This window comes from Polyodon spathula, chromosome 15 (assembly GCF_017654505.1).
Source record: "Polyodon spathula isolate WHYD16114869_AA chromosome 15, ASM1765450v1, whole genome shotgun sequence".
Classification (NCBI taxonomy): Eukaryota; Metazoa; Chordata; class Actinopteri; order Acipenseriformes; family Polyodontidae; genus Polyodon; species Polyodon spathula.
The window spans coordinates 6152637-6208010 of NC_054548.1; the positions used below are offsets into that span (position 1 = coordinate 6152637).

General features: G+C 40.7%; 4 protein-coding genes and 1 long non-coding RNA gene across 5 annotated transcripts in view; 2 read left to right on the forward strand and 3 right to left on the reverse strand.

Annotated features, from left to right (window-relative positions):
- The first annotated feature begins 3569 nt into the window (after window positions 1-3569).
- On the forward strand, window positions 3570-12886 carry LOC121327555. Its single transcript, XM_041271641.1, has 2 exons — window positions 3570-3704; window positions 6345-12886. The coding sequence occupies exon 2, from the start codon at window positions 6429-6431 to the stop codon at window positions 9570-9572; it is 3144 nt and encodes a 1047-aa protein (XP_041127575.1). The 5' UTR covers window positions 3570-3704; window positions 6345-6428; the 3' UTR covers window positions 9573-12886.
- Window positions 12887-15093: 2207 nt separating this feature from the next.
- LOC121327807 lies at window positions 15094-17278 on the reverse strand. Its single transcript, XR_005951613.1, has 2 exons — window positions 16961-17278; window positions 15094-16651 (listed from the first exon to the last, which is right to left on the reverse strand). It is a non-coding gene; the product is annotated as an uncharacterized LOC121327807 (long non-coding RNA).
- A 27-nt stretch (window positions 17279-17305) lies between these two features.
- Window positions 17306-29381, reverse strand: ankrd50l (ankyrin repeat domain 50-like). Its single transcript, XM_041272016.1, has 4 exons — window positions 29054-29381; window positions 25689-26906; window positions 21682-21914; window positions 17306-21431 (listed from the first exon to the last, which is right to left on the reverse strand). The coding sequence occupies exons 2-4, from the start codon at window positions 26087-26089 to the stop codon at window positions 17815-17817; spliced, it is 4251 nt and encodes a 1416-aa protein (XP_041127950.1). The 5' UTR covers window positions 26090-26906; window positions 29054-29381; the 3' UTR covers window positions 17306-17814.
- A 5005-nt stretch (window positions 29382-34386) lies between these two features.
- LOC121327641 (histone deacetylase complex subunit SAP18) lies at window positions 34387-37447 on the reverse strand. The gene is made up of 4 exons (XM_041271775.1): window positions 37329-37447; window positions 35376-35485; window positions 35078-35200; window positions 34387-34580 (listed from the first exon to the last, which is right to left on the reverse strand). The coding sequence occupies exons 1-4, from the start codon at window positions 37398-37400 to the stop codon at window positions 34424-34426; spliced, it is 462 nt and encodes a 153-aa protein (XP_041127709.1). The 5' UTR covers window positions 37401-37447; the 3' UTR covers window positions 34387-34423.
- Window positions 37448-41353: 3906 nt separating this feature from the next.
- LOC121327811 (serine/threonine-protein kinase LATS2-like) overlaps window positions 41354-55374 on the forward strand; it is a 23195-nt gene continuing 9174 nt past the window's right edge. The window contains exons 1-6 of the mRNA XM_041272019.1: window positions 41354-41535; window positions 47296-47855; window positions 51702-51834; window positions 52395-53941; window positions 54072-54654; window positions 54952-55134. Coding sequence (XP_041127953.1) covers window positions 47529-47855; window positions 51702-51834; window positions 52395-53941; window positions 54072-54654; window positions 54952-55134 — 2773 coding nt within the window. The 5' untranslated portion in view covers window positions 41354-41535; window positions 47296-47528. The remainder of the gene's footprint in view (window positions 41536-47295; window positions 47856-51701; window positions 51835-52394; window positions 53942-54071; window positions 54655-54951; window positions 55135-55374) is intronic.

A 55374-nucleotide genomic window follows, 5' to 3' on the forward strand; every position in this document is an offset into this window, starting at 1 on the left:
GTTACACTCAAAACAGACCAAATTGGCCCTGTCCCTGATCTTGAATGGGCACAGGAACAAAGACAAAAATAGGTCTGTTGAGATTCAAAAGTTTTTAAACTGAATTTTACCACTGTCATTACTAGACGCTAAGCCATGAACTTTCAGACAGCCTTTGAAGTGATTAGTTGTAGGTGATGTTTTCAAGCATCTCCCTGCTTGAAAGGTTCAGGCAACACATTCTTAAATAGCTTGAACATATCAGCTTGATATTGTCTGAAAGTTGGCTCCTGTTGAATTATCTCACAAGCCACTGTTGAGGTTATACAGATTTCCAACAAAAGATCTGTGTGAGCAAGTAGCTGACCCTGTCCTGGTTCATGTGAGGCTGCAGCTGGGGTTTCCGTGTTATCTTGATCGATGTGTTATAAGAGTAAGTGAAGCAGCTTGTTCTGCCTTGAGCTTTTTTTAACATTAGCACTGTGGTGAGGGCTGACTTTCTGTTCAGCAAGCAAGGCTCCTGTTCTGGATTTCCATTTGGCTTGTACTGCTAAAAACAACTGCCTCAAGCAAAAACACCTATAACACAAAGTGGCCAATGGTGGACCCCACAGCGATGTTTGTTTTAGACATAATGTTTTAACCCTCAGGAAAAAACTGCTTCTCAAATAACAATTGTAAGACTCCTAGGAACCCCCTTGGTTAGAGATCAAATACAGCAAATGCAGGACATTCTGCCCCAGTATCACCCATAATGACTCCCTACCCTGCCTGAGGGTTGTTTGCTTCGTCATCTTCACGCTGGCAGAATTCCAGCAAAGCAGTAGTTTACTGTCTGGGATCAGCATGTCCCTGCAGGAGATAGCGGAGGGTTCTGTTGTGTCCCTGCCTTGGTCTGTACAGTGAGTTACAACACTTGCAATCCCAACAAATTCTACCCTGTTCCCTGAGGAGACAGAAAGATGGTTCACACTTTAGTTGTTCTGTTCAGTCATGTTGACAGTGTGGAAAAATATACAACCAGTATGTTCCAGTAAAAACAGTTTTTCTTTCCTCCTGATAGAACGTTATAATTTCTGTAAATGAATAAACCTCCTTGTCTTTGTGTATGGGGCGGTAATTTGTAAAGATTCTCAAGAGCGAGAATCCCTGATCCCTTCATCCTCTGTCTCCCTATCCTTTATTACTGGACAGCATTGACTGAGAACATGTTTGGAGCAGCTAACCCCTAACAGTGAGCGAGCCATGGAGGAACAACCTGCTGATAATCCTCTTATGTTCTATTTTCCTGTATTAATGATGCAGACAGTCCTTCGGGTACTGCCTCTATGTTTAGCTGTTTTCTGTGACTCATTTAAGTTTCATAACCATTGTTTTCCAGCAACTGTCCAATTTTTCAACCTCTGAATGGTGCATATCTTTTTAACACATTCATTTAACTTCATGTTTAGAAACTGTTCCATGAGAGCTGACATTCTACAGAGAAACAAATACATATATATACAAAACCAGTAATAAATCATAACAAAATAGATAATATAGAAATAAAGGGGTGGGCACCCCGTCACGCACTCTTACATGCTTACAAGGTTTCAGACATAGAGCACTTTCTGTTTCCAACCGCGAGTACGCTCTCTTCTCCCTGTACACCACACTTTTTTTCGAATACTGTTGAAAATAAATATTTATATATATATATATATATATCTTATATATATGTATATGTGTGTGTATATATATATATAAATATATATTAATATATATAATGTGTGTATATATATATATATATATATATATAAATTAATTATTACCCTCTGTTTGGTCCTATGCCTACCAGGGTATATAGTGATTATGACCACGTTCTTCGGATTATGAAACTGATGTCCCCTGACAAAGCTCCATCTTGGTGTCCCTGTTGTTTCAACCCATTGCTACTATCACAAAACTATTTTGTTAGTTTTCTTTCCAACCATATCTCTTTATTTCTCGACATTAACATTCCAGGGATTTCGCCTGCCACACTATGGGAGACCCTGAAGGCGTACCTCCGTGGCCAAATTGTGTCTTACAGTGCCAAAATTTAAAAGCAGCATACCAGTCATGTCACTAAATTAACTGACCTTATTCTGCAGGTTGATCAGCGATATACTGTTTCCACAATTCCTGATGTTTACAAAAAGAGATTGTCTCTGCAGACTGAAGTCATCCTTTCTGCCTAAATCACGTCACAATGCTTATGAACATGGTGAGAAAGCTGCTAAACTTTTTGTCTATTAGTTCCAAGTCCGCAGCTTCCCGTACTATCAGTAAAATTTGTACTGAATCAGGCACACTTACTGTTGATCAACAGGAGATCAGCAATCAGTTTATAAAATTTTACTCATCTCTTATACTTTGGATTCTCCCAAGAATGATACTCTAATGCTTTTAAAAAAAATTTAAAAAATGAAAAAACTATTGTCACGAGTGACCCCTACTAATAGGCACATTGTCTGTGTGCACAAAGACAGGGGGATTCCCCTTTAGCAAAACTGTAGTGTGTCTGCCTTAAATGCCAAGGGTCAGCAGTTCAAATCCAGACCACAAAGATTTTAAAAAGTGTTACACTGTCCCCAATGTTGATCCACAGTCCAAGGTTAGTTTGGAAGAACCACACCATTGATGAATAGGGGTATGCAAAGTGGTAAATCACCTGGACCAGACAGCTTTCCGATAAAACTCTATAAAAAAAATCAGTTTTCAACTCTCTCCCTTCTTAAACTGTATGTGTGTTGAATCTTTCTCTAACTCAGTTTTACCTCCTACACTGTGTAGCACTTCAATATCGCTACTTCTAAAGAAAAATAAGAACCACCATGACTGTGGCTCTTAGCACCTCATTTCCCTTCTTAATGCCGATGTTAAAGCACTTGCCAAGTCTTTAGCTCGACGCGTCAAACTGGTTCTCCACTCCATAATCTCTGTAGACCAAACAGGCTTTGTTCAGGGTAGGTCACAATCAGTAAACTTTAATTTGCAGTGTTCAGTTTGCTCTTATTATAATAGATCGGTGGCTAGTTCATGCAAAACAAAAAAGCAATGAAATGTGTGTGTCTGAGCATGTTGGGGGAGGGGAGGGGAGGGGAGGGGGGCATCAAGTTCAAAGTTTACATTTAAACCACAGTGATCAATACATTAATAGAATAAGTAATCACACAGATAAAATTTAATGAAACACTGACGCATTCACATATCTCAAAGTAGGCTAATGCAAAATTCAACACAATAAAGGCATATGCAGCTCCAGGATCGGATCAACATTATGGTTCAGCGTAGTACAACACCTTCTCATCATCCGGCTCCAGTGATCCCGTATCAAATCCCTTTTTTTTATCTCATTAGTATAACCGTCCCTCCTGCAATGCCAAAGGGACATTTCCCCGTCATTGAAAAAGCTAGAGGTGCATGTCCCCCATGCCCCCTGTGTAAATGACACCTATTTGTCTTTCACTCAATATAACATTTATTCTAGTTTCAGATAATCTGCAACCTGTAACAGGAGCTGTAAAGGTGCATACATCTGAGTAAGTTTGAGAAGCACAGTTGGCTGTGTTGCCCATAGCAACAAGATTTCAAACAGTGCAAAGAAAATTTCAACAGAAACTAAAGCTCCAGTGACAAGCAGCTTCACTAGCAAGACAGACGGCACTTTTACGCACGGGATAGGGGCTGTATTCTTGGGGCAGGTAAGAGACATTTTAATGCTCTAAGTATACATTTTTCTTTCAATGTAGTTGAAAATATTATAGAACATTTGGGTTTCAGCGTTTTGAACAATAGTGACGTTATAATTCCTTTGTGCCTTCTCTAAATTAAGCAGCAGTTAGTACTATATTAAAACAACCAATATCAAGTTTGAGGTTGATTTTACTTACTGCTATTTCTATTTGCATTTCTTCTGGTATTTTTCAGCAGATTCAGCAGATTCTGACATCCATTAGTTCTGAAAGCTGTCTGCAACCAGCACACCCTGCATTTTGAATAATGATATGCAGAAAGCTTGTGTAAATGCCACACAGATATTGTTTTAAAGTCTCACATTTATTTTTTGGTCCTGAGGCTAAATTGCAGAGGTATTGCACTGCTGTATAGAGGAAGCACTTTAAAGAAAATCAATTACAGCAGCTATATCAAAATAGTACCGCAGTCAAACTACAGAACTATTTACCGCTGACAGCTAATAATAGACACAGTTTGATTGGCTTAATGTTGCCTTTTATCAAGAGTGGTGAAAATGGTGCAGAGGATCTGTGTGTTTGTGCACTTCATTCTCTGTCTCGTCCCTATCCTCATCAGCAGGTAACTAGATGCAGGCTGCAAGGGCTTCAGTGACAAAGCAACACAACCCTTCATTTAAAATAAAGGAATGCAACCTGAGAGCACACAGGGTGTCCATGTTAGAGAGGGGGAGAGTTTGAGGCCAAGTGTACAGTATGTGAGTGTCTTTGTGTGTTCTGGTGAAGTCCATTTATCCTATATTCTAGATTCACTTGCTGTGCAGCAAGTATTAAGACCCCGTCTGAAACTTAAACTCGCCTGCTATGCCGTACATCGGACTATGTGACTTTAGACTAGACACAAGAAGTTAATCTTAGGGTGGCGGCATGAAGTCTTTGTCAATTCCTTTCATTATCCATAACTCTTAACCACTCAATAACGACGACTTTAGAAATACAAAAAAAATAAAAAATTCAATGACAAACATTGAAAAATACTTTTTACTTTAATATACCTAAATATACCTTATATTTAAAATACCTTTTTACTCCTTAATTTCTTTCATTGAAACTTTTATCTCATTTGAATACTAGCTTTATATTTACTACTACTGTATATCCTATGATGAAGTGTTTAAAGTTATGGGATATGAAAATAAGTCTTGAAAATAAACAGAACAGAAAAATGATACGGGACCTGCGTTATACTAATGAGTTGCTAAACAGTTTTTACAGGTTTGGTTATTACCCTTGTTTGTGATAGCAATAAAATGCCTTGTAGGCTTCAAAATAAATTTTAAATTAAATGTATAATTATATATACAGTAAAGCTTTCCACTTATAATAAACTGTTAAGGATCTCAAGTTGTTTCAGCCACAATATTAACAGTTCTCTGTTTCGGTTTCCGGGTAATTATTCCAGTAGTTCTCGTGTTTCTTTATTATTAAATAGATCTGGGCCCGTTTTTATTTTGGGGGGGGGGGGGGGGGGGGGGGTGGCAAACCAGGATTGGAGTCAGCAACCAATAATAAAATATAAGGTAAAGTAAAATAGGAAGCTTCACAGTGGCCAAACAGACCCCAAAGACAAAAAGGACTTTGTTTGTCTCTTTGTTTTGGCGAATGTGCCGTGTCCTGTGTTTTTGTTTGTTACAACCTTTTTATTTACTGTTCTGTTAATTCATTAAATGCTGAGCACAAGCAAGCCCTCAGCTCCACCCAACTCTACCTCTCTCTTTGTTTATTTCCTGGTTCCTGTTTCTGGTTTGATGTCCCCCACTCCGGCAGTCTTTGTGACACGGGGTTACATATTTGGCTACATATTTATTAGTATATAAAGTAATTATAGTATCTCAAAAGAAAATATTATCTAACTTCTACCAGTTAATGTAATTAAATTCAATTAAAATACCAAAATTAACTTAATACTTTAATATATCCTGTTTATGTTAGTGTATATAGCTAATTTAACATTTTAAACAATACTCCCCATTTACACTTTATTAATATATGTAGCAAATGTACGAAGTCATAGTACAGTTATTTAACACAAGACCGTAACCAGGTCTCTGAAACACTAGCACTGTAGTTTAATTGCAGTGAAGTGTCCATTGAGCAACCAGAGAGAGGCAGTAACAATAAAACTAAACAAACAAGTCGTTAAAACTTGTCTATGCAATGTTTCCGGTGCTTTTTGTTCAGTCTCTCTTTATAATATGGTAGGGTTATGTACTCTGAACTAAACTTTTTGGTGAAAATGTACCTTGGTTGTTGCTGACAATGAAACTCTACCTTCTTACGATTCATTTCTCCTTTGTGACCTGGTAAGTGTCCCAGACTGTGTATAATTAAACAGTTTATAGTTAATTAAACATCCTCTTCTTGCATAGACACAGTGGATGGCTCCTTCAATAAGGTTAGGAATGTTTTTGTTCCAAAGCAACAGCAGTGCACGGTAAGAGGGACTTTATAAACATCCTGAATGATGCTGTTGACGGTAGATAGTATTCTATTCATGGGTTTAAAAAAATATATTTTATATCCTGACATCACTTACTGGATTGTGAAGCCCAGGTCTGTAATACTGATTTGTCTCTCTCTATTTCTTAGGGCAGCAAAGATAAACAAAGGTTGGAGTGGAGCCCAGTATTGACACCTCTCAAAGTGCTAAGGGTACACCCAGATATTTCAGAGATGAAAAGTGAAGAAGAAGGGACATCCTGTCCCAAAGGGGTGCTTCAGTTGCTGTCTGAACTGGAGCAGGGTCAGCGGGAGTTGGAGAGCTTGCGGGAACAGCAGAGCTCGGAGCTGGAGCACATCTCCGCGTCTTTTGAGCATTCTATGCTGGCAGCCCTGCAACAGGAACGGAGTGTGATCGATAAAGTTGAGCAGGATTACCGAGAGACAAGAAGGCGACTGGAGCAGCTTCAGAGGGAGAATGAGGCAGCGGTGAAGGTCAGCCTGGCCAGGATTGATGAGAGGCTACAGGGCCTTGTCCGGATACATGCCCAGATCCAACGGGGAGAAGAGGGACAGGGCTCCTGGCCTGAACACAATCTTAGCAAAACAATAACGGAGCTGCTACCCCAGGTCCTATCTTTGACTGTAAAACAGGTTAGCTTCCACCCGAACCCTAAACTCCCTCCTCCACTTGGAGAGATCCGGATCCAGACACAGATACTCCACTTCCCCATAGCCTTTTATGAGGGGCAGCAGAATAGACACAGGGGTGCCTGGTACTCCAGGCAAGGGAATGGAGAACAGAACCCGACAAAGATAAATGTTGATCCCCAGCACAGAACCAGGGAGGAGAGAGCAAGAAAGAGGAGCCCCGATCTGGGAGGCAGCCAGGCCTCAGGGCAGGGTCCAGAGACAACAGGGGAAGACTCTGGGAGTGTTCGGGTAGTGAAGAAGATCTATATCTCTCCAAGGGATGACTCTGAGGAAACAAATCCACAAATATGTCATACAGATATAACAACAATCTCACTGGAGATGAGAAAAGAGTCAGGGGTGATTGGTCCCCAGGGGAACACCTCTCTTTTTAGTAGTGTACCAACTTCTGGAGAGGGTGGCAGGGAGGTGGCATCAAATCAAGGTTTGAACACAGTCAAAAAGGGCCAGAATGGGGAGTCTAGTGGGTCCCAGACACCACCCCCTGGGGTTGCAGCCTTAGATCTATCCTCTCTGTCTCACTCTCATGCCATTGATTCGTCTGCAGGCAAACCTGGAACAGGGAAATTTGCAAGGGAGGGAGGAGGAAGAGAGGAAAGTGACGAGTGGAGGTTACCCAGCTCAGATTTGGACTTGTTTCAGGCAACTCCCACATTCTTTAGTAATGAAGAGTCAGATCAGGAATGTGTGGGAGAAACTCGGGTGGAGCAGAGGAGTGCGGGGAGGAATGAGGGTGGAGGCAGCTCCCCCTCATGCAGAGCACAGGTTATCCTGTCGAGCCGCCTGCCTTCTGCCGGTCACGAGGGGGCAGTAGAGTGGGCAGCATACCGGGGGTCTGCAGATTCTGTGGACAGTGGGGGGAATCCAAAGCAGGGCTACTCAACAAGGAGACACAACAGCGTTCCAAACTCCCAGTATAGCCAGCATAGTGAGCAATCACCGCCCAGGGAGTACAAATCCAACAAAGCTAATACTAGACCTAAGCAGATGGAAAGTATATTCAGCCAGAAAGAAAGTAGATCCGGTCAGGCATACATTAGATCTCATTCTGAGAATTCTAGATGCATCGTGAGAGGCTACAGGCACAACTCTGGAGGGACACAGACAACCCAAGCTGGGATTTGGGACAATCCGATTAGTCAGAGTTGTCTGGATCTGTCCCCGAATTGTAGGCCCCCTCAGATATGTCCTGAGGACCCTTTAGATAGACTCGGAGAGACAGGAAGGACCCCATCCCCAGCAGACAGCATTGATTCCTCATATACCTTTATAGTCAACTCCCCCAGGGATCACAATATCTCTCCCCGGAGCGTGGGACGAGGACTGCACCTCTCCAAATCTACAGTCGACCTGTCTAGGGGGGGCCCTCCTCTAATTGAGGCATCAGGGGAAGGAAGGGGGAGAAAGAGAGAAGTCAGAGGAGAAAGTAGAGAGGACTCAAGACTAGGAAAAGTTTTAAGGCGGCATGTACCTAGCACCCCTCCACCTTCCAGTCGGGGAGCGAATGGGGCACAGCCTGGGTGGGCCTCCAAACATTCCACTGTTCCTGCACTACAGAGTAAGAACCTGCCCCCTACTTATAATGTACATTGTACTCCCCGTCTTGTTTCAAGATCAATCTCCATGTCTTCTATTGAAATTCCAGCAGCCCAGTCAAAGCAGGAGAGCATAAGGTTGAGAACATCCCAGTTAGTCAGCGAGCAGCAGAGCAGATTGGGAGTGGGAGGTAAAGGGGGGAGAGTGGGACTGGCTAAACCTAGAATCAAAGAGGAAGAGTGTGATTTGGTGGAGCAGGGAGACAGGGAGGGGAAAGGGCATCTGATCAGACAGTTTGGAAAACTTGGCTCGGGCCGGGCAGAGTTCAGTCTACCAAGCGGTGTTCACACAACGCCACAGGGGCAACTCTACCTCGTGGATTGTGGGAATGCTCGGCTGCAAGTAACGGACAGGCGTGGTAATGTCCTGCAGCAGGTATACGCCCAGGGGAACGAAGGGGTCACAAGGCGCAACCGCCGCTGCCGGAATTACTTTGACGTGGCCGTGAATGGGAAGGGCCTGATTGCTTTAAGCTGTGCTGCAGAGCGTGCGCTGCTGATATTCAGCCGTCATGGGCGCCAGCTACAGGCATTTGGGGGTGGGGGGGACGAATTTGAGGCCCCAAGAGGCGTGACAGTAAATAACCGTGATGAGTTCTTGGTAGTTGATACTCGACGTGGAACACTCACCTCCCTCAGGCTGGAACCGACCTCTGGGCGCAGGCTCGAGCGCACTGTGGTCCCTGGCTTCAGCAAGCCTTATCTGGTGGGGACCTGTCTGTACACAGGGCTAGTGGCTGTCTCGGAGAGGGGGAGTGAGACTGGGGGAGAGGCATGTGTAAAAGTACTGGGCCCTGATTGGAACATAATTAGGGTCCTGGGGTTAAATCCAAGTCTGGGCCCTGTGCTTTCCTGCCCCTGGGGGGTGTGCATCAACAGGGAAGGGGATGTGCTGGTGGCAGATTGGGGTAAAGAGCATAGAGTGTTGCTTTATCCCACCCAGGGAAAAGGGTGGACGATAGTAAGAGAGGGGTTGAGCAGCCCCAGAGGTCTCACCCTCCTGCCAGAAGGACATCTAGTGGTGGTAGATAGCATGCACAACTGCATCAAGATTTTCCAATATAAATAAAATACCTGTAATAAATTGACAGCCTTTTTATGAAGTTTAAGATACCTAGTGTCCTCTATCAGAGCTGGAAAAAAGCCAGTTTTTGCTACCTCGCAATCCTTAAAGCGTTTAATCTTGGCCTACCGATGATGAAATTGAACACAATTGACAATTTGAAAAACATATTAATGATCCAATACATTTTCACAAGATTTTATATTTAAATCCACATTTCATGTGTATGGCTTAACGCACTTTAGACCGCATGTTTAAATATGACAATAACAGCTTCAGTGAGTCTTAATTGGTCAAGTGCAGCAAAGTTTGTACAGTACCTGCCAATCATGTCCAGGAAAAATAAATAGGGAACAAGCAATCCTCAGCTTTAGTAGAGACCTCAAAGCTAAACTGATAATTTCTTCTTTGTGCAAAAATTCTATTATTTAAAGAATTTGTATTCAATAAATGCGTTTGTGAATAATTATATTAATACACCTATAGTTAAAAAGTGTTTTCAGTAAGACAAACAGCTCTACTTATCATATAAACATGTAGCTCATTTTATAACCATGTTTCTTTTTAGTACAAGTGGATACAAATTCAGCAGACATACTTTTTGAAAAATAATCATTTAATTAAACTAACCTTTTATCATGTAACCTTTTTCCATTTTTTTAGTTACATATTTAGAATGTTTAACACAATGCTTTATTGTACACAGAAATAACATTTCTGTTTAAAATTCACATCAAGTGGTTCTATTTATTTGAGTGACAAAATTAGTACAGCTGTTAGTCCAAAGAATCACCGGACTACATGAATATCTTGTTTTACTATCCTACAGTTATAATTCTCACTGGTCTCGTGTGTGTTTAAAAAAAACAAAAAAAAAAACACACACACACACACGATCTCATTGCTTACTGCTTCTCCCTTGTGCTGCTGTATGTTTCATTGTTGTGTTTTAAAGGAACATTGTACGTAATATCCAAAATAATGTAACATTTAAAATAAATACAAAAGCAAAATAAACAACATCACTCAACTTCTTATAATTCATAGTTAAGCACTCTGTTCAGTGGACAAATTCTTGACTGTCAATCTTATTTGAACCCTTCTATTCCAAACCTGCTTGATTCCCCAGACAGCCAAATAAGAACACTCGTTCACATACTTCACAAAACAGAGGGGTGATACATTTGACTTACATTACAATTGGAATGAGTTTGGTAGTTTCACTTGTTTACCTCAGTAAATGTTTGTTTACAACACGTATAATTTCCCTTTGCATTTTCAGGAATTATGGTTCATTCCACTGTTAACAGGATGCACAGAAACAGAACAAAAATCGAGCCTTAATAAGAACCAACAATTTGAGTAACATCCATCCCTAGCCACAGCTGTAAATACAGTACTCTGTATCATGAGAAATGATTTACCTATCTGAAAAATCAGGTTATACCTAGGAAATCTTTTTCAGTGACAGAGAGGTTTGAATTCAGCAGTATTCTGTGGTTTGGACATGTCAATCAATTTGGACAAGCACCTTTTGCAGGACATCTAGAGTTATTTTTTGTACGTTCAGCTTTTATGTTTGATCTCATAAACTTACTTTATTTAAAAAAAAAAAAAAAGAAAGAAAAAGACAGCGACTTACCTGCACATCTAATTCACCACATGCAGTTTAAAGGTTGGTATACAAGTATGTTAGAAAAATAGCAAGTCTCAGGTATTGTAGTTTTACTGTATCCAGTAATGGTATCCTGAACTATTTAAAAGTAAATGTTTGAGTGGATTTACCTTATCTGAAAGTATTTACATCATTCATTAACAAAGAATAGGACTGGAGGGCATCAATGTAAAATTATAGAAATATATTCCAGAAATGCAGCAGCATGTTTGAAGGTACTTGGTTTTTAAAAGAATACCTTCATATAATTGTTACATGGTTAACCTGCTAAAGTTGTATTAACTCAAAAAACAATTAGATTCCCGCTTGGGGCTAATAGAGCTTGGGCTCTTGTATAGGTCACTCGTGTGAGGACTCTTAAACACTTTTTACTATACCTTTTGTGATTGAGAAACAAAGCATACCTCTGAACATGCTAACAGGCAATGGAAGCATACTGTAAGACTCTCTCCTAAAAGGACGTTTTCCACCCTTATATTAAGGCTCTGTTCTACAAATTCTGATTACCGCATTAGCACATAATGTGAATGACATGTACAATTTAGGCCAACTACATTGACTGCCAAGGGTGAAGTGGATAAAGGCTGTTGTCTCCTGGCACTACAATGAGACTGGAATGTAAACATGAATTTAAGTTTCTCACTTGCTCAACTGCAGTATGAGGCTCACAAGATGTACCGGAGTCCATTCTGTTTCACTCCACCAGGGGGCAGAAGAGTGGGTCCTTCATTCTGCAGTGTGTTTTGGCGTGACAGAAGAAATATCCACCCACCCTACAACACCTCCCCAATTACTGGCACCATCCTGCAGGGGTGCAGCATTCACACCTGGAGATCACCCCCCACTCAGCATTGCTGATTGAACACCTGTGCACCAATCTCACAAACTGCCTACAAAACAAAAACGATGAGTAGTCCAGAACACCAGCTAGTCCCCAGCCTCTACATGCCATTGTCTCCCTGCAGTACTGAAATGTGCAACAGACAGTGTTTAGTTAATGTTACTTTTGGATACTCACAGGCCTCTGTTCTTAGCAATGATTCAGTGATTAAATGCTGTGCAGGTGATTAGAACACGTGCAATTCGTAAACTTATATTTCTGCCATATTTCACAATACTGAATTTTATTTCTTTAAAGAATGAATGGTATTTATACACTAACAGGATGTTTTTTTCTTTTTTTTATTGCAGTAGGATTATAATTGTGTGGAGATCAGGGTAAAATGTAACCAAAACAGAACAGCTTTGTGTGTTGCTTTCTTTCTAAAAATAAATACAATTATATTAAAACTAATTTGCAAGTTAATTGCAAAATCTTAAACCTGTCAGAGGTATAATTCTGTAGTGCATATACACATCTGTGAAAAATAAAACAACTTGCTGAACAGTCTTGCTTATCTGGAAATTTATTTTAAAAGGTATACAGCCAAATGTTTTGCATCACCCTATAGAATTAACTAATTTTGCTTCATAAAGTCGAATGAAATCTGCTACATAATGTTACGTTAACATATTGAATTAAATACCGCTTGTAGTTTTTCAATACACTTGTTCATTTGTTAAAATGACAAATTTCAAAATCTAACATGAAATACTGTACTGTTATGGCTTCTGGTAGACTTCTGCAACATCATGTTGTAGTTTTTTTGACTACATGATGTTAAACAAAATATCTAAATTATGTTCATATTTATGCATGTATTCTTTGCAAAAAAAAATCTTTAAGGCATCAGTTAAGGTTGTTATTGAAACAACAAAAGTTGGGCAATTCAATGTTTTTAACCCTAATTCTGCATGTCCTCCAACCCCCTTACAAGCAGTGGAAAAAGCAAGGCAACACAAGCAACCACCATCAGCTGAGACAAACAACATACAGCTCTGCAGAGAGCACAAGAGACATCCTTCATTATGGTCCACTAAGTGTACCCTACTGCCATGCCAGTGTGTTGAGGGGTCGTGCATATCTGGGCACTGCTTATGCAGGTCTAGTAGGGGACAGATGCATAATAGTGGCACCAGCAGCACAATGTACACTAACATTGCATTTCCCTACTTCTCTTGTTTTCATATCAACCCTAACTGATGCATTAACAAAGTTTTTTGCAAAGAATTTCCTTCCCTTTTCAGAATATATTTATAGCTAGAAAGTCTGTATATTCAACCACAGAGCACAAAAATAAAACTGACTATATTTGTAAACTTGATTAAACACATCACAGGTGTATGTGTGTATAAACACATCACAGGTGTATGTGTGTATAAACACTGACAGGTTTATTTATGATACACATGATTAGTTTTTCTTCACCTAATCACACATAGATATTAGCGATCTTAGCCCCTCCCCCTCCCCGATTTATTGGGCCCTCGTGCAAGACTGAAGTAGACATTAGCAGCAAAAACTGAATCGATCAAAAACATATATGATGACTGTGAACAAGACAGTAACCAATCGAGTAACAGTATATCCACACTCTAAGAAATCAATTGTGTAACAAGATGAATCAATTTGATTAATAACTCAATTTAATTAACATTGAAACATATTAATAAGTTCAAATTAGTCACAAAGCATATTAAAAAGTATTAAATCATAGGCATCAATTGGATTTTTAAATTAATGTTATCAAGTACAACAGTTAGTATGAAATTGTTTCTATGAAAAAAACAACAACACATGTGCATGTCAAAACCTAGCCCACAGTACAAATGCATTTGTTACAACTCATAAGCAAAACCATAATTCTATGAACAAACTTAACAAATATCCCAAAAGCTTTTTTTTTTTTTTTTTTTTTTAATATTTAACATCCATTAGTAATATTCAAAGTTGATGAATTTTATGAGGCAGGAAGACACATTCAGTTAAACAGATTTTAGCTTTTGGCTGCCAGTGATTTGGGGATGCTGTTTGTGCATTGTGGAGATTTTGTTTATCCAAAAAGTTCCAAACAGCAGTTACATCATATATAATACACGATAACATTACTATTATGGATCAAATATATAAGCACATCTTGGTATACAGTACAGAGCATCATAAATCGAGGTTGCGCTTATTGTATTTTGCCAGTATTGTATGTACAGTTGTAATGTATATATTAGAATACAGTGAATTAGCAGTACAGCTATGACCAAAAGTTTTGCATCTCCCTATATTTCTGTAGTTTCATTGATTACATGGTGTTAAATAAAACATCTAAATTATGTTAATCTAGACTTTTTTTTTTTTTTTTGTATGCAATTTGTGTCTGTTTTACATTAATTGCATTTCCCCCTGTAATTCTTTATCTATTTTTTATGTCCTAGAGGCATGATTGTTGTATAAAATCAAAAGAACAAAGTTGCCTTTCACATTAAAGTTATCTGGAATAAAAATGCTTCAAGACTCTTACAGATGAGAAAATGTGGAAAAAAATTAACACACATTTAGAAAAAGTAACTCTTACTGGGTTATAAACTAAGAAAACACATAACAAAGGATCCTGCCAATTTGAAATGAAAGTTCAATACTTTGGGAAGTTACATACACAATTTCAGCCCAACAGAACAAAAAACAACCAAAAAAGTGTGTGTGTGTGGGTGTGAACATTGTTAGTGTTTTTCAGGTTTTTACCAAAAAAGTGCCTTTCAGAACATAAGTAACAAAATAACTATATACAAGAAAGAAATAACTATATACATGTGTTTTGTAAAGGCTAAAAACCATATCTGTTGTGCCATTTAGAGAAACAGTTTCTGTCAACAATTATACACAGAGGCAGATCACAGCTTTTACACTTCCAAGATGTTCTGATTTTCTTCCCTTTTGTTTTTCTGCAATAAGAACAGTTCTGTCTCCCTTGTGTTGCCTTGGATTGTGAAGCAGTCTCACCTAGCTCTGCAACTGGCTGTGGCAAGTGATGCCTGTCATATGTAAGTACCCATGATGCTATCTGCATGGGATGCAGTTCACCTGCTAGTTCAAAAACCAAATAAAATAAATCTGGAATGGCTGAGGCTCCTGATTGCATCCAGCTTGGTCCAGTGCTGCGTTCAACAGGCAGGGCGCTCTGCCATGGTATTAGGTAAGGTGAGTTAGCTCTTATTGAATGGTGTGTTAGAGAAAAAACTTTCAAGATGGTGGAAAAACACAGCACTAGCACTGTTTTTGGATGAATTTATGATAGATTGTACAGAAAAGCTGCTGTTTAATGCCTCTATTACACTTGCATTGACAGCCAACACCATGGCTTTAGCAGCAGTGAATTCAAACACATGCAACAGTCCTGTACAGATTGAAAACTGCATTAAGAGCACCGATCCTCAGTACTGTGACTGTTGTATTGCATGTTTTATTTAGAGGTGGCTACAGTGCAGTTTACGCTTGCAATGAAGATGTTTCTATTGTATGTAAGGGTTGTTCTACAGCAAAATAAAGAAAAAACTTTCCAAAAATAGAACAATTTATTTTTTCAACAATTATTCAACCCAGTAAAAGTCTTTCCAAAATAAATTATTTCTTCGATTCTTTAAATACATCTGTGAATGACTTGAGCAGTTAGTTTCTTTGTTTTGCAACCTTCTCTGCATGACCTCCTTCTCCATGAGCTCATACATCTGCCTTTTCTGTTCCTCTGCAAAGTCAATTTAAGTACTACTGTTTGTTCGTTTTTCTTTTTCTCTCCAGTGTGTCTTCTAGTACATACATTATTTTGGTTTTAATGTGCTCTTGGTTCGATAGTAATGTAACACTGCAAAAAGTACCTAATTTTAGTGAAGTTCTCTTAGTCTAACATCCCCTTTCTGCCACGAAAAAAAGGTTTCAGGTTTTCGGTTTAGTCTACATTGCTGTGCTTTTTCAGCAGAAATACACTGTGAAGCCTAACCTCGCTGAAATAGCAAAACTATATATATATAAAAAAATTAAAAAAAAGCCATTACATATAGTTCACCTTTAACGCAAGGCAACCCAAACAAACAATAACAAGCTTAGCGTTTCTAATGTTGCATGCAATGCTGTAGATTTACTTTGTTTAAAAGGAAAACTAGTCAAATAATAATGTTAATTTAATAAACTAGATTTTTTATTATTTATTTATTTATTTATTACGAAAAAGAACACACGTACTGATATGTTGGTAAAAAATGTCAACATGTTGGGAAATTAGACCAAAGCACCACGTAACCCTCTGGAGTGCTCTGCCTATTAAAAGCACCCCTGGAGTGCGCCAGGATGGGAACTTGGCTGAGTGGGAGCGGTTATTTATCTTTCCATCTGTTCATCTCTGTCTCCTGCTGGGAACCTGGAGCCATCAGTCTGTCACGCCCTCTGTAAAACCGGTCCAACAGGTATTTGCGCATTGCCCGGGGCTGTAGGTGTGGAAGGATACTCTTCTATGTTTCAGAGGGCAGTCTGCACTCTGAGTCTCTAATTATATGCGTAAAACAATCACATTTAGATAACTTATTACAAATAATTTGATGTTGTAACAGATTATATATATATATATATATATATATATATATATATATATATATATATATATATATATATATAATTTGACAAGTACTATCCTAGGATTTACAAACTGAAATCCTGACATTTTTGGCAACGCACAACCATTAAGTCATAATCATTGTTTACTTCGGCAAATAAGTGCTAAATAACAACAGAATTAAAAAAAAATATTACAAAAACAGCACACTAATAAATAAAATTTGAAAAAATGTTACTTACAACTCCAATGAGGCATCAATTCCCGGAGAAATCGCCTCTTCCTCTTCGTCAGATGACAGCAAATAATTGTCCGAATTGTCCCTTCCTGACAAGTGAAAAAGCAATTCTGACATGTCTTCCTCTGTAAATTGCTGTCTGAAGTGCCAGATTTTGTTTTCTGGGTTTGTTTTGAAGCCATGTGTTCTCCGTGCTGTTTACGCGCAGTGTCTCACTGAACCCTGTTGTACGGTGTCCATAATAGGACAAGGAGGAGGGAGTTACAGAGGAGGGAGCACTGAGAAATGTCACATTTTTCAATTTGTCAGTTTTTCATTAAGTATATGGAAAACTACAAAGTGGTATGTAATTCAATGTTAACAAAATATTCAGCATGTTTCATTCCACTTTATGAAGCCAAATTAGTTAATTCTGTAGGGTGATCCAAAAATTTTGGCCATAGTTCTACACAACTAAAGTGACAGTCACAAACTCCATACACAACACTTGCAAAATATCATAGCTGAGTTCATTGCAGTCATCAGCTGCATAGATTAACCATTCAGTAGAATAAGGCAACAAACAAGCGAGCACAGACATGAAGAAGAAGTTACTGTTTTAGTATCATTTTAGTGTCTTAGCAAGTTGTTGTATTTTAAACAGTTGAATATGTTAGCAACCAACTTGCTCCTGATGTGGCATCCAGCAATTAGATTTGGGGACCAAAGGGAAGGGTAAAGAGATACTTTGGAGCCCTGGCCCTGGTTGTCTTTTTGCCCTTCCCTTCTTTCATCTTCACAGATTCCCAATAAAGTGATTTCTACAGTATATGATTCTTTCCAATGCCCCAGCTCCTGCTTAACCCTGGTTTCTCACCCTCACATGGGGGTCTCTCTCTTGTAGCTCAGTGCACTGGTCGGTCCCTCAAACTGCAGCTTAATGGCCTGCTTGAGGTTCAGCTGGGGGTCCAGTGTTGTTATGGCAATCAGCGGCTCGGGTACCAAGGCACTGTGAGGGATTCCGGTTGTGGTTTTGCTAGGCGTGGAGACAAACGGCTTGCAAGGTGCTTCTCCATTTTTCTGCTGGGACTCCACTACAGCAGGGTAACCCAGAGGAGGGCTGTCCCAGCCTCTAAAAGGTCTTATGGGGCTGTCGTGTCCTGGGGTCACCCCCAGAGAAGCCATGAAGGAGTTCCACTTCCCACCTCCAGTAGGTTGGGGGCTGTCCGTCTTCTCTGGGACACTGCTGAGAACCCCCACGTTCATGTTAGTTGGGGTCTTGGCCTTTGGGCTGTTCATGATGCTTTTTCCCAGGGTAGGGCTGGAGAGAGGAGTCCGATGCCTATAGGGAGTTGTGGGGGCAGTGGAGGGCTCTGACTGTAGTGGGATGGTTTTGGGTTTGCCATCACTGATGTACAGAGAGGAAGTTGGAGACACCAGGTTTGAGTGGCGATTTCTGCTGCGTGGCAAAGAATGTTGTTGGATCTGATGTGTGAAACTCAGACTGTCAACTGGGACTGTTTGGGCCGTGGCCAGGGAGTGGTAGGTTGAGGAAGACGTTTTGGAACTCTGGAGGGAGTTTTCTGACGTCACCAGGGAATTGCACCTCTCAGTCGTAGATTCTGGGGAGCCTGAGGGAGAGCTGGACATGTGATGGGGGTGCTGATGGCAAGGAGGCTGTCTAAGTTCCATAGATGCATCTTTCGAATTTCCTGAACTGGCAGACGTGATGCCTGGGGAATGGGTCTTCATGGTGGATGTTTTTTGCTGCTGAAGAGGGGAAGGGGGCAGGAAGCCACAGTAGGGGGGCGCCCCGTAGCTCTCCAGCAAGCGGACAATCTTGCCGTGGCCCCTTTTCCCGGCTACTTCGGCAGGCGTGCGTCTGTACAGATCTATATGGTTCGGATTGGCCCCTTTCTCAAGCAGGACACTCACCACCGCTGTGTGACCTTCTTGGGCAGCAATACACAGTGCTGTGGCTCCGTGCTGGCGGCAAGCCTGGTCCACATTGGCAGCCCCAGATTCAATCAAGAGCCGAGCTATCACTGCATGGCCTTGCCAGGCAGCAGAGTGCAAGGGAGAGCGTCCCTTCCCATCCAGTGCGTTGGCATCTGCACTGTGACAGAGCAATAAGCTCACACACTCAAGCTGTCCTTGCCAGGAGGCCACATGTAGGGCAGTCCTGCCCTCCGTGTCCCTGGACTCTAAAGGAACACCCCCTTTCTCCAGTAGGAGCCCAACCATGTTGTGAAGCCCCTCAAGCACCAGGAGGTATAACAGGGGCCTTCCTTCTGCATCCCTCACATCCAGCTCTGAGCCACACCTTAGCAGTAGCTCCACAACATCGACATGTCCCTCTAGTGCAGATGCACTCAAAGCAGAACGTCCATCATACCCTCGGTGGTCCAGGGGTGAATGTCTTTTCAGAAGGAGCCTCACACAATCGCAATGTCCCTCTTGTGCAGCCAGGACCAGTGGGGTCCTCCCATCATTATCCACTTCAGTCACTCTGGCTGCACTACCTTGCTTTGTCAGAGCTGCACATACCGCAAGGTGACCTTCGCAGGCTGCTGAATGTAACGGGGTCCATCCCAAATCGTCTCTGTGATTTTCATCCAGTCCGCGGTCCAGCAGTGTCCGTACCACCTCCACATTTCCTTGGGCAGCAGCCAGGCTAAGTGCTGTGCGTCCCTCACCATCAATGGCATCCACAGCAGCTCCCCAAAACAGTAGAGTGTTCACTACAAACACATGGCCCATTGAGGCAGCGGCCAGCAGTGGTGTAACAGCAGTAGAGATGTGGCTACCTCGCTGAGACCCAGCAGCTTCATCCACATCTGCCCCAGCCTCTAGAAGGAGTTCCACCACTTCTGCATGGCCCTCATATGCCGCCAGAAGCAGTGGTGTCATCCCATCACGGTCCTTATGTCCTGGATCCGCCCCTCGCTCTAACAAGAGACCCACCACCTCGCAATAGCCAAGTCCAGCTGCTGAAGGTACACATTGAGCTGCCACTGATAGGGCTGTACGCCCATCTGAGTCTTGCACGTCTACCTGGGCACCATGGTCAAGCAGCAATTCTACTGTCTTCTTATGGCCCATATAGGCTGCAGCAATTAGCGGCGTTCTACCCTCCCGGTCCGGTTGGTCCACTTGGGCCCCATAGTTCAAAAGAGTGCAAAGGATTTCCTCGTGTCCTCCCCAAGCTGCAGCCCTCAGGGCAGTCCGGCCTTCACAGTCACTGCCATCCACCTCTGCACCAGCCTCCAGTAGGATCCTGACAGCCTCAGCATGTCCTCCCCATGCTGCAGAACGCAGTGCAGTCCAACCCTCTCGGTCTGCATGGTTAACAAGATGCGGGACCGCTTCCTCCCGCTGGGCCCACTCCAGCAAACACTGAATCACTCTGGCATGACCCTGACGCGCTGCCAGCATCACAGGGGTTTGTCCCTGGTGGTCCTGGATCTGTGCATCAGCTCCTTTGGATAGGAGGAAAGCAACCACATCTGTAGAGCCTGCATGTGCTGCACTGGCCAGCAAGGTGCGCCCATCCCCTGGATCCATCTGATTGACACTCATCCCATTTTCCAGTAGAACTCGTACTGAATCTTCCTGCTCTAGAGCCTTCCGGATCATCCCGCCACTGACTGCGCAGCCAACACTAGAGCTCCAGTTGCGGACACGACCAGAGGAAGAAGCAGGGTAAGCTCCAGCCTTTACTAGCAGTTGCAGCACCTGTTGGGCAGAGGTCGGAGGGAAGGGTTCGTTGGTAAGGGAATTGTCTGCTAAAGAAGGGATTCCACACCATACCATCCATAGTGCCAGCAGGGTGGGGTTTTCAGGCTGCAGGTTCGAGTTCACGAGGTGAAAAGCGAGCTGGTGTATCTCATTCGGGGACAGCTGCGGCCCACGGAGGGTTAGTGACATGGCCAGCATGGCATGACCCTCAGCCAGACTGCACAAGTACTTTTGTGTGCAGTATTTAACATCCATCAGCCATTCTGCAAAGCTTGCATGGAACAGAAGCTTGGTGCTGCTAGGCCCATCCACCAGTAGCTTAGACAAGGCATCTAGATGGTGATGGAAGTCGATTGGAGTAAGGGTGGTGTCTCTTGTCCACACTGCAGTATAAAGTTCCTCCAGGTTGAGTGGCCGTGGAGAGGCCAACAGGACATTCAGTAAGGGCTGCACCCTGGAAAAAAGCTTCCTGGGAAAAAGCCGTTGGCACAGCCAGAGATACAGCCCATTAAGGGTGCCTGGGATATCACGGATCTCACGGATGGCTACAAAGTTCTCAGCTACTCCGTCCAGCACACGCTCCAGAAAGAGGAAGCAGCCGTTGCTCTTTATATGTAGCTGGTTCAGCATGTCAGCTGTCTCATGCGTTAGGTGCCTCCGCAGTGCCCTCTCCTGGTCCAACCTCCACAGAATGTACTGCTGTACATCACGCACTGTGTGAGCCTTGCGTAGATCATCCAGGCAAAGCTTTCGAAAACCTGAGTGATCAAAACAGATATTTGTTAAATCATTTATGTCCATCCATCTGAATAAATGTTTCACCTTTTTTAAAATCAACTACAGAAATGCTGTCATTACCTCTTTCACTGAAACTAAATATGCAGCTGAGCTGTACAGTATCAGACAAACAGTGGATTTATGCTCCAAAGCTGTTAGATTCATAGCTTTCACACTGAATTCACTCATTAAAAAGAGCAATTTTTCCTTGTAAGTACTGCTGACTCCCACCTAAGAACATCTTGTGGAGTGCTTTGTTCTGTCGGCGGACAGAGCAAACAAGCAGTAGCCATGGCGGGAGAAGCTGCTGGTGACTGGAGAGAAGCTCAGCGATGGTTCTGCTCTTCCCTGCTGCATGCCCCTCCTGGCCTGCTCCTGCTACAGGTCCCGAGTCCAGTGACTCCACAATCAGCAGCAAGTTCTGAGATGGAAGAGGCAAGTCCAGCAGGGGCAAAAGAACTGTCCTAAAAAGACAGAAACACAACTTGACATTTTGTGGAACAATAAAAGAACAACATATTGTTTTGTGTGGGTTGTCAGGCTTCTCTGATTTGGTAACATTTCAGGTGTTCTTAACCCTCCAATATACTCAGAAGCTTGTAGGTGTCTTCTTTTTGAGGCAAATTTGCATGTGTATTTGTCCCCCAGATTAAGAAGCATATTTGTAGACCGAGGGTGTTGCACAATAATTTCCTGTTCTTTTCACTCTGGCTACCTTACACCCCACAGTTCTCAAGTCTTGTTCTTGTTTAGGCAGGAGGGAGGTGTTCTCTTGGCTTAATGATTCACAGCAAAAAAAGCTATGAGATTTCCTGAGTAAGATTACTGACAAAGTCATCAGGAATCAGCCAGTTCACTGCTGGCCAACTCCACCACCTGACATTACCCACTGCCTTTTCAGTACACCCAGGCACTGCAGGAGACTACAGCTTACACCCAACCAGTAACAAGTATGAAACACTTATGTCCAGTTCTCTGTCTACTCTTTTGTATAAGTATTATCAGGAGGGCTTGGGTGGGCAAGAAGACTGGTGCTCACAATATGATACAGGATGAAATTCACAAGATGGGTATAATGGATTTCATTGTACATTAACACATATTATATCTACCTATATCTATATCTATCTATATAGATATATATATCTATATATATTATATATATATATATATATAATATTATATATATATTATAATATATATATATAATATATATATATAGTGTCACCAAACGAAAAGTATTCAGACCCCTGACCAATTCTCTCATATTACTGAATTACAAATGGTACGTTGAAATTTTGTTCTGTTTGATATTTTATTTTTAAACACTGAAACTCAGAATCAATTATTGTAAGGTGACATTGGTTTTATGTTGGGAAATATTTTTAAGAAAAATAAAAAACTGAAATATCTTGCTTGCATAAGTATTCAACCCCTGTGCTGTGGAAGCTCCCAGTTTGCACCAATGAAAGAAATTGCCCTAACAAGGACACAATTACCTTACCATTGGCCTCCACCTGTGAACCATTAAAGTTGCTGTCACATTTTCTGGATAAAAACCCCACTGTTGAAGGATCATTGGTAAGGCTGTGAATCTGAAGGAAAATGAAGACCAAAGAGCATTCTACAGAAGTTAGAGATAAAGTAATACAAATGCATAGATTAGGGAAAGGGTACAAAATAATATCCAAGTGTTTGGATATCCCAGTGAGCACAGTTGGATCAATAATCAGGAAGTGGAAGCTGCATCACACCACCCAGGCACTGCCAAGAAAAGGCCGTCCCTCAAAACTCAGCGCTCAAACAAGAAGGAGACTTGTGAGAGAAGCCACAGAGAGGCCAACAATCACTTTGAAGGAGCTACAGAGTTCAATGGCTGGGAGTGGAGTAATGGTGCACCAGTCAACCATATCAAGAGCTCTGCATAACACTGGCCTGTATGGGAGGGTGGCAAGAAAGAAGCCATTACTCAAAAAGTACCATCTGAAAGCACGTCTGGAGTTTGCCAGAAAGCATGAGAGTGACCCAGCTGTGATGTGGGAAAAGGTTTTATGGTCAGATGAGACCAAGATAGAGCTTTTTGGCCAAAACTCAAAGCGCTATGTGTGGCACAAACCTAACACTGCCCATGCCTCAAGACACACCATCCCTACAGTGAAGTATGGTGGTGGCAGCATCATGCTGTGGGGATGCTTCTCATCAGCAGGGACTGGGCATCTTGTTACAACTGAAGGAAGAATGGATGGAGCAAAATACAGGAAAATACTGCAAGAGAATCTGCTTCAGTCCGCTAAAAAACTGAAGCTTGGGAGGAAATTCACCTTTCAGCAGGACAATGATCCCAAGCACAAGGCCAAAGCAACATTGGAATTGCTCAAGAACAAAAAGGTGAATGTCCTACAGTGGCCCAGTCAAAGTCCTGATCTCAATCCTATTGAGAATCTGTGGCACTATTTGAAAATTGTGGTCCACAAGCGTCGTCCAACCAACCTGAACAACCTGGAGCAAATCTGCCAAGAAGAATGTGCCAAAATCACTCTGACACTGTGTGCAAAGCTGGTACATACTTACCCCAAAAGACTTAAAGCTGTTATTGCAGCGAAAGGTGGCTCTACCAAATGTTAATGTGTGGGGGTTGAATACTTATGCAAGCAAGATATTTCCGTTTTTTATTTTTCTTAAAAATATTTCCCAACATAAAACCAATGTCACCTTACAATAATTGATTCTGAGATTCAGTGTTTTAAAATAAAATATCAAACAGAACGAAATTTCAATGTACCATTTGTAATTCAGTAATATGAGAGAATTGGTCAGGGGTCTAAATACTTTTGCAAGCCTCTGTCTGTCTGTCTGTCTGTCTGTCTGTCTCCAATGACTTTACCCCAGTTTTCTCCCCAATCTGGAATCACACACCGGCGACTCAGGGAATGGTAGCTGACACACGCGTTCTCAGAAACATGTCCTTGCCTAGCCGTCTTTTTTCGCACCACGGATCCATAGTGAAGCCATCGGACCTATAGTGCCAGAGGCCAACACAGATCTGAATGGCTCCACAGCAGACCCGCAGGTGCCTTTTTAGCCACAGGAGTCGCTGGTGCGCTGTGAACCGCGGATTGCCCTGCCGACCTAAGCCCTCCCTACCCGGGTGGCATTCGGCCAATTGGATGCACCACTCAGGAGCCCAGTGTACATTAACTTTTATAGATCATGATTAGTCAAAAAAAGCTTCTGATTTAATTTACAAAATGATATAAAATTTCAATAAAATGTTCTTTTCTGCCCTCTTTTGAAAAACAATGAGACCAAGTCATAGAACTGGTCTGTTTTTTTTTTTTTGTCGTTTTTTTTTTTTTCTCCCATGCATGACAACTTGGATTATAAAATAATACTTACTGTGAAGATGGCCGAGTGATTTATGTCTAAACCTCTGGGTTAAAACATATTTCTTGGCAGTCTTATTATCATAGGAATTATTAAACAAGGTACAATACATTTTGCTCAGAGAGGTTTGATACTTTGACACAAGTAATAATCAAAGGCAAATGCATTTTCGATTGCAAATGAATGGGTTACAATAAGAAGTGAAAAATGTTGGTGTGTCTTCCTTACGATGAAATCATGAAGAGCAAACATTATTTTAATCATTAACCACACAACCTGTTTAAGAACATACTGGGAGTAGTCTAGGTGCCTTGAAGAAAAGCATGGTGTCAAACTAACAGGCTTTGTTCAATAGAGAAACCATTTGTGCAGGAGTACAAAACCAGAAACCAAGCCCTTTGACATAGATGTTTATACAGCAAGTGGGGAACAAGCATAGGGAATGTAGACATCCTTTACTGCACTGTTAAGTAATTTAGTATTGCAAACCCCCCTCCCTGATTTCTTTCTGCTGTGAAGGCAAACAGAGCGTAAGCCTCACATGCTCTTGCAACAATATTAAAACCTGTGAATTATATTTTTTAAAGCAAGAAATGGAACTGTGTCAGTAACACACATTAAAAATGATTGCTCGGGGCAGGTTTTTTTTTAAATGAAGTCAGACTTCACATTCAATCTTCGCCTGATTAGATACACTTTTTCTCCTACAATAACAACACACTATTCAACCTCTCCTTGTTTTTCCCCCACTGTTAAATATTTAACCACGCAATTACTAGATATGAGATGTAAATTAAGCGGCACCACAGGGGTACTTCAATTGGAATGGTTAAGAGAAATGAATTTATAAATACCTCTTGAATGCTTCATCAGGGTCCTTTTCACACTGGTTCGGCTCCAAGGCGGCCTTCACCGAGGGCTCCTCCAGTTTCTCAAAATACCCAGGGAGTAAGGGACTGCGCCGGAGCTGCTCCACTAAACCCAGTATGAACTCCGGCACGGACACTGTTCTCTCATCTTCTCGCTGGCAGAAGTGGTGGGCCAGGCAGCGGGAGGCCAGGTCAACACGGGTCCCGGCCTCTGATGTTGGCCAAAGCACTTCAGTGCAAAAGGCGGTTTTCCCACTGCCAGGACCTCCCGTCACCAGAACCCCTAAAATCCTGCCAGAGGCTCGGGTCTCCAGCCAGTGCTGGAGCTTGTACAGGGCCCAGTCTCGGCAGTAGAACCGCCTACCCTGAAGACGACTGACGCTCATCTCCAAATGGTACAGCAGGTCACCACATGCAAACTCATTGCAGTACCCGAGTTGGGGGAAGGAGCAAGAAATACAGAACCAAAAGAGTGACCCAAAGAGGAGGGTGGTAGGTCCTGGCTACCTGGCTGTAACCTTCAGCCTGAATCTATCAGGAGCCACCACGCTTCTCCAAGCTGATTTTCACTTCACTAGTAATGAGATTATGCACCAGTCAATTTTGGCACAGCTTTTTTTTTCCCCAAAATAGAATTGTTTTTACTCACGAGTCCAGCTGTTGGTTATTTTTCAGGCTGTGACGAGCCACCCTTAACTGGCACTTTGAGTTCTCTGGCTAATATACCCAGTAGGAATTTCAGTGTCCCTGTCCAACTGGTTCTGGGGATATTGCCAGAAAAGTAATCCGAAAACCAAGGACTACTTCACTGACATATTCACTGGAAAATTACCTCAACGACAATCCTCCAACAACATTGTTCTCTTTGAGAATGCTTCTGAATCCCCACAGGCAGGCTGCAACAAACGGAGAGCCCTCTCCTCATTAACTTAACACTCCCTAGGAATTCACTCTTACTCTTCCTGTGTGGATGTCTTCCTCTGTTGCAGTATCTCTGAGAGACGCTTTTTCAAATATTGTTCTCTCTCTCTCTCTCTGAACTATTCCAATCCCAGGGGGTAGTTTACTTCCTTCTGCTTCTCTCTTGGGAGATCCTTCTGCTTCTGCCCTCTGTTCTTCTCTGTCTGAGAGAATTCCTCAGGCTGCACTCCTGCACTCTCTTGCTGTAGCAGCTCAACATGTCGGGGCATGCTGTTTACAGGTCTGCAGAAACAGAATGGAGGAAGTGTATGTATGAGAAACAGAAAGTTAAAGTTCGAAGAACCAAGCAAGATAAATCACAACTCCCTAGTTCGTATTTCAAAGTCTGGAATACAGCCAAAACTGAAATCCTGGTTGTAAAACAAGTTAAGGTAGAATACGATGTTCAGTCACATTCCTGACAATAGTTCACCCAGTACATGTTATTTCTGTCACATAAAAACAAACTAAAAATCTACCAAACTGGTCTGATAGTAAGAATTTGAGGTCCTCATATTGCCCCTCCCTCCCTCTAAAAAAGAAATATTTTACTCGCTGTAAGAGGGGTGCTCTGTTAACGTGTGGGTATCCGCTGACAGATGAGACAGACGCAGCGGTTTGACGCTGAAACCTCCGCTCAGGCATCCATGTTTTATTGACAAAACAGGTGGCTGCAGTGTTAGACGGCCACCATTAGGGTACTAGCACTAGGAACCCCAGTGCGGGATGACATACACAAGCAAAATGTACATGAATGCAAAAGACAAAAACACTTTTCAAAAACAAAGATAATAAAAACAAACAAACAAACAAACAAAAAAGCTGGCCTACAGGCGGCCGTGCCAGGAACCTTCTCCCTTAACTCAAACTTAAATACGCTTTTGTGGAATTAAAATTCCCATAAATTAATCCCTACTGTTAACACAGGAACCCTGGTATACACAGGCTCATTCCGCTTTCGTTTTTTTCTTTTAGCTGCTCACTCTGGCTATACACGCAGTCATGCGGTATCTCAACAGATTTCACAATCCTCTGGCTCGTGGAGAACAAATGATTGACTTTCCAGCCCCTTTTTAAAGTGGCCAGGGTTAATTAATAATAAATTAGTCATTTAACACCTGGCCAGATGCTACACACCAAGTTTCAATAAGGCTGGGAAGTCTAACCTTACAGCCCTGCCATATCTAACACATACTTTTTTCTCTAAAACTTTCAACATTCCGCATTTTATTTACAAATCAAACAAAAACAGGGGCAGGGGCTGAGTTGACGACAATATGCAAATTGTTCTGATATGATAAAGCGCTGTTCATCATACCACATTAAAACTTAATTGCATTCTGTTCTGTGAAATAGTGGGCATTATTAAAAAAAACACTATTGTCTACAACCCAATATGCTTATAATATAGAAAAAAAGTAGAAAAGAAATTCAAATATTACCGCATATACTTATGGAAACATTCTAGTAAATTACTCCCAGTTACAACACTGATGCAGATCAACTTGATATGTCAATTTATGCTACCTGTCACTTTCCTACTTTGGGTACTGCGCTTGCCCAGACTATTTTCCCCCTAGAGCCTCGCATGCCCAGATGTTTTTTTGACTTGCAGAGGAGGACGCCCATCAAAAACAAATACCTGCCTTTGGATATTATTTTTACATTTAATACATACAGCTGTTGTTAACAAACTTTAGTGTACTACAGAGGAAGTGCCATTTAAAATAAATAAATAAATCTGAATCTAAATAAAAATGCACCCTGATGTATTACATGGCAGCGTAGCGTTTTTTTGAATCTATAATACTAGTAACCTCAACTACACATTTGTAAAATTGTTTTGCAGAAGTCGCATACTTATCGTTGTTGTTACTATTCAGCTATTTTTTCTGGTGTGAGTGCATGTTGTTGATATTAGTTTGAAAATAAATTATGTCCACCATTATTATTATTATATTATTAGTTTCTTTCTTTCTTTCTTTCTTAGCAGACGCTATTTACCCAGGGCGACTTACATTTGTATAGAAAAAAATAATATATATATATATATATATATATATATATATATATATATATATATATATATATAGAATTACAGTACAATTAAGAGCAAGATACAAAATACAAGGACTTCAGAGCAAAATAGACACTATTTACAGTTATAAATGACGTTTTGGTAGGAAATTTTGACGAAGTAGCAAAAACTGATTTACACCTGTAGCAAATGTTGACGAGGTAGCAAAATGTACGTTACACCAGTACTCTGTACTGTGCTAAAGTTTTACTGCTGAAGTCTAGAAAGTGTAGTGTACACCCCACCAGAAACCCGGGACTACATGTTTAGGTTAACAGTTGATAAAATATAATTTACAAAATCTTTTTCTTACCTTTCCCAGTATGTTGACCGGCCGGATAGTGCCGACATTTAATGTTTCTGTTCCAGTCACTTCGTGGCTTGTCCCAGAGTGTCGGGCCTGCAGGGGTTAACCCGGGACAACGGGAGAAAATCTGAAGGAAGCAGGACTATTCCTAGAAGGACCGAGCGGTGATACAGTGGATCAGAGTTTGGCGGGCAGGTGTTTTACTTTATATTGCATTGTAAGTACTCTCTCGCAAATCCTAGTGTGAGGCCCCAGCTGCAAACTTCCGTTGCCGTTGGGGATAACAACAGGAAACAATGCCTAACCTAGAGCTACTGCAGCCGGGAAACATTCTTGGGAAGACTCAGCGCGGAGCTCCGCCAGGGGACAGACAGCCCTGTCACAGAGCTCTGTAGTGAAGAGACTGAGCGCAACTAAAGGAGCACAAGGCCTGGAATAAGCTCTTCTACAGGCACGTTTTAGGCAATTAAAAACACAAAAGTCAAAAGACAACAGTAAATAACCCAAATCCTGTACACATATACCATTTTTGTACCAATGTAATTTAGAATTCCAGGGTGGTTGTTCATGCAAATGTCGTTTTTATTAGTGATGAATAATACAATTGTAACCTAATTAACTACTTTATAAAGCGTAGCAGCCCATTCCGCAATCTGGTTTGATAAGAGTAGTACGTGTACAGGTGTAGTACGCCGAAAACACTCACAAAAAAAAAACCCTGGGGCGTGTTTTCAACGTACGTTTAAAACACAGAGGGTCAACTGCAACAAACTTGCAGAGTTAGGGACCCCTTTTCAAACTAGATGCTGCGTGTCTTGCTCTGCTTTTGTGACGCATAAGGCTCAGAGTGACCAATTATTCTTTTTATTTATTTCCCCCCTAACTTGGAATGTCCATTTATGTTTTTAACCCACAGCTCAGACGTTCTGACAGCTTGTGAGCGTCCTCTGATCTCACAAGCCTAAGGCCAGAATCGCTTTTATGCCAAGCAATCCAGACCGCAGCCACCGAGCTACCAATCCCGGAGAACAGCGATCAGCCCTGCCTCTTATCCTCTCTGAAGGTGATCTGTGCCTAGCCAGTAGGGTTCGCTGTTGCGCGATGAGGAAGCGTCAGAGCCACATGCCAAGTTTAAGATGTGGCCCAACTCAGCTATTCGAGGTTGATTTTGCAAATGTGGGTGCTTAGCAAATACAAAGATGGATAACGTTTAATGTGATGATTTAATCTACCATACCAATCCTAACATCTATTGGGTACTGCCCAGTGCTGCCAGCATCATCTACTGAATGGAGTACAGTTTTCACTGTAATGAGGATGTCTGTAATCTGCAAAATGTCTAGGATACTGGGCCAAGATTACAGTGCCTTGACCATTTGATTAGGCTATATACTGTAAGGCAAAAGAGATTCAGTGGAGGTGCCAGGAGAAATTTCTTGAGAATGGGTGGTTTTTCCACATAGCACAGACATTTCTGGCTGTAATTGTAAAGAAGTATGAAGGGTCATCCTCATAGAATCACAGGTGTATGACAACAACACAGCAAGCTACTTAAAGGAAAATCGTACAACTGCAGAGTGAGGGCCACAAGCTTGTAATGGAGGCTCTGTCCAGACTGAGGTGGCAGGCATTTTGAAACCGGATACAAGACAACGAGATTGATTGCGATGTAGACCTCATCAACAGCAAGCTCCAGGAATGTTAAAATGTGGTATCAAACAACGATGCAAGAAGCCGTCAGCAGCACTGTCCCAGTTCAGTGATGCCCTAAGAACGTACAGGATGCATGGCACAGATTCTGCAATTGGAAGAGCAACTTCCCAACCCTTTGCATTCTGGGATGATTACCATTCCCGAAATGGTTAACAACCTAATGTGGTTCATTACACCAGAAAGGTGAAAGCACCTGGGACCTGCATCTTGCAGCAGCTGTAAGGATGCTACAAGTATTGCTTTTGACTGTAACAACTATGGCCGCTGAGTAGCTGTGTTTGTCAAGATGAAGCTTCTCCAAGATTATGCCCCGGAAGTTCGTGAGCAGTTTGTGCAAGGAAATCATGCTGTGGCTCGGTCTAGAAATAAATTCAGCAAAGTGTGGATAGACACTTGAACAAACAGTAAACTGTTATAGTTAATTAAAAGGGGGGTATTGTGGGTTTAACTTTAAATCCAGGATCTTTGGCTAGATGGTTCATCACTGCTCATGAGCGGTCCACTATCACACCTTCAATAAAGGTAATGTGTGATATGGTAGACTCAGACATTTCACAAGGAAAACACAAGGAGGATGTGCCATGTTGCATGCAACGAGGTGAAGGAGCTGTAAATAAGATGGTTAACGCTATCACCAACACCATGACAAACCCATTTGATTTGAATGTCGACTTGATAGCACTAACCAACATTGCAACTGGCATTGTTGTACCCGCAGAGTCTGCCACCAAGCTTGTTACTGCGAATGCTATGGGAATCAAAGCAATGACACTGTTTATGGAAGACAGACTAAATTAAAATACCACTGGATTATTTAAACTGATGCAAATGCTCAACATCAAGACATTTTCATCTCTAAGCAAGATCAACTCAAACGTTAGTAGTGTTAAGACAATGACTGTCGATGCAGACAGAGAGTTGTTTAGCTGTCTTGTAGTAGCTTTATAAACAAGAGAGATTAATCTGAAAGTAGTTTTCACACATATTCTCAAACACACTTAGATGGTGCCCTAAACAAAACTGCAAAGAGTAAGCTATTGCCTAAATTAGAAAAATAATCTATCAACTGCAAAATATAGTCCTGCATTATAAGAACGTTGCCTATGAGCTTCTCTATAAAATTAGTTTACAAAACACAGTTAAAACAATTTTATTTGTTCCTAATGGCCTGCAAGTATACCAGATATTTTTATCGCTCACATTGGTTGGATCCTGTCCAGTTTGTGGATACTGATAGAAAGCTGGCGGATTCTACAGACATGTCATTATATATTTCTCCAGTGACTTCATGGGGCAGTTTGGATCATCAGTTAATGATCATATTTTCATGTTGTAAATTAAACAGGAGTCTTGCTCTCAGCGATGGATAACCTTATTGCCGAAGGCTGGTCCAGCGACCCAAGAGCTAAAAACATATAGATAGAAGCCCCAACTCCATGGAGAGACGCTTACTTGGCAGTTTGGGAACAGAGCTACCCATAAGGGATTGAAGGAACAGAGGACCCAACTCTTGGAGAGCCGCTGCAGCTGAGTGACTTGGGAACGGAGCTACCCACCAGGACCGAACAGACCTCCAAAGGAGAGCCTTGAAAGGAAAAATTTGAGGGACTCAGGATTGTGGCATGGAGCTTACAGAAGTCCTGGTGCTTGAAAGATAGAGAAGTAGAGAGATTAGAAATAGATCACAGGACTGCGAGACAGACTTCGCATCGACAGCTGAGAAGGAGAGAGTCTCCAGAAATTAGAACAGGGAAAGCGCAAAAGCTGCAACAGTATAGAGAGTGTGGCCGGGGGTCCCCTCTGGCCAGACGCAGAACCTCCAGCTCAAAGGGTGTTGCCCAGGGAGTCCGGGGTAAGTGAGCCTCGCTAACCCCCCAGATGGGACCAATGCAGGACGGCTGAATCAGAAAGCAGAAGGGGAGGACGTTGGGTACAAAAAACAAACAAATGCTAGAGCAGGCAGAAGTGGAAACAGGAGACATATAAAAGTGGGAGAGTGATTGACAGGGAGATTAGAGATAGGGGAAGGATAAACGCAACTCACCAGCGCCCCCTGATACTCAACCTAAAGGTTTACACTAAACACAGGGCTAGGATGTGAATTCTAGTCATTGTGGATGCATGTGTCATACAGATTGATACGAATAAGATGGACTGAAAAACCTGATATAGCAATTTACACAACAGCTAATAACAGATCAGGCTTAAAGAGCATTGAAAGCGAGAGAACAAGTGGGTCTTGAGAGTTGATTTGAAGCGAGCATTAAACAGGTCATTTACAATCCGGAGCACAGCAATTTCGGTACTGTAATGCGGCTAGAAGCCAGACTGCAGAGATTCAAGCAGATTGTTATCTGTGAGATGTTTCATCAGCTGGCAGGCTACAGCCCTTTCAAGAGTTTTGGAGAGAAAAGGAAGATTGGATATGGGACGGAAGTTAGATAAGACAGCCGGGTCAAAAAATTGTTTTTTTTAACACTGGCGTTACTGGGGCAGCAGGAACCAGGCCTGAAGCCAGGGACAGGTTGAGTGTGCATAATGGAAGGAGCAAGGTCAGAAGCACAGAGACGGACGAGATCTGTTCTAAATCTGAAGACTTTGGAACAGAGGCGGGTAAAATGTATGATCAATTTCTATCCAGAACTATCCAAAATACCAACTAGATAAAGCCGTCAAGTCAAATCTCAAATTGAAATACGAAAAAGGAAAATAGGGAATATTCTATTTGCTGCACGAATTACACTCCACATAGTATTGCGATAAAGAATATCAAGAAACATTGGCATGTTTTAATCGACAGATAACATTAGTGGTAAGATATTTGAAACTGCCCGTTTACCCATTTCAGGGGAAGAAATTTGAGAGGTATTCGCTTTAAAGATATAGCAATATAGACAGGTGGAAGGTGCCATCAGGAGTTTTCCCATGTTGGAAATGTGCCTCTTGTGACAATGCCATTAAAACCAAGACATTTCAAAGTCATGCAACAAATAAAGAATATCAAATTTTACAAACCATTACCTGTGCTTCCGATCACATTATCTATTTCATCTCTTGCTTTTGTAACTTACAATATGTTGCAAAACTAAAAAAACAATTACGACTATGCATTAATGAGCATAAACGCACTATTTGTAGAAAAGATGTTCATTCTAGCTAGACATTTTAAAGATGTGTTATTAGCTCTTTGACAAGGTGCTTAAAATAATGCTCGGTTTACAGATTATGGACGGGATATGCCCAGTTCATGTCTCTTAGGGAATTTTTTTGAAAGGTTATGTGCAGGAATGTAATCAAAATTAAAACAAATTTCACGTATTTATTAACGTAAACACAACATACAATCCAAAAGTACATTTCTAACAGGATTAGATTTTCCTTGCATCAAATAAACAGTTGACAAAACCTGTATTGTTGCAAATAAAAATAAAATTACAAAAAGCATTCTGCAATGGCAATTCCTTCTGAAAGGGGGGGGAACTAACCACGACTTTGTTTTAAAGGGTATTTACTACATCAATTGAAGTTTAGAACGGCTTTTAAAAATAAGTTGAAACTTTAATAATTACTGGGTTGAGACAATTACTGAAAATGTACAGAATGTATGTCAATCTACCCCCCTAATTGGTCCAGCCCAGAAGCCCTTTTATTTTGCTGATCTTGTTAGTAAGGTCGCATGCGTCCCAGTGGAGGCGGTGCTCTGTTCTGAGGTGTGATTGCTATGTCCAAATAGTCTCCTATCTGGAACCTTTGTGACTGCAACGTCATGGAATCATCTGTGCCTTTCCTTCCTGAAACTGTGCTGCCAATCTCCTTCACCCTGAAGAAATGGGAAATATGTTAATGAAGAATTTCATATATCGTTAGATGTACACCGACAACTGTGCTGGTTCCACATAAGATTAATATATTACTATTGCCAAAATAACAGAAAAACATATGTTTTATCCCCTTCCACGAAGGCAGATTGTCCTCTACACAATTGAAACATTTAAATTGAAAGTATAAATCTAAAAAACCTAAAATATATCGCTGGTGACTCTGTAAATTGGAAAAGCAATTTACATCAAAGTTAACAGTACATGTCTTGGGTTGGTTCCACTGAACAACTTAAAGAGCAATACTGAAAGAGCTGGTGTGGTGGGCCTGATTTTGCTAGAGGATACAATCACAAGTAAAAGCTCCAAATCCCCTTTATATTAGCAGGGTCGATATACATTAACTTCCCTTAACATTATTTGAATCATTGCATGAATGAGACAAGGGTACTATACTGAATGCAATTGGGGCACCTTTAAATGTTTGCAAACAAAGTACCTGTAGCCCTGGCGGTTAGGATCTGGGTAGACAATTGCAAAGCTGAAGTGCGTGCCCTTCTTTCGAGCTTCTGGGTAGACCTCTTTCACAAGGCTGGTTAGCTCCTTCAGGGTTGCATCCATCCTTGTTTAAAACAAACAAAAATGGTGGGTGCATACAAACAGGAAGCAGGCTACTCTAGTGCAACACTCCAAGTCATTTAAAATGATTCAGCAGTACAAATTATTCTGAATGGACTGAACTGTATTTAACTAGTCATGACGCCTATGTATTTAAGATAAGAGCTATAATCTCTTACCATGTATAGATCTGCAGCTCACTGGATGGGACGTTTGCCCGAGCAAATTCATCCATTCTGTGATGCCTGCCATTGTTAGTTGTAAACACCCTTAGTAACAGCGGACATGTCTGCAAAAAAAGAAAAGTGGTGCAATTACATCAATACGAAACATTTTAAAACAGTATTTTATTTAATTTTTTTTTTACTGCAAGAATAATAATTGTATAATTTGTTTATATACTTACAACACAGGTTCTAAAGTTTGTTTATAAACAAAAAAAGTGACTAGAAACCAAAAAATTACAATGACTAGACTAATGTATATTTGCTGTGAATAGTTTTTGCATAAAAGTATTTTATGCATGCTAACTTTCCCGTATAACGGGAAATTTTATTTTTAGCTTTACTGCAGGTTTTGGTTGGATCGCCAATAATTCTTCCACCAATACAGTGAGCGAATCCGGCCTCTGACAGACTGACATGCAGCACAGGAGGTTAAAGAAAGAAGTGTTGGGCAAGGGAAATAATGTGTCGGATGTGAAAGTGAATTTGAGAATGAGAATGGCAGTGTGGTGAAGCCCATTTGCTAGAAAAATCAAACCAGGCATTTCCATCAATGGATTTAGAAAATCTGAAATTTATGATGCGATAAGTAACTCCGAGGCAGTGTAAACTGTTACTGTGGTACCTGTACAACTGGTCTTTAAGTATTTTTTGTTGTTGTATTTTTTTTATTATTATTAGTTTTTCAAGTGGTTAATTAAGTACTGTAACAGTCAAAACGGTTTATTCGAGACTTCTTAGAAAGTCTGTAACAAAAGAAAATTTGCTTTGGATATTATTGTCGATTTGTTGTAGATAATATTAAGTCACCCATTGTGCAGGTATCACAACCCTCCTAAACAATGTTAAAATAAATGAGTTCTGCATAGTGTAACAGGAGTTGATTTTGTGCTTGCTAGTCTATTAACTAGTTTTAAATTTAAAGCATTTTTATTTCGGCTTTATAAAATTTCACACGTGGCAATACTGTACTACAATTACTAAATAATATTGTGCGCATTCCACTGTGTTATGATAGTGAACCAGAGCTAGGTTTTAAAACAGAGCTAGCAAGTGCCTATCGTTAAAGTGTACTGCAGCTACTAATCCTTTGCAATTACTGGTATCTTCAAATTAAGGTCTATATAACGATAATGCTGTAACTCACTTTTAGAAAGCCGCCTTTGTGCTTCTCCAAGTTGCTACAGTCACATTGTAGCTGCTATAACGATTCACTCGAAATGAGATACTGTTTTAGAAGACTGGTTTCATTAAGTAAACATGTATTTGAATGTTTTTTTGGCATTTTTTTTTTCTTTGTGAGCGTGATAAGCGAAAAACGCCAATTCAAAAACCATCAAAATCTACTCAGGTAGCACATCCGCCTGAGAGAAATACCAGCCAAAATTTCCCGTTACGGTATTGGTTTATAAAATTATACATTTACTCAAACACACACACAATATATATATATACACACACACACATATATTATATATATATATATATATATATATATATATATATATATATATATATATATATATAGAGGACACAGAAAAAAAACACAGTTAAAATATATGTTTTACATTACAAAAGTTTTCTGGGAAGTGGGGATTCACCCTAATTGGTTGGGCCTCTTCGTTGCTTGAACAATTGTTTTGTAATTCTAAGCAAGTACAATTAAAAAATATATATATAATTTATATACATGTTATAACAGCACTGGTACACACAGGCGCCGGTACACATTTAACCGATATACAAGCTTTGCTTTTGTGAACCAAAGCCTATGCCTCCTGTATTCAAACTAAACCGCCCTGTATGCGGACGAGTCCCAACTCGAGCAGAACACAAACATCGCCCGCCGGAGCAGAGTTGCGCTTTCCTCTCCGGCATGCGGCACGTCGTGGGGCGCTGCTGGCTTACCCTTTCTCTATCGACCGGTTTCTCTGGTTCTTTTTTTATCTCTTCTTGTGTGACTCGAGACTCCACGGCCATTTTTTGTTTGTTCAGTTACCTCGCTTCACTCTGCACCCACTAACTTCCTACAAAGAGCAAACTTCTGCTTCCGGGTCACAACACAACTTGTGAATGACCTCACCAGCTACAAGAAGTCGCTTAAACATCTACCCGCATCGCCTGCCCACGTTATTTATGTCCGAGGGCTGGACTCTACAGCAGGACAGCTGCCGATTTTGTTTTGGAATGCAAATTTGCTATCACTGCTCTGACAGAAGAAATGTAGTTTTTTAAACTTTTGCACGGGTTTGCTTCAATTATTTGTAAGCAACTACTGATGTTTTATAGAACTAGAAATAAACAAGAATATTACTGTAAGGGATCCTACATGCGTAATGCAATTTGTTTTCAGGTTCTGAAAGAGTACAGATTTTAAATTCATTTGGAGGAAAAAAAATTGAGCAAACTTTGCAGTGGAACATGCAGTAATATTTCGTGCTGTTTGTGATTCTGGAGCATGCATGGTGCTGGTAAAGTTACACTGTTGCAGGGACGTTGGAACCAAATACTGTACACTGTTTTGGGCCACAAATAAAATACATGTCACTTTTACCCCAGTGATTTTTGCCAATTTCTAACAATGAAGCAGGTCCACTTGTCCTTATTTAACCTTACTTGTTTAGTTTTGTGCAGTACAAAACACAATAAAGTTTTGTGTTACAGACACATTATATGGGGCTCCCAAACCTTTGCATTCACTTCTTGGTTGTTTAGAATCAGTTACGCTGGAACCCCGCTAAATTATTCACACATTACATCTGGTCTTCGTTTCCCTCCCGGATTGCGTTTTCGATTTCTCTTTGTGAGCAGTCTTCCGCTCGAGACTCGAGTAGTCTCTGTTGGCAGAGGTAGTTGGTTTCTTTGTGACCCTAGAACCACCTTGTACAATCCCGTGACTCTTCACAATATTGCTATAACTTTCTTGTCAAATTTTGAACCATATTTTGATTATTGTTGCTAACAACAAGTCATCAAAACAAACTGAGTGAATATATCTGGATTACTCTAAACCCACCAAAAAGCAGCATTTGGGTAAACTCTGGAGAACGTGTTACTGACATTAATAACATTGACTAATAGATATATTCTTGTGAAAAGTGTATTTAATCGAATGTAATTTATAAACAATGTTAATAGTGTAATTGAACTTGCACATCTTTGGTGTTGCTTTTTAGGAATGCCTTTAGAAGAACATTATTATTATGAAGCTCATAACACTTAATGTTTGTTTTGGGGTCATTGTTAATCAGGTTAATTTGGTCTCATGGAAAAAAAATTTAGGCACCAATTTCTTCCTGTTGATTTAAATCACTCTTGGTGTATTTTGCTGGAGGTAATGACCTGATAAAGGAGGTGGGGTGGGGAAAGGAAGTGTGAATGGCTGGCCATTAGAGTGCCTAGTGAGAGGATTGTACTGGTAGATTAAAATGCCTGTGAAACAAAGACATCACTAAATGTTTTCACATAGATACTGTAATTTAATTTGAGTCAAGGGTGTGTTGTACTGTTAAAGGGTTGTTCAAGAGTAGGGGGTTCCTAATATTACTACACCTGTATATTGTAATTTCAAAGACACTATCTAGATGCTTCTGGCTGTTTAACTTTGAACTGTATACAATGCTAAATCTGCTTTTAAAACAAAACTACAAAAAGATATACAGTGGCTGTCAAAAGTATTCACCCCCCTTGGACTTTTCCACATTTTATTGTGTTACATGGAATCAAAATTGATTTAATTAGGAGTTTTTGCCACTGATTAACACAAAGAAAGTCCATAATGTCAAAGTGAAAAATAAAATCTCCAAATTGTTCTAAATTAATTACACATATAAAACAGAAAATAATTGATTGTACAAGTATTTACCCCCTTGAGTCAATATTTGGTAGACACACCTTTGGCAGCAATTACAGTCATGAGTCTATTTGGATAAGTCTCTACCAGCTTTGCACATCTGGACACTACAATTTTTATCCATTCTTCTTTGCGAAATTGCTCGAGCTCTGTCAAGTTGGATGGGGACCTTTGGTGAACAGCAATTTTCAACTCTTTCCACATATTCTCGATTGGATTGAGGTCCGGGCTTTGACTGGGCCACTCCAGGACATTGACCTTTTTGTTTTTAAACCACTCCAGTGTGGCTTTGGTTGTATGTTTGGGGTCATTTTCCTGCTGGAAGGTGAATCGTCTCCCAAGTCCCAGGTCTCTTGCAAACTTCAACAGGTTTTCCTCCAGGATTTCTCTGTACTTTGCTGCATCCATTTGCCCTCTCTCACAAGCTTTCCAGGCCCTGACGAAGAGAAGCATCCCCATAGCATGATGCTGCCACCACCATGCTTCACGTTAGGGATGGTGTTCTCAGGATGATGTGCGGCATTAGGCGTTGAGGCCATAGAATCTTCTTCCACTTGGTCTCAGAGTCTCCCACATGCCTCCTGGCAAACTCTAGCTGAGATTTGATATGAATTTTTTTTCAACAATGGCTTTCTTTTTTCCACTCTCCCATAAAGGCCAGTTTTGTGAAGCATCTGGGCTATTGTTGTGTTTGCAGTGTCTCCCAGCTCAGCCGTTGAAGACTATCTCCTTTAGAGTTGCCATAGGCCTCTTGGTGGCCTCCCTGACTAGTGCCCTTCTCGCCCGGATACTCAGTTTTTGAGGACGGCCTGTTCTAGACAGATTCACAGTTGTGACATATTCTGTCCATTTCTTAATAATGGACTTTACTGTGCTCCGGGGGATATTCAATGCCTTGGAAATGTTCTTATAGCCTACACCTGATTGGTGCTTTTGAAGAACCTTGTTCCAGATTTGCTTAGCATGTTCCTTCATCTTCATGATGTAGTTTTTGTTAGGAAATGTACCAACCAACAGTGGGACCTCCCAGAGACAGGTGTATTTAACCTGAAATCATGTGAAACACCTTAATTGCACACAGGTGGACTCCATTCAACTAATTATATGACTTCTAAAGACAATTGGTTGCACCAGAGCTTATTTAGGTGTGTCATAGCAAAGGGGGTGAATACTTATGCAATCAATTATTTTCTGTTTTATATTTGCAGTTCATTTATAGCAATTTGTAGATTTTATTTTTCACTTTGACATTATGGACTTTTTTTTGTGTTGATCCGTAGCAAAAACTCCTAATTAAATCCATTTTGATTCCATTTTGTAACACAATAAAATGTGAAAAAGTCCAAGGGGGGGTGAATACTTTTGAGAGCCACTGTATGTAAGGGGAATGAAAAGATAAAACACTATAACTTGACTACAGCAATGTTACTTGTGATTGGGTGTTGTTAGGAGCCAGCTAGCTATATATGTTCATGTTGATACGTTAATATTCTGTAGTTTAAAACAAAAAAAAACAAAAAACATTAAAAACATACACATTCAGAATATCATTGGAGAGATAATGAAACTACATAAAGGAAACAACCAGCAGCCAGACAGACACTGAGGGGTTTAAAGATAAACTATCCTTCAAATTACTTGTCTATAATAATAATAATAATAATAATAATAATAATAATAATAATAATAATAATAATAATAAGCCGCCCAAGTGTTGTGTGGAACACTGACGTGCAAGGAGGCGTCACGTGACTACTTTGGAACGCTAACAATGCAGTAAGTGTCCAACTTTGTATTGTAGGGAGAAAATGTAGTCTCATCGGAATTATAACTTGCATGGAATGCTTTAACTTCTCCGTTATTAAAAAACACAATAATACATTCCCACCATAGGAAGGAAAAGGTAACTTTACGATTATTTGTTTTTAATAAATATTATTTATTTTAAATGGCAGTACATTCTACTGGGTTATAATTTGGATACTTGATAACTGATTAGCTACTGCTACGACTACTATAGTTATACGTCTAATGGTTGCTTTGATGGAAGTCTAAATTCTCTCTAGGTTGGAATGTTGGCGTTCCCACTGTAGAGCTGCGTTCCACTCACTCCAATTACTAGTTCTAGATCAAAACTATCTGCATTGACTTCAAAAAAATTAAGAAACTTGACATGGGCTTTGAAACGCCTTGGAAAATAACGTAACGAAGACGAAATGAAACAAACTACTTTTGGGATTAGGAAAAAACCGCAAAACAATGGTAATGTATGAGGAGTTCTTGTTTTCACGATGTGAGAGTACTCTGTGTAGCCGATTAAAAAACTCAGTGTCTGGCAAGGTCTCCACGTATCTCACTTAGTTTATGAAATGACCGTTCTTTTATATATCTAGCACGATTTGAGATTATTATTTTGTAGACAGCGTTGGATTCACAGGAGTAAAAAAAGCAACCTTGAATTGTGTGTTTTTGAGTAGCCTGCAGAATTCCATTGTCTTAAATTGGAGGAATTTTCGGGGACATACCTGTACAAAGCTTGAAAGGAAACATACCAAGCCCTTTCATAGTTTAAAATCAGGGATTGCGTGTCCCACTGGTATATGATATATTGAACCTATTATTAGTATTAACATGTTTATACATTCTAAAGAAGAAAAAAATCATAAGTTTTGTTTATATAATGTTTTCTTTCAGTGCTCACATATTATTATTATTATTATTATTATTATTATTATTATTATTATTATTATTATTAGTCGTCGTAGTAGTGGTGGTACAGTGGAGTAGTCAGAGTAATCTGTCGTAGTATTGCAGTGTTTGTCATACGCAGAACAGTTTTTCATTGCTGTCGATAAACGTCATTACCAGAAGTACAACCTGTTTAATACTTTTTGACAGTTATTCGTGCATATTTGACAGATGCCTTGTTGTTGTTTTTCTTTTCTTATATTTTACCCGCTAACCGTTATTCTGTTATTCTTCAGTTTTCAACGCAGGCTGGCCTTGCAGGAAACAAGGTGGTTCATGATATCCAGTAGCGGTAGCCATACATCCACAACATTATACATAACTTTTTAATGATTTTATAATCAATTTATAAATGTCGGGTGGTATACACTAATGCATATACATGTGTTATTGTTCGATGCGCGTGTCTATAAGGTGATGTACTGTGTGTGTTTATAGGGTGATTTACTGTATGTGTGTCTATAGGGTGATTTACTGTATGTGTGTGTGTTTATAGGGTGATTTACTGTATGTGTGTCTATAGGGTGATTTACTATATGTGTGTGTGTTTATAGGGTGATTTACTGTATGTGTGTCTATAGGGTGATTTACTGTATGTGTGTGTGTTTATAGGGTGATTTACTGTATGTGTGTCTGTAGGGTGATTTACTATATGTGTGTGTGTTTATAGGGTGATTTACTATATGTGTGTGTGTTTATAGGGTGATTTACTATGTGTATCTGTAGGGTGATTTGCTATGCGTGTGTCTGTAGGGTGATTTTTGTGTCTATAGGGTGATTTACTATGTGTGTGTCTATAGGGTGATTTTTGTGTCTATATGGTGATTTACTCTCAACTTTTATGGCTGGTTTCACAGACCCACTACTTTGGTAAAATAAGATTAGTTAGTCCAAGATAATCAGGGACTGTTTGCTGAAAAGTTTGTTTTTGTATTAATAAAACTGCAATGCCTTATATCAGGGGTTTTAAACCTTTTTTTTAAACTGTACTCCTTCTGTCGGGAGGTTTCTGCTAAAGTACCCTTTAAGTTTTCACTCACTGAATGGCACCACAGTTGCAATAAAAGGCAGAATAATCTGGTTAACACATTTCTTTTTTCTCATGTTTTATTTAATATATAATTTTACACAACAGTCTGGGACAAAAAAACAAACAGTAGGCTTCATTCTTAAAACTTGGATGCAAAGAATTAAAAGGTAGTATTTAGGAATCTCGCTTTCTATTGGGAAAAGTCATTATAAATAATACAAAATAGTCTGCACTGTAAATGTTTGTCACGTTACTATTTACTTCACACCTCTGCATAATTATGTGTGCCGTTTAAAATCTACGGTATCAAAAACTATAACCTCAAGATAAAACTATAATTAATTACTGACTAAAAATAATCCAAAGTGACTCTGTATAACTTTGTCGCTTTGCACTTTGTGACTTTTGTGTTCCCTTTCAATTCTAAGATGACCACTGACAGCATTAGGTATGGGATATGCCTGCCCATTGGGTAGGTAATTACTGACCTGTCTATACCAGAGCTGCCGATAGGCCCCTTCCTGGGATGAAGCACTCGGTCCCGCCCACTGAGGGATGATAACTGTCATCCTGAGGAAGTCATTAGTGGTTAACTGTGAGCTGCTAAACAAAGATTGAATAAGTATACATTGTGGTTTAGAGAGTATATAATAATGTTTCAAGTTCATTATTTTCTCTTCTTTCATTTTTATTTGTGCATTTCGTCTCGTTCAGCGTACCCTCTATGACCCTTAGAAAGACCCCCCAGGGGCACGCGTACCCCAGCTTGAAAACCCCTGCCCTGTACTACTATTTTAATTGGACCTGATGTTGTTAGTTAACAAACATTCTTTAGATTTAAGCTAATAAAAAGTAATGCACGTTTTTGTTTTGGTATAATAAATGATACAAATGCCTTAATTTTGGAAATGTAAATTTAACACAACCTCAGCAAGTATGCTCCAGTATCATGGGACATTCCTTTTGGAATGTGCAGGATTTAAAAGTTTACAATGGTACATTTCCAGGGTAGTTGTGCAGTTTATTATTCTTTTGCCAGGTTTAGATGCATTTAACATATTTTGTCACAGCTGAAAATATATGTGCTGTGCATGCACCATGGTATTGTGTTGTAAACTTTTAAAAGGGATTGACTGGCACGTCAAAGTAAAATATAACTGGCATGTTACCAACATGCTGAGTGATATCCTGCCTCCACCTGAGCTGTTTGTTCCTGATTTGTAAAATACTGGCATTTTTCCATTTTACAAAGTGTGTATTATTGCACTCAGTGGACGCTATTAATAAAATGTTCAGGACTATTTTAAGGAATGTTTTATTCTTTTTTTTTTATAAGCCGTTTTGATAAATTTAATCCAGTTTGCAGTTCATTTAACCTTTTTTCAGCCATTTGTAACATACTGGCAAATTATAGTGAAGCCTAGTGGAAGCATTGTAAATCATTGTAGAATATATATTTTAACTTGTGGTCAAACATGTAAAACAACTACCCTGGAAATTTGCTACTGTAAACTTTTAAATCCTGAACACAAAAGATAGGAATGTTCCATTATTTTGGAGAATATTTACTGAGGTTGTGTTAAATTTAGACACACACAGTTCATCTTCACTTTTGAAAACACAGTTTAATGACTCTTTAAACAGCTTTCTTACAACCTTCTTAGACAGCTTGTTTCACAGATCTCGAGTAGCAGTAATCTTGGACTACCTTACCTAAATAACATTGGGTAGACCAAGATTCGTGCTAACCAGGGTCCGTGAAACCAGCTGTGAATGTTTATGAATAAGACCTAATCAGCACTCCAGATGTGTTGGGTCATTGAGTAATTTACTCTCCAATTTAGACACTAAGGTTCTGATTTTCAGAAGGCACATTTTTAGAGAGAAAACAGCTTGCAATGCATTTGTTCTACTCACAAAGCATTTTGCGAATTCTGCTTATGACTGATTCAATTGAAGCTGCAATTGATTTTCATGTTCTTTGACAGTCCAGTTAGTCACATTCCAATAGTTCCATTTAGCTGGAAAACAGTGAGGAAGCGCACATGTCGTTGCAACAGTGGGATAAAAAGGAAAGTCTTAGTTGAGCTTTTGCTTGATGAGGTTTTAGCACATCAGACTGTTCTGGAGCCAAATAGAAAATAGGGAAAGAAATAACTGAAAAAATAGTGCAACCTCTTCCTTAAAAAGGTTAATTAGCGAGGTCAGAAAAGATTCTGAAAGAAGCCCATTTGTTAATTGCAAAATAGAACCAATTACAGATTTCAGTTACTTAATGAGCTATAATGCAAGTGTATTTTCAAAAACTGCAAACCCTAAAATGCCGTTGTGCAACTTAGTTATATAACTATAGAAAACACATTTTGCCATCTGTCTTGTGAGGCGAAGGTGTTTTGTGATCAGTTTTTCACTTTGACCCCTTTGAAAATCAGGCCCAAAGTGAGTAAAATGTATTGGAGGAGACATTACCTTGAAGTCATGAGTACTTTCAATAATACTGTACATATGGCTTTCCTTATTTTCCACTTGAAAAAAAAAAGCAACAGTGTCTTTTTCACAGTCATTTAGTTCTGCCTTAATAATATTACAGTGCCCTCCATTTATAAGACTTGCATCCATCCCAAAGGTTTTGATTCTTATAAGTGAAGTGCTGCAGAATCATTATGTTAGTTTGAGAATGAAAGCTTTTTTTCCTGCAGTGTAATGGATTGACCACTAGATGTCATGAGTTCCCGCAAATCCATAGTTGTTTCCTTGAGGAATTAAGGAGAATGGTCAATTGGTTAACTGCTTGTTAAAGTTAATGACACATCAGTATAAAGGGCTTAATCGATAGCTAAGAGCTAAAACCAAAGAGCGAGTAAGAGATCTATTTGTTTCAGTACTATACTGTGCAAAAAAGTAGTCACAATATATGTGCAGTTGTGAACTGTTTTGATTTGTATTTCTTTAGTTGGATAAACGGTTTATCCGTCCTGACACCACACAGAGTATTGTTTAGTTACTGCTCCAACTGAGAGCTGGGTTTATTTTGTTTGTCTTGATTGGTGTATTACCACCGCAGTGTAAGAGAAATAAAACCAAAACCGGTTTTAAACTGTAAATCAAGACACCAGCCTGATCATTTACACTGCCCTCGGCCAGATCACATTACAGTTAGCAAAGCGCCTCCATGCATCATCAGTTTAAATACAGTATACAAATGTAAATGCTGCTCAATCACTGAGGACAATACATCAAAACAAGTCCTCCTGGGTAAGCAACTTGTTATATGATTACGATTATGTTTACTCAAGGCTGCAGAATCCTATTTTACTACAGTATACTTGAGAAGCAATCGTCTCATGAGGGTGCCTAGTTTAACTGCCCTGCGGTGTTCCGTGTAATGGCCTTTGAATTGAAATGACATTACAGTACAGTATTTTGTCAGGACTACCACTGCATTTAAGCATCTATGTCTTGCTTATTTTCTGTTGCGATACAAATGTCAATTTTTCATTAAGCGGAGATGCAAAGCTCTCTCTCAAAACTCCCTCTGCATATCATATCATTATATGCATATTATACAATAACACTGCTGTACTCAGTATGTATTCAGTGACGGTGTATTCACTTTATTGAAACACATTTTCACTTACAGAGAACACAAAAAAACATACCTGCACAATACAGTGGTGTACTCACTGTAATATCCATTGAGTTAAGATCTATCAATCCTGGTGAAAGTGTAGCATTGATACAGTATTAGACTGGATTATTAATTAGTACAGTGTGTAGTAAAAGGTCAAAAACAAACACAGACACTGGTTTAAAAGTATAACATATAACATTATAACAGTATAACATTTGTAGCACAGACTAACAATACAAAATAGAGACTTCCTAAATACTTGTGGTCAGACTAACATAATGTGAGAAGAAAGGAGATTTAAGAGTCAGTATTGCATATCACACCTGAGTTCATAGCATACGTTGTATAACAGTCAGAAATGCTTTCATATAACCTTTGAATTCAGAAGATGTAATAATTTGGATTAATATACATTTCAACAAACATTATTAGATAAGGAATCGCATGCTTAATCTATGCGCCTTGAAGTAATATGAAAAGTAGAGTTTATGTTTAATAGTTACGCGACAAGATTCCCAGTGATGCAGTCAGCAGGGATCCGATCTCATTAGTTAGTTGCAGCGATCTGTATTTCTGAGTTTATTTTAATGTTTTGTGTTTTTTGTTGTTTTAGGGGAAGACCCAAGGCAGAATGGAGACCATTAAACATATTGTCCCATTTTATGTCATGGTTCTTTATGCGAGTCCTTAAGTGGAAACTCCAGAGTCTTAATAAGAACTACATGGTTCTAGTATGAAAGTTAATTACGTTGTTCTCCAAGAAGTGTGGTTGCACAGAATGGTGCAAGTGTGGTTTTCTACTGAACTTTAAAAGCAGAAAAAGGAATTACATAATCTGGATTTACAATGAGGCCAAAGACGTTCCCTGCCACTTCGTACCCTGGGAACAGCCGCCAGAGACTGCAGGAGATCCGAGAGGTGCTGAAGCCGCCTCCCATGCCTTCAGACCAGAGCTTGCCTAGCGAAAGCCAGCCTGACTCGAAAGCCTCAGCAGGGAAGGACCCAACTAGGCAGCAGCAAATTAGAGCAGGGCCCAAGTTTGGCCCATATCAAAAAGCCCTGCGAGAGATCAGAAACTCATTGCTGCCATTTGCAAATGAAACTGGACACTCTACAAGTATAGAAGTGAACAGACAAATGTTACAGGAGTTGGTGAATGCAGGATGTGACCAGGTAAGTGATGCAACATAATCTGTGGAGCACCATTTGTGGCAAAACAAGCCATCAATTAATTCAGAAATTCATGCAGAAATCCATCAATTAATTTATCAATTCATAAATGAAGTTGGCAAACCATAAATAATTAATCAATTTGTGCAGCTATTCATGAGTGAATTAATCAATTAATCCATACAAAAGGTCAGACGGTCTTCTGGGTGAATAGATTACTCCACGATTGACTTGCGAATTTACGAATTCTGCAAACTTAGAATACTGCTTTTTTAAATGAATTTATTGTAATTGTACCATATATTTTATTTATTGTATTTGTCACTTACTGCATAGTACAACTGTAAGTTACCTAGGAGAAAGGCATCTGCTATATGAATAAATAATGATAGTATGCAAATCTGTCAACATCTTTCCATAGATATTACCATATACATACGTGATATTCTCGTACACACACTGCTGTGCAAAAGTCTTAGACATGTTGTGTTGTTCTACTCTGATGCATTATGAGCATCAACAATTTAATCAAAGCCTCCACTAGTGTATACTACTATTATAACAACCTTGACTTGCATAAAGAAGGAAAATCATTGAGTGAAATAGCTCGCATCACTCGATTTTCAAGGTGTGGTATCTGAAGCATAATCAACAAGTACAGAGAAACGACATCTGTAATTGACAAACCCAGGACTGGAAGACCCAAAAAGGAGTCTAACAAGGATGAGCAATACTTGAAGATAATATCCTTAAAGAACAGAAAGAAGACAAGTGTTGAATTGAAAACAGCACTGGTGTGTGTCCATCAGATCCACAGTTCAAAGATCACTCTTGAAATCAGGACTTAAAGGATGTGTTGCAGTAAGAATACCTCTGTTAAGAAAGGGGAACAAGACTAAAAGGCTAAAATATGCACAAGAACACGGGAATTGGACTATGGAACAATGGTCAAGTGCTTTGGACTGTTGATGGATGGACAACGGCACCTGTGCCTTCTGCCAGTTCTGTTGTCAATTCAACGCTTGTCTTCTTTCTATTCCTTAAGGATATTATCTTCAAGTATTGCTCCACAAATGCACAATGACCAGGGTGAGCTTCATGTGCTTCCTAGTTGCCCTTTAATATTGTTCCAATAATTGTAGTATATTGACAAATTGCAGACTACTGTATTAACACTGTGAAAATGATTGTACAATTGATTGAACACGTGAATGGTAGATTTAACTGTCTTCTATACAAAAGGTTAACACAATTTAGCTTTTAAATATAGATTTTCTGAACAAGGTCAATAGGAAAAAAATGTGTGGGTAGCCATACAGTATGAAGCGTTCAACTTGTAGCTCCACAGTTTGAAATGATCTCTGTGGCCTGATCTCCTGTTCAGGATATTTGATGAGCCCTGAAATAAAAAATCCCATAGGTTTGCTGCACTGTTCCAGTAACCCTGCAGAAGAGGTGGATAGTTTTAAAGTTAATTTCTGTATGTTTTAGAAACTTTTCCAATGCATCATTATGTTATTTTTGTTTGTTTGTTTTTTTAAATAGTTAAAGATTTTTAGGCATTAAAATGCTTTTTTTTTTTTTTTTTTTTTGTAGGATTTGTAGCATGTTCTTGGCATGTTTTTTTTTTTTTTTTACTTTAATTGGAGAGATACATTAGATTCAGATACGCGCATTAGATTTTGAAATCCACACCACGCTTTGGATTAAAAACATTTCAACTACGTCTTTCTGATATCGTATTTCTTCCGACAATGCACGTCTTCATGGCCTTCTCTCTCTCCTGTGGTCCCATCCTTTTAACTCTGATTGATCTAGGAGTGAGGCTGACACAAGAAGGGATAAGGTCCTAGGAAGCAGTAAACTTGTTAAATCTGCAATTTTTAAATTGAAAAATGCTAAAAGCCATTTATCTTCTTTATATGTGGGTGTTTACAACACTGCATAGAAAACCCATGTGAGAGGTCATTAAAAACCTCTACTGTTGAAAGCAGAAGCTGGAGTGTGCCAGAGAGAACATCGCGATAAGCTGATTATTACTACAGCAAGCAACAGCGTTTTGGACACTGTTATAGAATGCATTTTATATGGGAAGACATGGGTAGAAGTGTGGTCCACTGGCTTCACTGGCTTCACTCTTGTCAAGTCAGGACAGAGAATGGGAGAAGTGCAGACCAAGTTCTACATCTTCTGTTCTCATAAAAGCATACCAAGGTAAAAGCATACCAAGGTAAAAGCATTAAAAGCACAGTAAGGACAATTGTGTATACTTATTGTAGAACACACTAATAACCATGGTGAAATGTAATAACTGGGTAATGGTAAAAGCATGGCAAACCTCAAAATTACCATTCAAATACACCATGGTAACCTTTTACAGAGAGAAAGGCAGTATGGCTGTCACCGTCGTCTGTATGCTGTCGCTTCAAATGAAACCATTTCAGATCCTCGATTTGAATTGCCGAGGCCATGCACTGGAGAACCATTGATTGTGAAAATACCACTAAAGCCGATGGAGGAAGCGTCAGTATGTATAGAATGATTGTGTGGGCAGATATTAAATCATCTTAGAGCGTAGAACGGCCTTGGGGCGCAAGGATGAAGAGGCGACAGTTTCGGGGTGCAGGGGTGAAGAGGAGGAGGCCTCGGGGCGCAGGGATGAAGAGGAGGAGGCATCGGGGCGCAGGGATGAAGAGGAGGAGGCATCGGGGCGCAGGGATGAAGAGGAGGAGGCCTCGGGGCGCAGGGATGAAGAGGAGGAGGCCTCGGGGCGCAGGGATGAAGAGGAGGAGACCTCGGGGCGCAGGGATGAAGAGGAGGAGGCCTCGGGGTGCAGGGATGAAGAGGAGGAGACCTCGGGGTGCAGGGATGAAGAGGCGACGGCCTCGGGGCGCAGGGATGAAGAGGAAGAGGCCTCGGGGCGCAGGGATGAAGAGAAGGAGGCCTCGGGGCGCAGGGATGAAGAGGAGGAGGCCTCGGGGCGCAGGGATGAAGAGGAGGAGGCCTCGGGGCGCAGGGATGAAGAGGAGGAGGCCTCGGGGCGCAGGGATGAAGAGGAGGAGGCCTCGGGGCGCAGGGATGAAGAGGAGGAGACCTCGGGGCGCAGGGATGAAGAGGAGGAGGCCTCGGGGCGCAGGGATGAAGAGGAGGAGGCCTCGGGGCGCAGGGATGAAGAGAAGGAGGCCTCGGGGCGCAGGGATGAAGAGGAGGAGGCCTCGGGGCGCAGGGATGAAGAGGAGGAGGCCTCGGGGCGCAGGAAATATTATAGACCTTTCATTATTTTGTATCGTAGAGAATCAGTGGATAAAAGTAATAATGGGGTAGAATGGTCAGCGATGTTTGTTGGCTGTGCGGCAACAGTCAAAAAACAAAAACAAAAAACAAAAATAAAATGTAAGACAGAGAGCAATCCCAAACTTGGGGATTAAATAGAGGATTAGTAGATTCTATTGGTAGGAGGGAAGTAGGGGGAGGAACCCTCATTCATGCCCCGAATAACACACAAGTTTACAAAAGGTCCAGCACTTGCCCCTCCCCCGAAACCAATCAAGGATTCTCGGTCAGCCCGTAACCTGCTGAGCCTCCCTGTGCAACCAAGTGGCTGGTGAGCATCAGAGTTACCCCCCCGCAGTACCGTGCGTGCGCCCTGAGAGGTCAGGAGTCAGTGACGGAACCTGCTCCTGCCAAGGTGACTCACATTATCACTTTTATGTAGTGGGATAAACTAGGACAGTTTTTTGTAAGTGGGGGCGGTGGCGGTGATGTGGCAAAATCAGTATATTGACCCTAATTGAATGCAAAAACTGCTTGGTGGTCTGTATATTTCATAATCTTGTTTATTATTTGCAGGAAATGGCCATTCGCGCTCTGAAGCAGACAGGCAGCAGAAACATTGATGCAGCCTTGGATTACATCAGTAAAATGGGATACCTGGATCCAAGGAATGAACAGATAGTGCGTGTAATCAAGCAGACTTCCCCAGGTTGGTGGTGATTTGTGCGTCGTTTTAACAAACACATTTTTATTATAAACTTTCTTCAAAATGGTGGGGGTCATATCAGACACTGTTTTCGACTGGATGATATGAATTCAAGGAAGAGACGCTTGACTTTTAGAATAGAATGATTCTGTCTGATTACTCAGATAGCATTTAGGCTTTAAATGGAGAGAGAATAGATCAAGCTAAAATCTTGAGTGTCTGTTACTTTTTTATCATAACTACATGCATAATGTCTTATTAATTGTTTGATATTTAGAAAATTTGCTACGCAACTGTGTCAAACGTTACACCTAGGAATGGATTTAATAAAAAAAATACGGCTCCACTTCCTGACAGACAACAGTTCTCTATTTTATTATGATATTATTGAGCACAATAGGAACTATGTATCTGTGCATTCAATTAAGAGTTGATTGAATGTTGACACATATGTTAGAGTAGGGGTGAAAGTTTGATTGAAAAATAGATTAACAGGCCAGTAATGGAGGTCATTATCAAATACATGATGTAAAATAAGATTAAATACATTTTATCATTTTCAGGAAAAGGAGGTGGGTCTAGTCCTGTGGATCACAGGCCAGTATTAGAGGGACCAAGTGATGCAATGTCTCACTATCATCAAATGGGGAATCCAGGTGGCTATGGAGCAGAAAGTGCAACCATGATGGGAGAGATACCAAGGCCGTACATGAATGTTCCAGTTGTGAACTACGTCATGCCCTCATCACAGGTCCCAGCCATAGGCAGCCCCATGCAGAGGCCCTCGAGTGTCGGTCCATACACAGCGATGTCTGCTCACAATCCACCAGGGAATTCCATGTACCTTCCATGTGATCTCAAACACCAGCAGAAGCCATACCCTGCAAACATGGAGCAGGCCATGATGATATATTCCATTCCAAGCCACAGTGGACAGCCCTTGCAACTGCAAGGAGCTGCAGGCCCAAGCAGCCCACATTATGTCAGGCAGCACATGATGGCGCCTGCTGAGACCTCAGGGTATGGTGTGAAGAGGAGCCCTTCCTTTCAAAACAAGATACAGCAGGAGAGCAATTATGGAAGCCTGCAGAGCAAAGGATCGCTGGGTCAGAACAGCACAGGGTATTCCTTCCAGCAGTCACCGTCCAACCTATACCTTCCACCGCACACTCATCATAGGCAGTCAAGCCCTACCTCTCACCAGGTGCACATGATCTCCAGAGCTTCAGCAATGGGGACTGATTTCCAAGATGTTCCCCAGAACCTATTGACTCCATCCAGAGCCAGCTTAAATATGGACCTCTATGACCATCAGGTCCAGCACTGGGTAACACCTTCCCCAACCAGACATGAATCCCTACCTAACCCGGGACCGGACGCTCAGGTCAGGCAGCAGCAGGGGCCCTTCAGAGGAGAGGTCCATGGGCCCAGCAGAAGCGGCTCCTTCAAAAATCATCAGCAGAAGGTGCATGTGACAGTAAGGCAACCAGACACTTCCCTTGCCCCACCCAACACTATCACTGCAGTGACATCTGCCCCTATCCTACAGCCTGTGATAAGCATCAGGGTCATGAGGCCAGAGCCAGAGATTGCAGTGGGGCCTTGTCACCCTGGATGGCTGCCAGCCCAGTCACAGGCTTTAGAGAATTCTGAACTGATGGAGCAGCACTCCTATGCAGCAGCTGGGGCCGAAGCCTATAGTGTTGAACCCATTGACTGTGCTGTGCAAGAACCAAGGTGCCCTCCTCCACCATACCCCAAAAACTTGCTGCTCCCAAGTAACTCAGTGCAGCAGATGGAGAACAACACTTGGGTTGTCCCTAGCTTAGTCTCTAATAAATCTGAAGACACAAGCGGTGGAGAGAAGAACGACAAAGCCAGCAGCAACGGAGGCAAGGCAGAGAAGACCATGAAGGACAAGAAGCAGATTCAGACATCCCCTGTTCCAGTACGTAAAAATGCAAGAGATGAGGAGAAGAGGGAGTCCCGCATCAAGAGCTACTCTCCTTTTGCTTTCAAGTTCTATATGGAACAGCACATAGAGAATGTCATGAAAACGTACCAGCAAAAGCTCAATAGAAGAATACAGCTCGAACAAGAAATGTCAAAGGTATTAAAAAGTATTTATGTAATGTAGCATATTGTGCACTGTGCCTGTTTATAGCACATTAAAATATTAAAGAACGTGGTGTGTATTGTACAAGTTTGTTAACTTTGTTTTGTTCTGTCGCTTTTCACAGGCAGGGCTTTCTGAGGCAGAACAGGAACAGATGAGGAAGATGCTATACCAGAAGGAGTCCAACTACAACCGACTCAAAAGAGCGAAAATGGACAAGTCCATGTTTGTAAAAATCAAAACCCTGGGCATTGGTGCTTTTGGAGAAGTGTGTCTCACTCGGAAAGTGGACACAAATGCATTATATGCCATGAAGACCCTGCGCAAGAAGGATGTTCTGAACCGCAACCAGGTGGCTCACGTGAAGGCTGAGAGGGATATCCTTGCTGAGGCCGACAATGAGTGGGTGGTAAAGCTGTACTACTCCTTTCAGGACAAGGACAACCTCTACTTTGTCATGGACTACATCCCAGGAGGGGACATGATGAGCCTTCTCATTCGCATGGGGGTCTTCCCAGAGCAGCTGGCCATGTTCTACATTGCAGAGCTTACACTAGCCATTGAGAGCGTGCACAAGATGGGATTCATCCACCGCGACATCAAACCTGACAATATCCTGATTGACCTGGACGGGCACATCAAGCTCACCGACTTCGGTCTCTGCACTGGCTTTCGCTGGACCCACAATTCCAAATACTATCAAAAAGGTAAATTGTTTGTTATGGAATAAGGCCACACAAAGAGTAGTGAGTCATTTAAAAAAAAATGTAGTGGCTGAAATGAACTGCTTTTTAATAATGGTTGACCTGATTGATTCTGGTGGTTTGCATTGATCATCATTTATCGTTATTTGACTACTATCAGAGTCACATCTCAATTGAGTTTCAGTTCCCATCTGACCAAGTCAAGTAAAGTAGTATAATAAAATCAGTTATCTCTAACAGAGCTGTTTAATCAGTCCTTGAAAGGCTAAACAACTTCTTTGTTCCTTTTTTATATGTTAGGGAGCCACATCAGACAAGACAGTATGGAGCCCAGCAATCTGTGGGACAATGTGTCTAACTGTCGCTGTGGAGATCGGTTAATGACACTTGAGCAGAAAGCTGCGAGACAGCACCAGAGGTGCTTAGCACATTCCTTAGTGGGGACTCCCAACTACATTGCTCCTGAGGTGCTCCTGCGAAAAGGTAAGTGAGAGAAAAATAAACTCCCATCCTTTTTTTCAAATGTTGTTATACCTTTATTGAGACTCAGGATCTTTGTCGTCCTTTTGGGGTACAGAGGTCTTTTAAGGTATCCCAGAATGTGGGTACATTTCTAGAAACAAGGGCGGTCACGTTAAATATGTTTGTGAATATGTAAACCACTTGCAGTATACTGGGTGGGTGCAAAATTTTAAAGAATTGCATTTCAGTATTCTTAATTGA

Bases quoted from the DNA above. Each gene is read 5' to 3' on its own strand.
- ankrd50l (XM_041272016.1), bottom strand. From the start codon at position 26,089: ATGAGCGTCAGTCGTCTTCAGGGTAGGCGGTTCTACTGCCGAGACTGG. The intron at 21,915-25,688 runs GTATTTATAAAT...CTGTCTTTTTAG, and splicing joins CCTGATGAAGCATTCAAGAG to GACAGTTCTTTTGCCCCTGC. The intron at 21,432-21,681 runs GTGGGAGTCAGC...TTGATCACTCAG, and splicing joins ACTCCACAAGATGTTCTTAG to GTTTTCGAAAGCTTTGCCTG.
- LOC121327555 (XM_041271641.1), top strand. From the start codon at position 6,429: ATGAAAAGTGAAGAAGAAGGGACATCCTGTCCCAAAGGGGTGCTTCAG.
- LOC121327641 (XM_041271775.1), bottom strand. From the start codon at position 37,400: ATGGCCGTGGAGTCTCGAGTCACACAAGAAGAGATAAAAAAAGAACCA. The intron at 35,486-37,328 runs GTAAGCCAGCAG...CTTTTTTTGCAG, and splicing joins AACCGGTCGATAGAGAAAGG to ACATGTCCGCTGTTACTAAG. The intron at 35,201-35,375 runs GTAAGAGATTAT...GTTTTAAACAAG, and splicing joins GAGCTGCAGATCTATACATG to GATGGATGCAACCCTGAAGG.